Source organism: Rana temporaria, chromosome 1 (assembly GCF_905171775.1).
Source record: "Rana temporaria chromosome 1, aRanTem1.1, whole genome shotgun sequence".
In the NCBI taxonomy this organism is placed as follows: Eukaryota; Metazoa; Chordata; class Amphibia; order Anura; family Ranidae; genus Rana; species Rana temporaria.
This window is the reverse complement of record NC_053489.1, coordinates 641,201,001-641,273,089: the sequence shown is the minus strand read 5'-3', so window position 1 is coordinate 641,273,089 and position 72,089 is coordinate 641,201,001. Positions and strand designations below refer to the sequence as shown.

Genomic DNA, 72,089 nt, shown 5'->3' with positions numbered 1-72,089 from the left:
ATTCACCTGTCAGCTTCTACCAGACAGAACACTGATAAGGAGGGGGAGGGGACAATTGTTTCTTCCAATTGGAAGGTTTTCCTGTATTTTTGGGGTGGGAAGTTGCTCATCCGCTTGTCCCATTAGAGTATTCTTATGTTATTTAACCACTTCAGCTCTAGTCCATTTGGCTGCCAAATGACCGGGCCACTTTTTGCGATTCGGCACTGCGTCGCTTTAACTGACAATTGCGCGGTCGTGCGACGTGGCTCCCAAACAAATTTAACGTAATTTTTTTCCCACAAATAGAGCTTTCTTTTGGTGGTATTTGATCACCTCTGCGGTTTTTATTTTTTGCGCAATAAACAAAAATAGAGCGACAATTTTGAGAAAAAGCAATATTTTGTACTTTTGCTATTATAAATATCCCCATTTTTTTTTTTTTAAAAAAGCAAATTTTTCCTCAGTTTAGGCCGATACGTATTCTTCTACATATTTTTGGTAAAAAAAATCACAAAAAGCGTATATTGATTGGTTTGCGCAAAAGTTATAACGTCTACAAAATAGGGGGTAGATTTATGGCATTTTTATTATTATTATAATTTTTTTTACTAGTAATGGCGGCGATCTGCAATTTTTATCGTGACTGCGACTTTATGGGGGACACATCGGACACTTTTGACACATTTTTGGGACTATTGTCATTTATACAGCGATCAGTGCTATATTAATGCACTGATTACTGTAAAAATGACACTGGCAGTGAAGGGGTTAACCACTAGGGGGCACTGAAGGGGTTAAGTGTGTCCTAGGGAGTGATTCTAACGGTGAGGGGGAGGAGCTACCAGTGACACATCAGCGATCACTGTTCCCGATCACAGGGAACAGTAGATCCATGACATGTCACTAGGCGTAACAGGGAAATGCCTTGTTTACAAAGGCATCCCCCTGTTCTGCCTTTGCCGACGCAATTGCGGGCCGCCCAGGAACTTCGCACTCACGAGGAATGCGGCGGTGCGAGCGTGCCCGCTGGGCAGCAAATTCAAAGGGACGTACAGGTACGCCCATTTGCCTGCCCGTGCCATTCTGCCGACGTATATCGGCGTAAGGCCGTCGGCAAGTGGTTAAATGTAAACTATTATGTACTATTAAAAACTGTGTATAAAATAATGATAATAAATGTAATAATTGGATGTGGAATTACTGATGGGTCTTTTTTTTTTTTTTTTCAATTTAAGGCGCTCATATATAGTTATCAACAGGATTTATATGCTTCTTTTTCCTACCTTTTTGATTCACAGCTTCTATAGTGTGACATCTTATGGCACTTAGGGGTCTATTTATTGAGCATTTATTGGATGAACCTTACAAGCTTGTGTTCATCCGTGACAAAATCTGGATGTATACAGTGATTTCCTATGATCGTCAGCTCCATCTAGTGGCCATAATGTGGTATTTTTCTTACAGCGCTATTTCAGAAAATAATACTGCATTACGGCCATTAGACAGACTTGAGATCATATCAAATCACTGTATTAAGAAAAATACATCCAGACTTATTCAAGGGTGGGCAATGCTTCTCACATCCATCCATGATTTTTTCTATAATTAGTCCCCTTCGTTGAGATGAACAGTGGTGAGTATAATGTGTTAGTGTGATCAGATGTAGATGAGATCCACTGGAGTGTTTCTATCACAGATCACTGATCTGAGAATTCTAATTTCCATCTCCCCGGTATTTGCATACACAGTGTGTGGGGGGAACACCTCCCCTGTCACTCTCTCTATATATCTCATTGTACAGGAGACGTCTTCTAGTTTGGATCTGACCCTCCAGAAACATCAAGATGATTTCTCCCAGTTATCTGCTGGCTGTCATCTTCATTTCTATTCAGGGTGAGAGATGAGGCTCCTTCCATCATCCTCTGCACATACATCTATACATTGTACAATAAATACACACATCAGGATTGATAGGAAATCAATAATCAATATGTCTCTTCCCATCCTCAGGATCCTGTGGAGAGACTGTGATGACTCAGACTCCGGATTCTAGCTCGGTGTCCCCGGGACAGACAGTCACCATCACATGTACATCCAGTACTAACACTGGCAATGCTATAGCCTGGTACCAACAGAAACCAGGAAAGTCTCCAACACTTCTCATCTATGGTGCAACCGCCCGACACACAGGAGTCCCAGGCCGGTTCACAGGAACGGGTGGATCTCCTTACACTCGTTACACTCTGACAATTACCGGTGTGACTGAAGCTGATGATGGAAAATATTACTGTCAGCAGTACATAGAGTACCCTCTCACACAGTGATACAGAGCCGTACAAAAACCTCCTTCCTCTTTTATAAAGAAACACAATCACAGATGTCATCACTGGAACATTCATGTGAATAAATCTAATAAATGGATTGTTACTGTTAGTAAGAGAACTGATAATCCTGATGGGACCTTTAATAAATAGGGACAGAGAATTCCTCGGGGACATTGGTGGATTAGAACTCTGAGCTCCTCATCAAATAGAAGTAAAGTTCTGGTCCTTCCAATATATCCTGGTAATATCATCAATCAGGAAAGTCTCCAGAACTTCTCATTTATAGGCCTTTTTTCTCTAAATTCCAGCTTCCCAATGTACCAATATATCATTAATGTACCTCTGTTGCAGAAAAGAGACAGATTTTCATTTTCCCAGTGCCAGCAATGGTGTGGGTGAAACTTCCAGAATGATGGATTCCCAGCATCCCCTTCTGAGGAGCCCCATATATAAACACCATTATTTGTGCTGATAGTACGCTCCATAGTGAGCTCCCAGCATGGAGACTGAACTGTCACTGACAGCTCCGGGTCTTCTACTAATGATCAGGAGCTGGGAGGACGGACTCCCTATCAAATGGGTGCTGTGATTGGTAAATCACACCTGTATTCTCGTTCTCCTCTGAATGGAGACAGATATACATTATATCCTTTTTCTTTCTAGGCAAACATGTGTAAAGAAAAATAAATAAAATAAAGATAAAATAGGTAGATATTGTTCTGATCAATGAGAGTGTCAGGATCAAGGTCAGTATGGTTTAGATGGGATAAAAGCAAAATACACATTATTGTTTCTTAACCCTAAAATGGGTACAAACAACAAATATCACATATGTGGTATCACTGCAAATGTCAGGGGTAGAAGAATTTATTGGGGTTTCCTTTTTTTGGAGTGTCATGGGAAGAAATATGCAATATTTAAAATAATAACTTACTAACTAATAATAACTAACTATTAAATTATAGGTATTAGAATTTCCTTTTAAATTTGGATGTTAGAGAACGTTACGAATACAAATGTATCCAAAGTTACGAATAATCCGAAATAATGAATGACACAAATGGAATGGAACAAATTAATAATACAAAATAATAATAAAAGGCCGAAAAGGCCCGAGGACACTTCGGCTGACCTCGGCAAACCTCGGAAAGACTTCGTTTTCGAGATTTGCCGAGGTCAGCCAAGCTGTCCTCAGGCCTTTCCGTGCAATTCCGAACGGCGCCGATCGACTGCGATCGGCGATGTTCGACTCTACTCGGCTCTGGCGCCCCCCACCTTTAGGCCAAAAATACAGTGCTCGTATTGCGAAACGCTTGTTAACCACGTTACTCGCAATCTGAGGTTCCACTGTATTTAATAGTTATTATTTCAAATTTTAGAATTTAAGAAAAATTAGTTAAACGGGTTTTCGTTAATTCAAATGTTTCCGAATTGATGAATTTGCCGAAATTTGTTAAAAAACTAATTCGGAAACTTAACGAATTGCACGTGTCTAATAAATTGATGGGTTTAATTCTAGTCTTATTACTAGAGCCTAGTATTTAGATGCATGTACGCGCATTTAGATACGATTAGGCACATTCCGTGCTTTTTCTGCCCAAACACTCCTCTCCTGAATGCGCTGGTGGTGCATTTTTTTTTTAACCTCTAAACACTCTAATGAGCCTTTAACCACTAGGCCTCTCGTTCTGGGAAGACGTCATATCGCCTTCCCGAGCCACTAGGGGGCAGGCGCGTGCCTGCCCAGTCACTGGGAACCCGATGTGCGTGCCCGGCAGCCGCGATGTCCGCAAGGCACCCGCGATTGCCCAGTAACTAAGCAGGACTGTGGATCTCTGGATTTAAACACACAGATCAAGGTCCTGTCAGGGAGAGGAGACCGATGGTGCGTCCCTTGTATATAGGGACACGGATCGGTCACCTGCCCCAGTCAGTCCCCTCCCCCTACAGTTAGAATCACCCCCTAGGGCACACATTTAACCCCTTGTAGAAAAATAGGAAAATGGCAAAAGGGTAACAAACCCCAGGACTTTAAATGTGTCAAATTGAATAAATCGATAATATTATAATATAAATAATAAGTGATTTATTCAATTTGACACCTTTAAAGTCCCGGGGTTTGTTACCCTTTTGCCATTTTCCTATTTTTCTACTATATATGGGATGTGGTGTCTTGTTTTGATTAGTTGTGTCCCACAAATCTGTTTTTTTTTTTTACATTTAACCCCTTGATCGGCCCCTCATGTTAACCCCTTCCCTGTCAGTCACATTTATACAGTAATCAGTGCATATTTATAGCACTGTTCGCTGTATAAAGGTGAATGGTCCCAAAATAGTGTCAAAAGTGTCCGATCTGTCCGCTGCAATATTGCAGTCCTGACAAAAAGCGCAGATAACGGCCATTACTAGTAAAAAAAAGTCATAAATCTATCCCCTATTTTGTAGGCGCTATACCTTTTGCGCAAACCAATCAATATACACTTATTGCGTTATTTTTTTTCAAAAATATGTAGAAGAATACATATCGGCCTAAACTGAGAAAAAATATAAAAAAAATGGGATATTTATTATAGCAATATTTTTTTTTTCAAAATTGTCAGATTTTTTGGTTTATAGCACAAAAAATAAAAACCGCAGAGATGATCAAATAGCACCAAAAGAAAGCTCTGTTTGTGGGGAAAAATGGTTAAAATGTAATTTGGGTACAGTGTTGCATGACCGCGCAATTGTCATTCAAATTGTGACAGCGCTGAAAGCTGAAAAATGGCCTGGGCAGGAAGGGGGTGAAAGTGCCCGGTATTGAAGTGGTTAAACACCTATGTGTGTACAGCCACATAGGATAACATAGAGCGTCATTTAGAGGCTGGATCCAGCTCAAGATTCACCTGATCCTCAGGCATAGCCTTACACTGGATCATATACCTGCAAAGTCACTTTCAGTGTAATGTGCTTACTGATCTTCCTAACCTTATTCTTATAATACATAAAAAAATGGACTGATACTGCCATCTACTGGTGGTCTTTGATTTTTTATTATTTGTTCCTAATTGCGGCTACAAGAATATGCTCAGTATGTATTTTTCCCAGTTTGGTTTTAGGGATTATGTACACTGTGTTTTTTTTATTTATTTTTTACACCTGTAGAAGGACCTCTATGATGGTCTATGTGGCCATGCACCCATAGGTATTTACAGGCATATTAGAAGAGGAGCGTTTACAGGCAGAGAATAAAATGCACCAAAGTTGCATTCTGAGAGGAGTTTATGGGTATAATTTATACATGTACATGTATTCCATGTGTGGGGACGTGTATTCATAGATTATTATTCTGACCAGTAGAATGCATTTACTCTCAATGTCTTATGTGTATAAATTCTCGTACTTAGAGACATTTCTTCTGGTAGAATAAATCCAGCAAATTTTGAACATAAATCCATATGCCCATGTGTATGAGGTCTTATAATTACTTGTCATAATTACTTGTTACATACAAACCAGACTCACAGTGGGAGATTAGCACTGGCTCCAGAAATGAAGGAAATATTGAAAAACGGAAATAAATACTTCATTCACCACAAAGTTTCTGGGGTTCATAAAAGCTCATAGAAAAAGCTCTGACAGTATCATATTTCAGGAACTGGGGATGGGGAGAAAAATGTTCAGATATACAGAGTTCAGTCTTACATGCTCTAAATGGGCGTCCAAGGGGGGATTAAAAAAAGTGGCTGAACCGTTGTTTTACCACCCCCACCTGCCCACATAAATCCTACCACTACAGCCAGTTGGAGTTGGACACAAGGCGTCACCCTGATGCATTGCTTTGTGGCTGTGGCAATTATAACTTGACTAACAGAGTTTGATAGGCAGAGCCTCCTGTCAGACATGCCCAGCAAAGACAAAGGAAGCGTGCCACAACTGCAAGACAAGAATTTGTGGTGAAGTACAAAATCCCCCCTTGGAATAAAGAAAAAACTGAAATTCAGAAGGTGGCGGGATTGCCTCCCGAATGCCTGGCAGATGCTGCTATACCACCCTTTAAAAAGCAATCTATCACTTTTCAGAGGACGGTACAGATTGCCACCTCTGTGAAAGATCCCTTATTGGATTACCTATCAGTCCCTTACATGGACATAGAGAGTTCTGACTCCTCCATAAAGATCTGTTTCCTCTCTTACAATATGGGACCTTTCTTGTATTTCCCCCCCCCCGGTCATTTACATTCACCTGTCAGCTTCTACCACACAGAACACTGATAAGGAGGGGGAGGGGACAATTGTTTCTTCCTATTGAAAGGTTTTCCTGTATTTCTGGGGTGGGAAGCTGCTCATCCGCTTGTCCCATTAGAGTATTCTTATGTTATTTAACCACTTCAGCTCTACTCCATTTGGCTGCCAAATGACCGGGCCACTTTTTGCGATACGGCACTGCGTCGCTTTAACTGACAATTGCGCGGTCGTGCGAAGTGGCTCCCAAACAAATTTGACGTCATTTTTTTTTCCACAAATAGAGCTTTCTTTTGGTGGTATTTGATCACCTCTGTGGTTTTTATTTTTTTGCGCAATAAACAAAAATAGAGCGACAATTTTAAGAAAAAGCAATATTTTGTACTTTTGCTATAATAAATATCTCCATTTTTTTTTTTAAAACAAATTTTTCCTCAATTTAGGCCGATACATATTATTATACACATTTTTGGTAAAAAAAAAATCACAATAAGTGTATATTGATTGGTTTGTGCAAAAGTTATAGCGTCTACAAAATAGGGGGTAGATTTATGGCATTTTTACTATTATTTTTTTTTTTTACTAGTAATGGTGGCGATCTGCAATTTTTATCATGACTGCGACTTTATGGCGGATATATCTGACACGTTTGACACATTTTTGGGACTATTGTCATCGATACAGCGATCAGTGCTATAAAAATGCACCGATAGGGAGGGAGGAAAAAAATGCACTGATTACTGTAAAAATTAGACTGGCAGTGAAGGGGTTAACCACTAGGGGGCACTGTAGGGAACAGTAGATCCATGACATGTCATCCCCCTGTTCTGCCTTTGCCAACCGCGATTGCGGGCCACCCGGGAACTTCGCACTCACGAGGCATGCGGCGTTGCGAGCGCGCCCGCTGGGCAACAAATTCAAAGGATGTACAGATACGTCCATTTGCCTGCCCATGCCATTCTGCCAACGTATATTGCCGTGAGGCCGTTCGGCAAGTGGTTAAAGGGGAGGTTCACCCTAAAAAACACTTTCTCTAATTACACTGGCCCCCCACATTACAATACGATTATGCCTGTTATGTTTTTTTTGATGCTGTACATACCTTCGTACAGCTATTCACCCGTGGCTTCGGGGGTTGCGAGTCCCGCGGGAGTGGGCGTAGCCACGGGTGAATAGCTGTACGAAGGTATGTACAGCATCAAAAAAAACATAACAGGCATAATCGTATTGTAATGTGGGGGGCCAGGGTAATTAGAGAAAGTGGTTTTTAGGGTGAACCTCCCCTTTAAATGTAAACTATTATGTACTATTAAAAACTGTGTATAAAATAATGATAATAAATGTAATAATTGGATGTAGAATTACTGATGTTTTTTTTGTTTTTTTTTTCAATTTAACGAGCTCATATATAGTTATCAGCAGGATTCATATGCTTCTTTTTCCTACCTTTTTGATTCACAGCTTCTATAGTGTGACATCTTATGACACTTAGGGGTCTATTTATACAGAATTTATTGGATGAACCTTACAAGCTTGTGTTCATCCATGACAAAATCTGCATGTATACAGTGATTTCCTATGATCGTCAGCTCCATCTAGTGGCCATAATGTGGTATTTTTCTTACAGCGATATTTCAGAAAAGAATACAGCATTACGGCCATTAGACTTGAGATCATATCAAATCACTGTATTAAGAAAAATACGTCCAGACTTATTCAAGGGTGGGCAATGCTTCTCACATCCATCCATTAATTGTTTTATAATTGTTCCCCTTCGTTGAGATGAACAGTGGTGAGTATAATGTGTTAGTGTGATCAGATGTAGATGAGATCCACTGGAGTGTTTCTATCACAGATCACTGATCTGAGAATTCTAGTTTCCTTCTCCCCGGTATTTGCATACACAGTGTGTGGGGGGAACACCTCCCCTCTCACTCTCTCTATATATCTCATTGTACAGGAGACGTCTTCTAGTTTGGATCTGACCCTCCAGAAACATCAAGATGATTTCTCCCAGTTATCTGCTGGCTGTCATCTTCATTTCTATTCAGGGTGAGAGATGAGGCTCCTTCCATCATCCTCTGCACATACATCTATACATTGTACAATAAATACACACATCAGGATTGATAGGAAATCAATAATCAATATGTCTCTCCCCATCCTCAGGATCCTGTGGAGAGATTGTGATGACTCAGACTCCGGATTCTAGCTCTGTGTCCCCGGGACAGACAGTCACCATCACATGTACATCCAGTTCTTACACTGGCAATGCTATAGCCTGGTACCAACAGAAACCAGGAAAGTCTCCAACACTTCTCATCTATGGTGCAGCCACCCGACACACAGGAGTCCCAGACCGGTTCTCTGGTAGTAGTGGTGGATCTCCTTACACTCGTTACACTCTGACAATTACTGGTGTGACTGAAGAAGATGAAGCCAAATATTACTGTCAGCAGAGTATAGAGTACCCTCTCACACAGTGATACAGAGCCGTACAAAAACCTCCTTCCTCTTTTATAGAGAAACACAATCACAGATGTCATCACTGGAACATTCATGTGAATAAATCTGATAAATGGATTGTTATTATTAGTAAGAGAACTGATAATCCTGATGGGACCTTTAATAAATAGGGACAGAGAATTCCTCGGGGACATTGGTGGATTAGAACTCTGAGCTCCTCATCAAATAGAAGTAAAGTTCTGGTCCTTCCAATATATCCTGGTAATATCATCAATCAGGAAAGTCTCCAGAACTTCTCATTTATAGGCTAAGTGCACCTTTTTTTCTAAATTCCAGCTTCCCGATGTACCAATATATCATTAATGTACCTCTGTCGCAGAAAAGAGACAGATTTTCATTTCCCCAGTGCCAGCAATGGTGTGGGTGAAATTTGGCTGTGAAGCGGCTTTGAAAAGGCTCCTAAAGCTGCATTTGTCAAACACATTTAGGTGCGTTTAAATGTTCATTCATTCCATTGGGCAGAATATTAAAGTGGAACTAAACCCTCCTATCCTTTTCAGCCAAGGAAGCTGCCATCTTGGCCTCTGTTTGATCTGCAACTGCCATGATGCTGCCCATGTGATCAGTTATTACACCAGACATTTGATGGTTTGACAGTTTGATTGGGAGCACGAGCAACTGTAACTGTTAAGCCTCATACACACGACCGAGGAACTCGACGGGCGAAACACAACGTTTTGCTCGTCGAGTTCCTTGTGAAGCCATCAAGAAACTCGACAAGCCAAGGGAATAGAGAACATGCTCTCTTTTTGGCTCGTCGAGTTTCTCAACGAAAATGTACACACGACCGGTTTCCTCGGCAAAAGAATATCTCCCAGCAAGTTCCTTGCTGGTTTTTGCCGAGAAACTCGGTTGTGTGTACGAGGCCTCAGGCCTCGTTCACACGGGCGGCTGTTCTGCCGCTGTTAAAAGCATGTTTTGTTATTTTGAAATTCAAAGACTCCAGACACAGCGATCACTTATAGTTGTACATTGCGATTAGCAGTGTTTACATGCGGCTGCGTTTAGCTGCGGTGGAACATTCTCGCCATTTCTGATGTGCTTCCTGTTGTTTTTCTTTCCTCGTTGCCGCTGCTATCCGCAGGAGAAATAGTACACTGCGATTACCTGCGGTTATGTGCAGATAGCTGCGCTAAATCGTTCCTGGACGCAGTCAAATTTATTTTTTCTAACCGCACAAAACCCCCATGTAACAAAACCGTCGCTAAATGCAGTGTGTAAATGGGACCATAGGAAAGCATTGTGAGAGTTTAGGTAGATAATTTACTATTCCTAAAAGACAGATCTGGCCATTATTTTGCCACCAAATCCCAGACAGGCTGTGTTCAGATCCAGCTCAAGATTCACCTGAACCTCAGCCATATCCTTACACTGGATCACATACCTGCAAAATCTATATCTGTGTAACATGCTTACTGATCTTCCCTACCTTATCCTTATTATACATAAAAAATGGACTGATACTGCCATCTACTGGTGGTCTATGATTTTTTTTTCTTTTTCTAATTGCAGCGACAAGAATATGCTCAGTATGTCCCAGATTCACAGAGTGTGGGCGCACATTACGCCGCCGTAGCGCAAATGCCGTACGCCATGCCGGCGTAGCGCGGTGAGGCAAACATTGAATTCAGCAAGCCAGTGCTCCCAACGCTGCGCCAGCGTGGCGTAGGACTCGAAGGCGTAGGTGGAAGTGGGCGTGACCTATGCAAATGAGGCGTGATCCCATGCAAATGATGGGCTGAGCGCCAGACAGATACGTATTACAAACTGCGCATGCGCCGTGACGTGGATGCATTCCCCTGCGCCTGCTCACAACCACGTCGGAACAACTGCCTAAACTACGCCGGATCACTTCGTATGGCGTGAACGTAACCTACGCCCAGCCAGACAAACGTCCAATGTAAAATACGCCGGCTTGTGTGCCGTGGTGCAGACCTTTGCATGTCTGCTGCTGGGTTGCGCCTCCTTACGCCTAACATACAACTTACGCGCACCTCGCGTAGCCTGCGTCGGGCGCACACAGGTTCGTGAATCACCGTATTTCCCTCATTTGCATGTTTGAATGGCTAATCAATGGGAGCGCCACTATGCTCCCAGCCTAAATGTGCGCCCACTCTACGCCACTCCTAATCGGTGGGGTGTAGCCTGGTTTTAGGCGCATATCTGTTTGTGGGTCTGGCGCACAGATACTACGGCGCACATTTGCACTTACGTCGGCGTAACTTGTTATACGTCGGCGTAAGTGCTTTGTGAATCTGGGCCTATGTATTTTTCCCTGTTTTGTGTTAGGGATTATGTACATTGGGCTTAAAAAACACGACTTATACAGACATTCAGGGCCAGATTCTCAAAAGAGATACGCCGGCATATCGCCTGATACGCCATCATATCTCTGAGTCCGCCTGTCATATCGCCTGATACGCCGTCGTATCTCTGAGTCCGCCCGTCGTATCTATGCGCCTGATTCATAGAATCAGTTACGCATAGATAACCATTAGATCCGACAGGCGTAAGGCTCTTACGCTGTCGGGTCTTAAATGCAATTTTTTTTCCGCCGCTAGGTGTCGCCAACGTTGTTTTCCCGATCGAGTGTGCAAATTAGCAAAATACGCGAATTCCCGAACGTACGCCCAACCGACGCAGTGAAGTTACGACGTTTACGTAAGATTTGCGATGCGTAAAGTTGCCCCTGCTATATGAGGCGCAACCAATGTTAAGTATGGCCGTCGTTCCCGCGTCGAAATTTCAAAATTTACGTCGTTTGCGTAAGTCGTCCGTGAATAGGGCTGGACGCCATTTACGTTAACGTCTAAACCAATGACGTCCTTGCGACGTCATTTAGCGCAATGCACGTCAGGAAATTTTAGGGACGGTGCATGCGCAGTACGTTCGGTGCGGGAACGCGCCTAATTTAAATGATCCACGCCCCCTACCCGGATCATTTGAATTAGGCGGGCTTGCGCCGGAGGATTTACGCTACGCCGCCGCAACTTTACAGGCAAGTGCTTTGTGAATCAAGCACTTGCCCGTAAAACTTGCGGCGGCGTAACGTAAATGAGATACGTTACGCCGCCGCATTTTTAAGCCAGTCTACGAGAATCTGGCCCTCAGAGTTTTTATTTTTTCCACCTGTAGAAGGACCTCTATGATGGTCTATGTGGCCATGCACCCATAGGTATTTACAGGCATATTAGAAGAGGAGCGTTTACAGGCAGAAAATAAAATGCACCAAAGCTGCATTCTGAGAGGAGTTTATGGGTATAATTTATACATGTACATGTATTCCATGTGTGGGGACGTGTATTCATAGATTATTATTCTGACCAGTAGAATGCATTTACTCTCAATGTCTTATGTGTATAAATTCTCGTACTTAGAGACATTTCTTCTGGTAGAATAAATCCAGCAAATTTTGAACATAAATCCATATGCCCATGTGTATGAGGTCTTATAATTACTTGTCATAATTACTTGTTACATACAAACCAGACTCACAGTGGGAGATTTTGCACTGGCTCCAGAAATGAAGGAAATATTGAAAAACAGAAATAAATACTTCATTCACCACAAAGTTTCTGGGGTTCATAAAAGCTCATAGAAAAAGCTCTGACAGTATCATATTTCAGGAACTGGGGATGGGGAGAAAAATGTTCAGATATACAGAGTTCAGTCTTACATGCCCTAAATGGGCGTCCAAGGGGGTGATAAAAACAAGTGGCTGAACCGTTGTTTTACCACCCCCACCTGCCCACATAAATCCTACCATTACAGCCAGTTGGAGTTGGACACAAGGCGTCACCCTGATGCATTGCTTTGTGGCTGTGGCAATTATAACTTGGCTAACAGAGTTTGATAGGCAGAGCCTCCTGTCAGACATGCCCAGCAAAGACAAAGGAAGCGTGCCACAACTGCAAGACAAGAATTTGTGGTGAAGTACAAAATCCCCCTTGGAATAAAGAAAAAACTGATATTCAGAAGGTGGCGGGATTGCCTCCCGAATGCCTGGCAAATGCTGCTATACCACCCTTTAAAAAGCAATCCATCACTTTTCAGAGGACGGTACAGATTGCCACCCCTGTGAAAGATCCCTTATTGGATTACCTATCAGTCCCTTACATGGACATAGAGAGTTCTGACTCCTCCATAAAGATCTGTTTCCTCTCTTACAATATGGGACCTTTCTTGTATTTCCCCCCCCTGGTCATTTACATTCACCTGTCAGCTTCTACCAGACAGAACACTGATAAGGAGGGGGAGGGGACAATTGTTTCTTCCAATTGGAAGGTTTTCCTGTATTTCTGGGGTGGGAAGCTGCTCATCCGCTTGTCCCATTAAAGTATTCTTATGTTATTTAACCACTTCAGCTCTAGTCCATTTGGCTGCCAAATGATCGGGCCACTTTTTGCGATTCGGCACTGCGTCGCTTTAACTGACAATTGCGCGGTCGTGCGACGTGGCTCCCAAACAAATTTTACGTCATTTTTTTCCCACAAATAGAGCTTTCTATTTTTTGCGCAATAAACAAAAATAGAGCAACAATTTTGAGAAAAAGCAATATTTTGTACTTTTGCTATAATAAATATCCCCATTTTTTTTTAAAAAAAAAGCAAATTTTTCCTCAGTTTAGGCCGATACGTATTCTTCTACATATTTTTGGTAAAAAAAATCACAATAAGCGTATATTGATTGGTTTGCGCAAAAGTTATAACGTCTACAAAATAGGGGGTAGATTTATGGCATTTTTATTATTATTATTATTTTTTTTACTAGTAATGGCGGCGATCTGCAATTTTTATCATGACTGCGACTTTATGGCGGACACATCGGACACTTTTGACACATTTTTGGGACTATTGTCATTTATACAGCGATCAGTGCTATATTAATGCACTGATTACTGTAAAAATGACACTGGCAGTGAAGGGGTTAACCACTAGGGGGCACTGAAGGGGTTAAGTGTGTCCTAAGGAGTGATTCTAACGGTGAGGGGGAGGAGCTACCAGTGACACATCAGTGATCACTGTTCCCGATCACAGGGAACAGTAGATCCATGACATGTCACTAGGCGTAACAGGGAAATGCCTTGTTTACAAAAGCATCCCCCTGTTCTGCCTTTGCCGACGCAATTGCGGGCCGCCCAGGAACTTCGCACTCACGAGGAATGCGGCGGTGCGAGCGTGCCCGCTGGGCAGCAAATTCAAAGGGACGTACAGGTACGCCCATTTGCCTGCCTGTGCCATTCTGCCGACGTATATCGGCGTGAGGCCGTCGGCAAGTGGTTAAATGTAAACTATTATGTACTATTAAAAACTGTGTATAAAATAATGATAATAAATGTAATAATTGGATGTGGAATTACTGATGGGTCTTTTTTTTTTTTTTCAATTTAAGGCGCTCATATATAGTTATCAACAGGATTTATATGCTTCTTTTTCCTACCTTTTTGATTCACAGCTTCTATAGTGTAACATCTTATGACACTTAGGGGTCTATTTATACAGAATTTATTGGATGAACCTTACAAGCTTGTTTTCATCCGTGACAAAATCTGGATGTATTCAGTGATTTCCTATGATCGTCAGCTCCATCTAGTGGCCATAATGTGGTATTTTTCTTACAGCGCTATTTCAGAAAATAATACTGCATTACGGCCATTAGACTTGAGATCATATCAAATCACTGTATTAAGAAAAATACGTCCAGACTTATTCAAGGGTGGCAATGCTTCTCACATCCATCCATTATTTTTCTATAATTAGTCCCCTTAGTTGAGATGAACAGTGGTGAGTATAATGTGTTAGTGTGATCAGATGTAGATGAGATCCACTGGAGTGTTTCTATCACAGATCACTGATCTGAGAATTCTAATTTCCATCTCCCCGGTATTTGCATACACAGTGTGTGGGGGGAACACCTCCCCTGTCACTCTCTCTATATATCTCATTGTACAGGAGACGTCTTCTAGTTTGGATCTGACCCTCCAGAAACATCAAGATGATTTCTCCCAGTTATCTGCTGGCTGTCATCTTCATTTCTATTCAGGGTGAGAGATGAGGCTCCTTCCATCATCCTCTGCACATACATCTATACATTGTACAATAAATACACACATCAGGATTGATAGGAAATCAATAATCAATATGTCTCTTCCCATCCTCAGGATCCTGTGGAGAGACTGTGATGACTCAGACTCCGGATTCTAGCTCTGTGTCCCCGGGACAGACAGTCACCATCACATGTACATCCAGTGCTGGTATTTATAGCTTCCTAGCCTGGTACCAACAGAAGCCCCAACAACCTCCAAAGCTTCTTATATCAGGTGCCAGCACTCGGCAATCCGGAATCCCGGACAGGTTCAGTGGATCAGGATCTGGATCTAAATTCACATTAACAATTAATGGAGCGACTGAAGATGATGATGGAAAATATTACTGTCAGCAGTATGCTCAGGACCCTCTCACACAGTGATACAGAGCCGTACAAAAACCTCCTTCCTCTTTTATAAAGAAACACAATCACAGATGTCATCACTGGAACATTCATGTGAATAAATCTGATAAATGGATTGTTATTGTTAGTAAGAGAACTGATAATCCTGATGGGACCTTTAATAAATAGGGACAGAGAATTCCTCGGGGACATTGGCGGATTAGAACTCTGAGCTCCTCATCAAATAGAAGTAAAGTTCTGGTCCTTCCAATATATCCTGGTAATATCATCAATCAGGAAAGTCTCCAGAACTTCTCATTTATAGGCCTTTCTTTTCTAAATTCCAGCTTCCCGATGTACCAATATATCATTAATGTACCTCTGTTGCAGAATAGAGACAGATTTTCATTTTCCCAGTGCCAGCAATGGTGTGGGTGAAACTTCCAGAATGATGGATCCCCAGCATCCCCTTCTGTGGAGCCCCATATATAAACACCATTATTTGTGCTGATAGTACGCTCCATAGTGAGCTCCCAGCATGGAGACTGAACTGTCACTGACAGCTCCGGGTCTTCTACTAATGATCAGGAGCTGGGAGGACGGACTCCCCATCACATGGGTGCTGTGATTGGTAAATCACACCTGTATTCTCGTTCTCCTCTGAATGGAGACAGAGATACATTACAGGCATACCCCGCTTTAAGTACACTCACTTTACATACACTCGCGAGTAAGGACATACCCGTGAGTGTATATAAAGTGCCTTACAAGTACTGTACAGACATTTTGCAGCCGCAGTAGAAGGAGCTGAAGCTCAGAGAGCATACCCCGCCCTGTTCCAGTGTGCCCCTGACACCCCCACTACAGCCCCTGAGACCTCAACTACAGCTCCTAACACCCCCACTACACCCCCTGACCCCCCACTACACCCTATAAGTGAAAAAAGGTATTGTTTCACTTTAAGTACATTTTCGTTTTACATACATGCTCTGGTCCCATTGTGTACTTAAAAGTGGGGTATGCCTGTATATCCTTTTTCTCTCTAGGCAAACATGTGTAAAGAAAAATAAAGATAAAATAGGTAGATATTGTCATGATCATTGAGAGTGTCAGGATCAAGGTCAGTATGGTTTAGATGGGATAAAAGCAAAATACACATTATTGTTTCTTAACCCTAATATGGGTACAAACAACAAATATCACATATGTGGTATCACTGCAAATGTCAGGGGTAGAAGAATTTATTGGGGTTTTGCTTTTTTGTGCAGTGTCATGGCAAGAAATATGCAATATTTAAAATAATAACTTACTAACTAATAATAACTAACTATTAAATTGTAGGTATTAGAATTTCCTTTTAAATTTGGATGTTAGAGAACGTTACGAATACAAATGTATCCAAAGTTACAAATAATCCGAAATAATCAATGATACAAATGGAATGGAACAAATTAATAATAAAAAATAATAATAAAAGGCCGAAAAGGCCCAAGGACACTTCGGCTGACCTCGGCAAACCTCGGAAAGACTTAGTTTTCGAGATTTGCCGAGGTCAGCCAAGCTGTCCTCAGGCCTTTCCGTGCAATTCCGAACGGCGCCGATTGACTGCGATCGGCGATGTTCGGCTCTACTCAGCTCTGGCGCCCCCCACTTTTAGGCCAAAAATACAGTGCTCATATTGCGAAACGCTTGTTAACCACGTTACTCGCAATCCAAAGGTTCCACTATAATTTAATAGTTATTATTTCAGATTTTAGAATTTTAGAATTTAAGAAAAATTCGTTAAACGGGTTTTCGTTAATTCAAAAGTTTCCGAATTGATGAATTTGCCGAAATTTGTTAAAAAACAAATTCGGAAACTTAACGAATTGCACGTGTCTACTAATAAATTGATGGGTTTAATTCTAGTCTTATTACTAGAGCCTAGTATTTAGATGCATGTACGCGCAGTTAGATACGATTAGGTACATTCAGTGCTTTTTCTGCCCATACACTCCTCTCCTGAATGCGCTGGTGGTGCATTTTTTTTAACCTCTAAACACTCTAATGAGCCTTTAACCACTAGGCCTCTCGTTCTGGGAAGACGTCATATCGCCTTCCCGAGCCACTAGGGGGCAGGCGCGCCCAGTCACTGGGAACCCGATGTGCATGCCCGGCGGCCGCGATGTCCGCAAGGCACCGCGATTGCCCAGTAACTAAGCAGGACTGTGGATCTCTGGATTTAAACACACAGATCAAGGTCCTGTCAGGGAGAGGAGACCGATGGTGCGTCCCTTGTATATAGGGACACGGATCGGTCACCTGCCCCAGTCAGTCCCCTCCCCCTACAGTTAGAATCACCCCCTAGGGCACACATTTAACCCCTTGTAGATAAATAGGAAAATGGCAAAAGGGTAACAAACCCCGGGACTTTAAAGGTGTCAAATTGAATAAATCGATAATATTATAATATCGATAATAAGTGATTTATTCAATTTGACACCTTTAAAGTCCCGGGGTTTGTTACCCTTTTGCCATTTTCCTATTTTTCTACTATATATGGGATGTGGTGTCTTGTTTTGATTAGTTGTGTCCCACAAATCTGTTTTTTTTTATACATTTAACCCCTTGATCGGCCCCTCATGTTAACCCCTTCCCTGCCAGTCACATTTATACAGTAATCAGTGCATATTTATAGCACTGTTCGCTGTATAAAGGTGAATGGTCCCAAAATAGTGTCAAAAGTGTCCGATCTGTCCGCTGCAATATTGCAGTCCTGACAAAAAGCGCAGATAACGGCCATTACTAGTAAAAAAAGTCATAAATCTATCCCCTATTTTGTAGGCGCTATACCTTTTGCGCAAACCAATCAATATACGCTTATTGTGTTTTTTTTACCAAAAATATGAAGAAGAATACATATCGGCCTAAACTTTTGAAAAAAACTATTTTTTGCTATAATACATATCCCAATTTTTTTATAAAAATTGGGATATGTATTATAGCAAAAATTATTTTTTTTCAAAATTGTCAGACTTTTTTTGTTTATAGCGCAAAAAATAAAAACCGCAGGGATGATCAAATACCACCAAAAGAAAGCTCTATTTGTGGGGAAAAATTTTTAAAATGTAATCTGGGTGCAGTGTTGCATGACCGCGCATTTGTCATTCAAATTGTGACAGCGCTGAAAGCTGAAAAATGGCTTGGGCAGGAAGGGGGTGAAAGTGCCCGGTATTGAAGTGGTTAAAAACCTATGTGTGTACGGCCACATAGGATAACATAGAGCGTCATTTAGAGGCTGGATCCAGCTCAAGATTCACCTGATCCTCAGGCATAGCCTTACACTGGATCATTTACCTGCAAAGTCAATTTCGGTGTAATTTGCTTACTGATCTTTCTAACCTTATTCTTATAATACATAAAAAAATGGACTGATACTGCCATCTACTGGTGGTCTTTGATTTTTTTTTTCTTTTTCTAATTGCGGCTACAAGAATATGCTCAGTATGTATTTTTCCCAGTTTGGTTTTAGGGATTATGTACACTGTTTTTTTTATTTTTATTTTCCACCTGTAGAAGGACCTGTATGATGGTCTATGTGGCCATGCACCCATAGGTATTTACAGGCATATTAGAAGAGGAGCGTTTACAGGCAGAAAATAAAATGCACCAAAGCTGCATTCTGAGAGGAGTTTATGGGTATAATTTATACATGTACATGTATTCCATGTGTGGGGACGTGTATTCATAGATTATTATTCTGACCAGTAGAATACATTTACTCTCAATGTCTTATGTGTATAAATTCTCGTACTTAGAGACATTTCTTCTGGTAGAATAAATCCAGCAAATTTTGAACATAAATCCATATGCCCATGTGTATGAGGTCTTATAATTACTTGTCATAATTACTTGTTACATACAAACCAGACTCACAGTGGGAGATTTTGCACTGGCTCCAGAAATGAAGGAAATATTGAAAACAGAAATAAATACTTCATTCACCACAAAGTTTCTGGGGTTCATAAAAGATCATAGAAAAAGCTCTGACAGTATCATATTTCAGGAACTGAGTATGGAGAGAAAAATGTTCAGATATACAGAGTTCAGTCTTACATGCCCTAAATGGGCGTCCAAGGGGGTGATAAAAACAAGTGGCTGAACCGTTGTTTTACCACCCCCACCTGCCCACATGAATCCTACCATTACAGACAGTTGGAGTTGGACACAAGACGTCCCCCTGATGCATTGCTTTGTGGCTGTGGCAATTATAACTTGGCTAACATAGTTTGATAGGCAGAGCCTCCTGTCAGAAATGCCCAGCAAAGACAAAGGAAGCGTGCCACAACTGCAAGACAAGAATTTGTGGTGAAGTACAAAATCCCCCCTGGATTAAAGAAAAAACTGAAATTCAGAAGGTGGCGGGATTGCCTCCCGAATGCCTGGCAGCTGCTGCTATACCACCCTTTAAAAAGCAACCTATCACTTTTCAGAGGACGGGACACATTTCCACCTCTGTGAAAGATCCCCAAGTGAGGCTGATTTTTGTTTTGGGGAAGTCACACAATCCATTTAATTGGGAGACAAAAAATGTGGTGATGAGAAAAAAATCACTTTTTTAATTATTTTCTCTTTAGGAATAAAATGTAGGTAATGAACAATACATCAGAGGAAACATTCACTTCTTTCTACTGAGGAGTACTGAATGTCCACCAAGATGTGTGATCATAGGGGAGGAGCAATAATAATGACTGAGGAGGAGAGGAATCTGGACCTGCTCAGGGGCGGGGCTGTGACCACACAGAGAAATGAATACAGGAACATTAAATGTGGTCATATACAGAATATTATTCAGACTAAAGCTGACACACATCAATAAAATCTTTTACCTCCCTTAGAAAAAGCAACACACAAAGTACACAAAAACACTGGCTAGGCACACAGGTAACCCTTTGATTGCCCTAGATTTAACCCCTTCCCAGCCAGTGTCATTGGTACAGTAACAGTGCATATTTTTAGCACTGATCGCTGTATTAGTGTCACTGGTTTCAATATCGTGGTCACGCTGAGCACCGCTATTATTGGATTTAAAAAAATAATTCCATTCCAGTATATATACCATAGTTTGTAGGCACTATGGCCCGGATTCACGTAGAAGCGCGTATCTTTGTGCGGGCGTAACGTATCCTATTTACGTTAAGCCTCCGCAACTTTGACAGGCAAGTGCCGTATTCTCAAACCAAAGTTGCAGGGGCGTAGCGTAAATAGGCCGGCGTAAGCCCGCGTAATTCAAATGTGGTAGATGTGGGCGTGTGTTATGTAAATTTAATGTGACCCCACGTAAATGACGCTTTTTACGAATGGCGCATGCTTCGTCCATGAAAGTATCCCAGTGCGCATGCTCCAAATTAACCCGCAAGAAGCCAATGCTTTCGACGTGAACGTAAATGGCGCCCAGCCCTATTCGCGAACGACTTACGCAAACGACGTAAAACTTGAAAAATTTGACGCTGGCCCGATGTCCATACTTAACATTGGTACGCCTCATGTACGCCTCATATAGCAGGGGTATCTTTACCCCGGGAAAAGCCTAACGTAAACGGCGTATCTGTACTGCGTCGGCCGGGCGTACGTTCGTGAATTGGCGTATCTAGCTGATCTACATATTTCTAAGCGTAAATCAGCGTACACGCCCCTAGCGGCCAGCGTAAATATGCAGTTAAGATACGACGGCGTAAGAGACTTACGCCGGTCGGATCTAATACAAATCTATGCGTAACTGATTCTAAGAATCAGGCGCATAGATACGACGGCTCGGACTCAGAGTTTTATTAGATTTAGCAGCTTTGGTTATTATTGTATCTCTACACACTTATCCACATACTCATAGTAGCGCGAGAGATTCACTTTGTTCACTTTCACGTTAGTCACCACTAACTCTTGCAGCTACGATGGATGTATTTACATTCATGGAGAATAGGAATGTGAACTTAGAGGAAGTTTTCAATATACAGACACATACACGGGACACAGATGTAAAAAGCCTCACCAGAAAATTAGGGCACCTTATGGAAAAAAAGGTTAACCTATGGTGGGATGTGAACACTTTTGACCTATATTTAAAAGAGAACATAGTACCCAGGAGAAAAAAAAAAAGTAGCGCTAATCATTTATTTATCTCAATATATGCTTATTGTTTTTCTTTTTTTTTTTTACCAAAAATATGTAGTAGAATACATTTTAGCCTAAATTTATGAAAAAACATGATTTTAAATATTTTTTATTATATTTGTTTTAAAGCAGAAGTAAAAAATATAGCTTTTTATTTTCAAAATTGACAGTATTTTCTTGTTTATAGTGCAAAAAAAATAAAAAGTGCAGAGGTGATCAAATACCACCAAAGGAAAGCTCTATTTGTGGGAAACAAAGAACATAAATGTAATTTTGTGTTGTTACGGAACCATGAACCAGACGTACAACAAGAGATAAGTGAAAATAAGAAGGCTTTATTGAAAATCAAGCTGTAAAGCAAAAGTCCAAACGGATGGTGAAACCGAAGCAGAGTCTTGCAAAGCCAGAGGTCAGGAACCAGAAGGGTAGTAGGACGAAGCCAGGATCAGGAACCAGCAGGGAAGTCAGACGAAGCCAGGATCAGACACCAGCAGGGAAGTCAGACGAAGCCAGGATCAGGAACCAGCAGGGAAGTCAGACGAAGCCAGGATCAGGAACCAGAAGCAGCAGCAGTCTTAGAAGCATGTGAACACAGGAGGACCAAGCAAGGAACTGAAGCCACAGACCTCCTATATATATGAGCCAGGCATCCAGCTCCTCCCAGTGGGAAGGAGGAGCCGCAGGGTGGGAGGATACAAGAGACCCAGAAACCAAGATGGCCGCCAGCACATGTCAAACGAAGGAGACAGGAGAGAGGTAAGACCATGACAGTACCTCCCCCTCAAGGGCCCCTCCTCCGCGGTGCAAAAAACGGTTTCTGAGGGAAGCGTGCGTGGAAGGCTCGGAGCAAGGCAGGAGCATGGACATCTGCGGAGGGAACCCAGGAACGCTCCTCTGGACCATAACAACGCCAGTGGACCAAAAACTGCACCCGCCCGCGGACCAAGCGTGAGTCCAGGATATTGCTCACCTCATACTCCTCATGATTGCCCACTTGGACCGGACGAGGCCGAGGAACCGAGGTAGTGAAGCGATTGCACACCAGTGGCTTCAACAGGGAGGCATGAAACACGTTGGAGATCCGCATGCCAGGAGGAAGCGCAAGGGCATAGGCTACCGGGTTTACCCTGCGAAGCACTCGGAAGGGACCAACAAAGCGAGGAGCCAGCTTGGGAGTGGGCACTCGAAGGTTGAGGTTGCGAGTTGAACAACCATACACGGTCTCCGACCTGGTAGGAAGGAGCAGGCGCTGGTCTGCGATCAGCCTGGAGTTTCTGGCGCTGCGCAGAGACCTCAAGGGACCTCTGGATCTGTACCCAAGAGGCGCGTAGGACGGAAAGGTGATCCTCCACAGCCGGAATATCCTGGGGAGAGAATGCCTCCGGTAACACGGCAGGTTGGAACCCATAATTGGCCATGAAGGGAGACGTCCCAGAGGAAGAGTTCACCGCCGTGTTCCTGGCAAACTCAGCCCAAGGCAGGAGGTCAACCCAATTGTCCTGGTGATCGGAGACATAGCAACGAAGGAATTGCTCCAAGGCCTGATTGGATCGTTCTGCGGCCCCATTGGACTGAGGGTGGTAGGCCGAGGAGAAGGAGAGATGAATCCCCAACTGGGAGCAAAAGGCGCGCCAGAACCTGGACACAAACTGACTCCCCCGATCCAACACTATCTCCTTGGGCAAACCGTGCAACCGGAAGACCTCCCAGGCAAAAATCATGGCCAACTCTTGTGCAGAGGGTAACTTCTTGAGAGGAACACAGTGGCACATTTTGGAAAACCGATCCACAATCATGAGAATGACCGTATGGCCTCGGGATGCAGGGAGGTCCACAATGAAATCCATCCCCAGATGTGACCATGGGTTGCAGCAGGCCCAACGGAAGGTGCCAAGGGGACTTACTTTGGGCACAAACGGAGCATGCCGCTACATATGCGGCGATGTCGGAACGTAGGGAAGGCCACCAGAACAGACGTGAAACAGCCCAGGACAGCTGATTCTTACCAGGATGCCCCGCGGTCTTGGAGTTATGGTAGGTTCGCAACAACCGAGTGCGCAACTCCTCAGGCACAAAGCATCTGCCGTTGGGTCTCCCAGAGGGAGCACCAGATTGAGCCACCAAAATCTGCTCACCAAGGGGAGAGGTCAGGCTGGTGCGAATGGCGGCCAGGATCTGATTCGGAGGTATGACCGAAGTCGGTATAGATTCCTCCCTGGACAGCTCGGAGTACTGCCGTGATAAGGCATCCGCCCTGATGTTCTTGGAACCGGGTAGGTAGGAGACCACGTAATTAAAACGTGACAAGAACAGAGCCCATCTGGCCTGACGTGGTGTCAATCTCTTGGCCTCAGAAAGGTAGGTCAGATTCTTGTGGTCCGTCAGGATGAGAACCGGAACCACCGAGCTCTCGAGCAAGTGCCTCCACTCCTTGAGAGCCTGCACTATGGCCAATAACTCCCTGTCACCAATCTGATAGTTGCACTCCGCGGGTGACAGTTTCCGGGAGTAAAACCCACAAGGAAGCAGCGGACCCTCTGGTGTTCTACGCTGAGACAGAAGGGCGCCTACTCCCGTCTCAGACGCGTCCACCTCGAGGACAAAGGGCAACCCAGGGTTGGGATGAGACAGAATCGGAGCCGACACAAAGGCGGATTTTAGGGCCTCAAAAGCCCGGATGGCCTCGAGCGGCCAGACCTGGGAATTACTGCCCTTCCTGGTCAGATCCGTGAGAGGTTTGGCCAGCATGGAGAAGTCCCTGATGAACTTCCGATAATAATTGGCGAAGCCCAAAAAGCGCTGCAAGGAACGAAGACCACTGGGCTGAGGCCACTGTAAGACAGCCGAAACCTTCTCAGGGTCCATGGAGAATCCCTCAGCGGAAATGATGTAACCTAAGAAGGTTACCTGGGATCGGTGAAATTCGCATTTCTCAAGCTTACCGAACAGCTTGTTCTCTCGTAACCGTTGCAACACTCGTTTGACATCCTGAATGTGGGCCTCCATGGATTCAGAGTATACCAAGATGTCATCCAAATAGACCACCACACACTGCTGCAACAGGTCACGGAAAACATCGTTGATGAATTCCTGAAAGACTGCGGGCGCATTGCACAACCCAAAGGGCATAACCAAGGATTCATAATGGCCGGTCCTGGTGTTAAACGCGGTCTTCCACTCATCGCCCGCCTTGATCCTTACCAGGTTATATGCCGCACTCAGGTCGAGTTTGGTAAAGACCGTGGCCCCCTTAAGGCGATCGAACAGCTCGGAAATCAAGGGTATCGGGTAAGCGTTCTTGATCGTGATGCGATTAAGGCCCCTGTAATCGATGCAAGGCCTCAACTCACCGCCCTTCTTTTTCACAAAGAAAAATCCAGCCCCTGCCGGGGACGAGGATTTGCGAATGTGGCCACGGGACAGCGCCTCCATCACGTACTCCTCCATGGCCTCATTCTCCGCAACCGACAGTGGATAGACCCTGCCGCGAGGAGGAACGGCACCAGGTTGTAACTCTATGGCACAATCGTATGGGCGGTACGGAGGTAGGGCAACTGCGCGCACCTTATCGAATACATCCCGGTACTCCTCGTATTCAGGAGGCAACAGAGAGTCCGAGGAAGTACACAGCAACTTGACAGGCCCATGGATGCAACTAGCCCCACACTGTGGTGACCAAGAGAGGATCTCGGCCGATCTCCAGTCGAAAGTCGGATTATGCCTCTGGAGCCAGGGGTACCCCAAGACCACCGAGTAGTGTGGAGACGAAATAACCTGGAAGCAGACCGACTCTCTGTGAACGGCACCAATGGCTATCCCCACTGGAAGGGTCTCATGAGTCACGTGTGACGGCTGGAGGGGTCTGCCGTCTATCGCCTCTAGAGCCAGCGGGGAACCTCGAGCCTGCAGAGGAATGGAATTGGCGGCAGCGAACTCACTATCAATGAAAAAACCACCAGCACCAGAGTCCACCAACGCCTGGGTCGTCACCGAGCCCCCGACCCAGGAGAGGACAACAGTGATCAGTGGTTTATCAACACGGGAAACCGGGGACGAGGAGACTCCACCCAAGATCTGCCCCCGACAGGATCTCAGGTGCGAGCGTTTCCCGGACGGTTCGGACATGCCAACCGAAAATGCCCACCGAGACCACAGTACATGCATCGGCCCTCGCGTCTCCGGAGTACCCTCTCCCCCTCGGACAGGCGAGCAAACCCCAGCTGCATGGGTTCACCCCCAGACAAGTCAACCCCAGGAGGCTGGGGAGGAGAGGGAGGCACGGGTGGGACAGCAAACGTAGGCGCCAAACTGTTAGGAGGCCTCCGCAGGCTCTCCTTAAAGGAAGGTCTCTCCCTGAGTCTGGTGTCAATCAAAATCAGGAAAGAAATAAGAGCCTCGAGCTCCACTGGTAGGTCCTTAGCTGCAACCTCATCCTTCAAGGCATCCGAGAGACCATGAGAGAAAGCAGCGACCAGAGCCTCATTATTCCAGCCCACCTCTGCTGCCAGGGTACGAAACTCAATGGCGTATTCGGCTACGGATCGTGAACCCTGTCTGATGGACATAAGGAGCTTCGCAGCAGAGGCGGCGCGAGCCGGCACATCGAATACCTTCTGAAGAGAAGCAACAAAACCAGAAAACTCGGCAACCACCGGATTGTTGTTCTCCCATAAAGGGCTGGCCCAGGCCAAGGCCTTGTCCGAGAGCAGCGAGATCAAGAAGCCCACCTTTGATCTCTCAGTGGGAAAGGCATGTGGCAGCAACTCTAAATAAATGCCCACTTGGTTAAGGAAACCTCGACACTGAGTTGGCTCTCCCCCAAATCGCTGTGGAAGGGGGGCAGAACCGGTCATACCCCGAAACACCGCAGGCGCAACAACAGGTGTCGGGGTAGACTCTGGCGCAACAACCGGAGCGGCAGTAGGAGCGGGCCCAGGAGCGACAACCGACCCATCGGCAACGGAAGCGAAATGAGCCGTGCATTCAAGCAGGGTTTGCAACGCCACGGCGAACTGACCCAACAGGTAATCCTGCTGATCAAGTCTGGCAACCAGCGTGGGTAGCGAGGATGGCCCTGTACCGTCAAAATTCATGGCTTGGTCCTAATGTTACGGAACCATGAACCAGACGTACAACAAGAGATAAGTGAAAATAAGAAGGCTTTATTGAAAATCAAGCTGTAAAGCAAAAGTCCAAACGGATGGTGAAACCGAAGCAGAGTCTTGCGAAGCCAGAGGTCAGGAACCAGAAGGGTAGTAGGACGAAGCCAGGATCAGGAACCAGCAGGGAAGTCAGACGAAGCCAGGATCAGACACCAGCAGGGAAGTCAGACGAAGCCAGGATCAGGAACCAGCAGGGAAGTCAGACAAAGCCAGGATCAGGAACCAGAAGCAGCAGCAGTCTTAGAAGCATGTGAACACAGGAGGACCAAGCAAGGAACTGAAGCCACAGACCTCCTATATATATGAGCCAGGCATCCAGCTCCTCCCAGTGGGAAGGAGGAGCCGCAGGGTGGGAGGCTACAAGAGACCCAGAAACCGAGATGGCCGCCAGCACATGTCAAACGAAGGAGACAGGAGAGAGGTAAGACCATGACATGTGTACAGCATTGCATGACCGCACAATTGTCTGTTAAAGTGACGCAGTGCCATATCGCAAAAAAGTGGCCTGGTCATGAAGGGGAGTAAATCTTCTGGAGGTCATGTGATTAATAATGCACATCAGACTCACAGTGGGAGTTTTTGCACTGACTCCAGAAATGAAGGAAAAATGTAAAAACAGAAGTAAATGCTTCATTTATCACACATTTTCTGGGTTCATAAAAGCTCAAAGAAAAAAGCTCTGACAGTACCATGTTTCAAGTACTGGGATAGAGAGAGAAAAGTGTTTTACCTCCCTGATTGCCCAGCTGAATTCTACCATTACAGCCAGTTGGGGTTACACACATGGTGTAGCCCTGCTGCCTTACATTGCTGGGACCATTTAAATTTATCTAGCAGAGTTTGACAGGTGACAACGCCTGTCAAACGTGCCCATTCAATTCAATGGGAGTGTGACACAACCACAAGCTGAGCATTTGCAGTGCAATATTTTAATACATAATCCCTGTTGGATTAACAACAAAACACATTCAGGAGGTGACAGGATTATCACCTGAACAACTGGCAGTTGCTGCTCTACTGCCCTCTGAAAAGCAATCCATTGTGGACCATTGTGCAGGCTTCCTCCTCCCTACTGTTTTCATGCAGAACATCTTCCCTCTCACTCAGCCGTCTATTTATAAAAGATTAGTTGGATGACAAACACTCACCCATTGTTAACTAATTCAGGCCATCATTTTTATAATACAGTGATTTTCTTTGATCGTCAGCTCTATCTAGTGGCCATAGTGCTGTGTTTTCTCTGATTTGAGGTTTTCAGAAAAAGCTCCATATAATGGCCACTAGATGGAGCTGACGATCATAGGAAAGTACGGTATTAAGAGAACATGGCAGATTATATTGAGTAATGTTTGTCGCATTCATCTATTTACTTTTTTATTATTGTGTGAACAGTGGTGAGTATAATGTGTATATCGTGTGATCAGATGTAGATGAGATCCACTGGAGTGTTTCTATCACAGATCACTGATCTGAGAATTCTATTTCCATCTCCCCGGTATTTGCATACACAGTGTGTGGGGGGAACACCTCCCCTGTCACTCTCTCTATATATCTCATTGTACAGGAGACGTCTTCTAGTTTGGATCTGACCCTCCAGAAACATCAAGATGATTTCTCCCAGTTATCTGCTGGCTGTCATCTTCATTTCTATTCAGGGTGAGAGATGAGGCTCCTTCCATCATCCTCTGCACATACATCTATACATTGTACAATAAATACACACATCAGGATTGATAGGAAATCAATAATCAATATGTCTCTTCCCATCCTCAGGATCCTGTGGAGAGATTGTGATGACTCAGACTCCGGATTCTAGCTCTGTGTCCCCGGGACAGACAGTCACCATCACTTGTACATCCAGTGCTGCTATTTATGACGCTATAGCCTGGTACCAACAGAAACCAGGAAAGTCTCCAACACTTCTCATCCGTGGTGCAACCGTCCGACACACAGGAGTCCCAGGCCGGTTCTCTGGTAGTAGTGATGGATATCCTTACACTCGTTACACTCTGACAATTACCGGTGTGACTGAAGCTGATGATGGAAAATATCTCTGTCAGCATTATAGGGAGTTCCCTCTCACACAGTGATACAGAGCCGTACAAAAACCTCCTTCCTCTTTTATAAAGAAACACAATCACAGATGTCATCACTGGAACATTCATCACACACTGATAATAAACTTCTATGATAACTTTGATTGTTAGTGAGATGATTATTATCCATGTTGGAGATGTGCAGAGAATTCTGATCCTGATAGTGAACAGGGATTCTGGGGTTCGGGGAAGTGAACTGTCCCAGTCTGACCATTATGTTCACCCATCACCCATCCCCCGGACACACTTTGCTGAGATGTAACTCTAATTCAACCTGAACCCGAAGTATATCCCCACCCTGGAGCCTATACCTGCAAAACCCACATCTGTGTGTGCATGTCTCTATTTACATGTATTCCCTACCTTATCCCTATAGTATATACAAAATCAACTGATACTGCCATCTACTGGTGTTCTTTGAATTTTTTCCCCTGCTTAACCACTTCAGCCCCAGAAGGTTTTACCCCCTTCATGACCAGGCCATTTTTTGCAATACAGCGCTTCGTTGCTTTCACTGACAACTGCGCGGTTGTGCGACACTGTACACAAAATAAAATTTATGTATTTTTTTCCCACAAATAGAACTTTCTTTTGGTGGTATTTGATCTCTGTGGTTTTTATCTTTTGCGCTATAAACAAAAAAAGCATCAATTATGAATAAAAAAACAATATTCCTTACTTTCTGCTATAAAACATTCCCGATAAAATAAAATAAAAAAATAGGGCTGTGCAAATTAACTTTTAATTAATCGATTAATCTTTAATTTTTTTGATAGATCAAAATCTTTTTGATCGATTAAAATTCTCGATTAAAACGTCACGGACACCGGCGGGGCTTGCCGTGTCCATCTGAAGGGCTCCTTTGCTGTGCCTTCATATCTGCATGCCGGCGGGACCTTACTATCTGCCACATGCAAGGGCTGTTACACTTCCCTCTATCCCTTCCCTCTATCAACCTGGGATTCTACAGCCATCCACTGGGAGTTGTGATAGTTCCCTTCACTGGACATCTACATGCCGACGGACTGATGTTAACCTCTCCTCATCTGGATTCAGCAGTGGTATCTTTGTACACATTTTATATCAGTATCATACTTAGCTACATGTTTTTATGACTGCTTTTGGTACCGTTTGGTATTACTCGCACCATTTTTACAGTTTATGTAGCTACATCGATTTTATCTCCAGTGCAATATTTATTTGGTTACCTACTTGAAGATTATAAAAGATTTAATGCTATTCCCATTGAGTGCTGCCTTTGTGTGTTTTTTGTATCCTGCTATCCATTTTTACAGTGGTTGGTAGCTGCACTGGGAATCGGCCTGCAAGGAGATCAGCTAAAAGTAGTTGGATCTGTATGTGCGTTATAATTAATCGAAATTAGTCGATTAATCGATTAAAAAAAATAACGATTAATCGAACACAAAAATTTTAATCAGTAACAGCCCTAAAAAAAAAAAAAAATGTCTTCATCAGTTTAGGCCAATACGTATTACACTACATATTTTTGGTTTGCGCAAAAGTTATCACGTCTTCAAACTATGGGTTAGATTTATGGCATTTTTTTTACTAGTAAAGGCAGCGATCAGTGATCATTGTGCCAGACAAATCTGACCCTAAGTGACACTTTTTGGGGACCAGTGACACCAATACAGGCATCAGAGCTAAAAATATGCACTGATCCCTGTATAAATGTCACTGTCAGGGAAGGAGTTAACACTAGGGGGCGATAAAGGGGTTAATTGTGTTCTAGGGAGGTGCTTTCTAACCAGAGGCGTCCCTAGGGGGGGCCAGAGGGGGCCCTGACCCCCCCAACATCATGCTGTGCCCCACCATGTGCCCCCCCAATTTTTTTGCAATTTTTGTATTTTGCTCCCCGAGAGGGAGAGCGATCCGAGTCAGCTCTGCGGGGGATTGCTCCCCCTCCCTCTGCTCGCCGACACTGCATAATGCAAGCGCTCACACAACCAGATATTCTAGCCTAGGCCGTGTTTAAGTGTGTGCACTGCAGACTGCAGTACACTGTAATCACTGAACTACATTATCTCCATCCCTTCTCTCCCCCCCCATCTGTCTCCCTCCCCCTCTCCTGTTCTTTCAAAACATTCACAATTTACTTTTACTTTCAGTTAGGCAGGTAATATATGGTGCAAATTTCTTTCCTACATCCACAGATTGCAGGAAAGAAACTTGCATGATTCCCCCATCAACAGACAGTAGTGACAGGGGAATATCCCTCCTGCCCAGCAATTATATTCTCCCGACAAACAGTGATTATCACCAGTGGCTATACAGTAACCACTAGTGATAATTATAAGAGAATCTGCTCATTAATGGTTCAAATCTCAGCCAGTTTCTGCTGAACCAGCTGAGATTTAAACTGTCTATGGCTGGTCTTAGCTCTTAGGCAGCCCATACATTGATTAGCACTGTGGAGTGTCGGCTTCCTGGCGTGATCGGGCATGTGGGATTTCAAACACACCCGAGCCCATCTCTATTGGTTGTAGACAGTTGAGCTCCCTGCAGGTTGCTTAGCAGCAGTGGACCTTTCTCTGACATGCTGATCGGAATGCAATCCAGGTGATGCTCTTAGTCAAATCCTAGTCATAAATATCAGAGATTTTATTGATCAAAGCCCACACTTTACAGGCATAGAGCCCACATGGCTGCTGATCATACGGTTGATTATATTTATGTGGTTGTACTCTTGATGCTAATAAATACTGTGTTTATTAGATCTGACTGGGAGCATCACCTGGATCACATGCCGATCAGCATGTCAACAGAGAAGGTTATACAGCATTACTGCTGCTAGGTGACCAGCTGGGGGCTCGGCTCTCTATAACCAATAGTGCCAGCCTTCCCCTGCATGCACCCATAATGTCACCAGCACTAGGTCCTAATAGACTGCTGCCGCTGCCAAGGAGACAGATGCCAGACCAGCGCTGTAAATAGCAGGGACAGGACAGCTGGGGATCCCCCACTGTGGCAGAACACCAGGGCCCGGTGGCAAGACAACCTTTGCAACGCTGATAGTTCTCCCACTGCTTTGTACCCTTATATTTTCTTGGTGTGCTGGTGACATATATCTCTTGTTTTCTGCCACCCTGGGGGGCCCCAGTATAGTAAGAAGGGAGCTCACTGCAGAACATGTGAAAGGGCCCATAGTGGGATCATAGTAAAGGGCCCCAGGAGATTATATATATATATATATATATATATATATATATATATATATATATATATATATAATTGCATTTTATAGTTGGCCCCCCTACTTTTGTCCCTGTCCCCCCATGTGCCCCCCCTAAATATGAAAGCTGGAGACGCCACTGTTTCTAACTGTGGGAGGGGGGAGTGTTAAGCCTCATATACATGATCTAATAATCCAACGGGAATTGTGTGATGACAGGCTGTTGTTGGGAAATCCAACCATTTGTACGCTCCATCCCAATTGTTGTCGAATTTTCCACGGACAAATGTTGGATATCATGCTTTAAAATTGTCCGCCAACAAATGTGTGTTGTTGGATTATCCGATGGTGTGTACACAAGTCCTTCAGACAAAACTCCAAAGTACAAACATACATTTTCGGAAACAATGCTCACCATAACATAACATTAGCAGAAGTTAGCCAAAGGGTGGCACTAATGAGCTGAAAAAACCTGTCGTTTCGGGTTTGTAGGCCGACAATTATTTGCCGTTTGTATGCAACACAAGTTCACGGCCAACGCCCTTCGGACAAAAGTCTGAATGCAATGCATGATGTATGTTAATTTAGTGGCGCTGCGGAGCCAGAGGGGGCGGCGCTCCAGCGCCCTCTATAGATGGACCGCCACTGGTCAGGACGCTCTCTACGTTGCAGATAGAGAAAGGAGCTGTGTGTAAGTGGGCGTCCTGACTCTCCTGTAGTCCAAGGAAGGGTGCGAGCACGACACTCCACACCAGAGAGAAAGCCTTGCATTACTGTGTGGAGTTACAGACAGAAGAACAGGAAGCGAGGATTTCTCAGAAGAAATAAGGACATTTAAAAGCAAAATGGAAGGATGAGGTAAGTGAAGGAGGACTGCACTAAGGTAAAGGAAGATATTTAGGGAAACAAATCATTTCCCTTACAACCCTTTTCAATTCAATTGGAGCGTGCCACAACCTCAAGCCAAGCATTTGCTATGCATATTTTAATACAAACTCCGGTAGTTTTATGGCATTTTTATTAATGATTTTTTTTTCACTAATAATGAAGACGATCAGCGATGTTTATTGTGACTGCGACTTTATGGCGGACACATCAGACACGTTTGACACCATTTTGGGACCATTGTCATTTTTACAGCGACCAGTGCTTTAAAAATGCACTGATACTGTAAAAAATTACACTGGCAGTGAAGGGATTAACCACTAGGCGGCGCTGCAGGGGTTAAGTCAGTACTCGGGGGTGATTCTTACTGTTAGGGAGCGTGGCTATATGTGACACATCACTGATGACCGTTCCCGATCACGGGGAACAGCCATCAGTGACAGTGGGGTAGATTCAGGTACCTGTGCTTTATGTTACGGCGGCGCAGCGTATTGTATTTACGATACGCCGCCGGTAACTTACAGGAGCAAGTGCTGCATTCACAAAGCACTTGCTAAGTAAGCGTAAATGGGACCGGCGTAAGCGCGCGTAATTCAAATGTGGAATGGGGGGCGTGTTTTATGTAAATGTCTGATGACCTGACGTCCGTGTACATATCCCAGTGTGCATTGCTTCCAAGTACGACACAATGACGTATTGTTTTCGACGTGAACGTAAATTACGTCCAGCCCTATTCGCGAACGACTTACGCAAACAACGTAAAAAATTCAAATTTCGAAGCGGGAACGACGTCCATACTTAACATTGGCTGCGCCTTCTAATAGCAGGAACAACCTTACGCCGAAAAGCCTTAACGCAAAACGACGTAAAAAACGAACGCCGGGCGCACGTACGTTTGTGAATCGGCGTATCTAGGAAATTAGCATATTCTACGCCGACAACAACGGAAGCGCCCCTAGCGGCCAAAGTTATATTGCACACAATTCTATGCAAACAAGTTACGTCGGTGGAGGAAGCCTATTTTTTCAGCGTAACTGCCTTTGAGAATAGGTGTAACGATACGCGAGCGTGGATTTCAAATTACGGCGGCGTATCTGGAGATACGCCGCCGCAAAAGGTACGTGAATCTACCCCAGTGTCACTAGGCAGAATAGGGGAATGCCTTGTTTACAAAGAAATCCCCCTGTTCTGCCTTTAGTGCCCGGGAACATCGAGTTCCCGGGACCCACATGCAGGGCCGTCTTTACCGCAGGGCAAATGGGGCAGGTGCCCTGGGCCCTGTCACTGTTGGGGGCCCAAAGCAACCCCCTTTGAAAAAAAAAAAAAAAAAAGGTTTTTTTTTTTTTTTTTTTAGGGGTCTGGAGGCCCCCAGGGCCCCAGATGGCAACCCCCCTTTTTTTTATTTATTTTTAAATTAAAAAAAATATATATATATATATTTTTATTAAAGGGAAAACATTTTTTAGGGGTCCCCAGGGGCCCGGAGGCCTCCAGGGCCCCAGATGGCAACCCCCCTTTATTTATTTATTTTTAAATTTTTTAAAAAAATGTAATATATTTGTATTTTATTTTTTATTAAAGGGCCAATTTTTTTTTAGAGGTCTGGGGGTCCCCAGGGGCCCGTAGTTCCCCAGGGCCCCAGATGACAACCCCCCTTTTTTTATAAAAAAACTTTTTTTATATATTTCTTTATTTATTTTATATATATATATATATATATATATATATATATATATACATATATATTATATAATATAAATGTTATTATTATTATTATTAAAGGACCCAGAGGTCCCCAGCGCCCTGGATGGCAACCCCCCTTTTTTTTATAAAAAACATTTTTTTTATATATTATTTTATTTCTTTTTTTTCTTTTTATTTCTTTTTTTTATATATATATATATATATATATATATATATATATATATATATATATATATATATATATAAGGGCTCAGAGGTCCCCAGGGCCCCATGTGGCAAACACCCTTTATTTTTTTTATAAATGTTTATTTTTTTATTTTTGTTTTATATATTTTTTTTATTTTTTTTTTATTAAAGGGCCCAGAGGTCCCCAGGGCCCTGGATGGCAACCCCCCCTTTTTTTTATAAATGTTTCTTTTTTATATATATTTTTTTTATTTTTTATTAAAGGGCCCAGAGGTCCCGGATGGCAACCCCCTTTTTTTTGTAATTTATTTTTATTAAAAAAAATATTAAAGGGCCCAGAGGTCCCCAGGGCCCCAGATGGCAACCCCCTTTTTAAAATATATTTTTTATATATATTTTTTATTTCTTTTTTTCTTTTTATTAAAGGGCCCAGAGGTCCCCAGGGCCCCGGATGGCTACACCCCTTTTTTTTATATATATTTTTCTTTATTTCTTTCTTTATTTCTTTTTTTGTAAAGGGCCCCCGCTTCTAAATTGGTGGCAGCCCCCCCCCTGCTTCTCAATTTCTGGCGGCAGCACCCCCCATCCCGGTTCTCTGCTCCAGGGGGCCCATGCCTGAAGCTGTGTAAATGGCCCCATAATTCCTGATGGTGGCCCTGCCGCCCGTTAAGCCCCTGTGCTGCCCACAAATCAGGCTGAAAATCATCAGCGGCACGCAGCAAGTGACAGTACTGCTTCCCTTCCCAGTGTTTTAAAATGTACAGCACCCCTGGCTTCCCTTTAGATGTGCACTTCTCCCTTCCTGCCACTGGGTGCTGCTTGTATATAAAAGTGAATTAGAATGTGATTTTATAACATCCCCAGTTTGCTCTTCCCGAGGCTGACTTCTTCATGTCCTGCTCCTCAAGGTATGTCACTGTTTGCTAATCTATATTGTAAATTGAAGTTTTCTGTAGAGTGTGCCCAAAGTCTTTATAATATTTGATGATTCACTGCAGGTCTGGTCAGTGTTTTAAAAAGTTCCTCTATTTTACACATGGCATGGCATGGGGGTCACAGCACCGTCTGTCCATTCTACTTTAGCACCATGGGACCCCATGCCATGCCATGTGTAAAATAGAGGAACTCTTTAAATCACAGACCAGACCTGCAGTCCAGGCTGAGTAAAGCCTCAGAGCACATGGCATTACTGTCTGTATTTAACTGCTTGATGGGCTAATTTTGGGCCTGGCTGGTTCACATGTATGTGTTTTGGCGGCCCACATTTGCGCAGGCACAGCAGCCCATTCATTTGAATGGGCCGCCATGCCTGCGTTTCCTGCAAAGAAAAGTGCATGCCTCATGTAATAGGCTGCACACACGGCACACCTATGCCCATCAAGCACTGAAATACAGCACTGTCTGTCCATTCTGCTTTCTGCTGTGACTTATCTGCAGTTCCCGCACTGTCAAACTTGCTGCATTTTTAGATGTTTAGGTCACGCTTTTAAAAACACAGTGCGTTTGTGTGTGCAAGAACTGCAGGTAAGTAGCATGGTGCAAAAGCAGAATGGATTTCAAGGCAACTGTATTTTTAAAATGCTGAATGCACCTTTTTTCTGCAGGAAACAAAGGCATGGCAGCCCATTCAAATCAATGCACAAATGAGGACCGCCAAAACATACATGTGAACCAGCCAGGCCCAAAACAAGCTGGAAGGGGGCCCAAAAAAAATGTTTGCCCAGGGCCCAAACCATATTAAAGACGGCCCTGCCCACATGCACGCTGATGAGACAAGCGACGCTGGGCAGCAAATTTAAAGGGACGTATAGGTACGTCAATGTGCCTGCCCGTGCCATTGTGTTGACGTACATCTGCGTGCGGTGGTCGGCAAGTGGTTAAACTCACTTGGTGCCTTATCTGCATTAAATTAGCGTCAGAACCTGTGTAATTATTTTGGGGCAGATCCTCAAAGAAATTACGCAACGTATCTCTTGATACGCCGCGTAATTTCGAATTTTGCGCGTCGTATCTTTGTTTTGGTATCCACAAAACAAGATACGACGGCATCTGTGTTAGATCGGACAGGCGTACGTCTTTGTACGCCGTCGGATCTTAGGTGCAATTTTTAGGCGTCCGCTAGGTGGCGTTCTCGTCGTAATCCGCGTCGAGTATGCAAATTAGCTATTTCCGACGATCCACGAACGTACGACCGGCCGTCAAATTTTTTTACGTCGTTTCCGTTCGGCTTTTTCCAGCGTATAATTAAAGCTGCTATCTGGTGGCGTACTCAATGTTTAGTATGGCCGTCGTTCCCGCGTCTAATTTTATAAATTGTACGTCGTTTGTGTAAGTCCTCCGTGAATGGGGCTGGACGCCATTTACGTTCACGTTGAAAACAATGACGTCCTTGCGACGTCATTTGGAGCAATGCACCCTGGGAGTTTTTACTGACGGCGCATGCGCAGTTCGTTCGGCGCGGGGACGCGCTTCATTTAAATGAAACACGGCCCCTACCCGCCCAATTTAAATTCCGCCGCGAGAGATACACTACGCCGCCGTAACTTACGGCGCAAATTCGTTGAGGATTCGAACCAAAGCCAGGTAAGTTACAGCGGCGTAGTGCATCTTACATCTGCGCCGGGTGCAGTATATGTATGTGGATCTGCCCCTCAGTGTTCAGATTTAAAGGGATGAGGTGACAACCCCACTGCTACCCCTGTAAAAGAGCCCTAAACAAGGATGAATTGTGTTTTTTGTGAAGGCCACAAAGACCATTGATAAGGGAGACGAACATTTCTTGAGATGGAAATATCTTGTTTCATTATTTTCTATTTAGAAAAAAAATATAAGGAGATATTTCTGAGGAAACCTTCACTTATTTATACTGAGGAGTCAGAGGTGTGCTCAGCCTATTGCATTGTGTGTGCACCCCAAAGTTCAACCACCAATGCATGTGAGTGTATGTGTATATATACTGACAGCGTCAGTAGAGCATGTGATGGTGTCGGTAGGACAGTGAACGGTGTCTGTAGTTTTTTTTTATTACTTTTTACAATTACATTTTTTTTAAATTTTTAGGAGAAAAAATGTATTTGGTGAAATATCAGGTGTCTAAACAGGGTGAAAATGTGCCACTTATAATCACCCGATTAGGATGTGCCCGGGCACACCTGGCTCACCCTGTGCACACGCCTATGTGAGGAGTACTGAATGGCTACCAAGATGTGTGATCAGGGGGGGAGGACCAATAATAATGACGTGGGCCACTTTCACACTGAAAGCGCCCATCTATTCAGCCGCAAGCAGGGCGTTTTTAACCCCCGCTAGCGGCTGAAGAAAGGGTTAAAAGCGCCCGTTTTGCAGTGCTTTCAAAACGCTTTTTAGGCGCTTTGGAATCGCTGCACATTCATTTCAATGGGGAGGATGTTTTGGGAGCGCTGTATACAGTGGCGGCTGGTGCTCAAAATTTTTGGGGGGGCGCAAAGGAAAAAAAAATTGCAGTCTCACTGTGCCCAAACGCAGCCACTGTTACATGCCATTAAACGCAGTCACTGTGCCATGTCATCAAATGCAGTCACTGTGCCATCAATTCGCACCACTGTGCCATCAATTCGCACCACTGTGCCATGCCATTAAACGCAGTCACTGTGCCATGCCATCAAATGCAGTCACTGTGCCATCAATTCGCACCACTGTGCCATCAATTCGCACCACTGTGCCATGCCATTAAACGCAGTCACTGTGCCATCCATTGTCACCACTGTGCCATGCCATTAAACGCAGCCACTGTGCCATACATTGTCACCACTGTGCCATGCCATTAAACGCAGCCACTGTGCCATCCATTGTCACCACTGTGCCATCCATTGTCAACACTGTGCCATACATTGTCACCACTGTGCCATGCCATTAAACGCAGCCACTGTGCCATACATTGTCACCACTGTGCCATGCCATTAAACGCAGTCACTGTGCCATCCATTGTCACCACTGTGCCATGCCATTAAACGCAGCCACTGTGCCATCCATTGTCACCACTGTGCCATGCCATTAAACGCAGCCACTGTGCCCTTTAATGGTCGCCGCTGTGCCAATTGTCGCCACTGTGCCCTGTAAATTGCGTTCTCCCCCCCCCCCCCCCCGCCCGGCACTTACCTTTACTGGAGTCAGGCATCCACGTCCCACGATGTCTTCTCCCGCCCTCGATGACTGACAGGCGTCTCAGCCAATCAGGTTACAGGTAGCCAGAACCGGCCAACGTGATTGGCTGAGACGCCTGTCATCTTATTCAAGGGGCGTACAGTCTGTGCGCTCCGAGAATAAGCTTCCGGGACCCGAGGGCTGTATTGGGAAAGCCTATCAGAGCCGTTGGCTTTGATAGACATTTCCCTACAGCCAACCAGCTGGCGTTATTCAGATGGCCGGACATTGAGCGCCGACCATCTGAATAACAGCGGCAGCGGCGAAAATAACATAGATTCGTGCAATGCATGAATCTATGTTATTTCACTCAGTGGCGGTGAGAGCCAGAGGGGGCGGCGCTCCAGCGCCATCTATGGACGAACCGCCACTGGCTGTATACACCATTCCCAAACCGCCCCAAAGATAATGCTCCCAGGACTTTTCAGAACGTCCCGCAAGCTCACCGCCCCAGTATGAAAAGTCACACAAATTAATGGGGAGGCTGTTTTCAGGCATTAGTTAGAGGCTATTTCTAGCGCTAAAACGCCTACAATTCACCTCAGTTTGAAAGTGGCCTTAGAAGTATAGAAATCTGGACCTGCTCAGGGGGCGGGGCTGTGACCAGACAGAGAAATAATACAGGAACAATAAATGTGGTCAGATACAGAATATTATTCAGACTAAAGCTGACAATTATCACATGTAAATCCACCACTAGAACACCATACCACTAGATTGCAAAAAAATATTCTGATAGTCATTATGAAGTTTTTTTAATAGATGTTCCTCTTTACGGTGACATCATTAATCAAAATGACCCAACAAACATTTCCATTGCAGAATATAGAAACTATAACAGTAAATGTAATAATTGGATATAAAATCATTGACCAGTCATTTAAAGATTTATATATATTAAGGTTCTCATATATAATCATCAACAGGATTTGCATTCATCCTCGTGCTTAATGTATATACACATCTTCTGGGGAAAAACATCCCCCCTGTCACTTAGGGGTCTGTTTATAAAGCATTTGTTGGATGAAGGTGACAAACATTCCCCCATCCTTGATGAATGTATGGATGTATTTTTACATTTACATTTTACAGGTAAGTCCTGTACATGAACCCAGCCGTGGTTCACGGGCGCGCAGCCGCGGCGCGCGCCCACGACCCGGTCCGAAGCTCCGGGACCACGGGACCCGATCGCCGCTGGTGTCCCGCGATCGGTCCCTGGAGCTGAAGAACGGGGAGAACCACATGTAAACACGGCTTCCCCGTTCTTCACTGTGGCGGCTGCATCGATCGTGTCATCCCTTTTATAGGGGGACACAATCGATGACGTCACTCCTACAGCCACACCCCCCTACTGTTGTAAACACACATTAGGTGAACCCGAACTCCTTCAGCGCCCCCTGTGGTTAACTCCCAAACTGCAACTGTCATTTCCACAGTAAACAATGCATTTTAAATGCATTTTTTGCTGTGAAAATGACAATGGTCCCAAAAATGTGTCAAAATTGTCCAAAGTATCCGCCATAATGTCGCAGTCACGAAAAAAATCACTGATCGCCGACATTAGTAGTAAAAAAAGAATAATTAATAAAAATGCAATAAAACTATCCCCTATTTTGTAAACGCTCTAAATTTTGCGCAAACCAACTGATAAACGGTTATTGCGATTTTTTTTACCAAAAATATGTAGAATAATACGTATCGGCCTAAACTGAGGAAAAAAATGTTTTATATATATTTTTGGGGGATATTTATTATAGCAAAAAGTAAAAAATATTGCATTTTTTTCAAAATTGTCGCTCTATTTTTGTTTAGAGCGCAAAAAATAAAAACCACAGAGGTGATCAAATACCACCAAAAGAAAGCTCTATTTGTGGGGAAAAAAGGACGCCAATTTTGTTTGGGAGCCACGTCGCACGACCGCGCAATTGTCAGTTAAAGCGACGCAGTGCCGAATCGCAAAAAGGGGCAAGGTCCTTTAGCTGCATTTTGGTCCGGGTCTTAAGTGGTTAAAAAGGGATTTCCTGGTAATGCCATAATGTGTTTTTTTTTTTCTGATTAAGGTGTTTCAGAAATATGTAATACTAGAATGTGGCCTCTAGATGGAGCTAAAAATCATTGTGTTATAATACATACAGTATGTCCAGAATTTGTCATGGATGGGCAAATGGTTGTTCTATTCTTCTGTTGTTTTTTTTTTTATAATTAGTCCCCTTAGTTGAGATGAACAGTGGTGAGTATAATGTGTTAGTGAGATCAGATGTAGATGAGATCCACTGGAGTGTTTCTATCACAGATCACTGATCTGAGAATTCTAGTTTCCATCTCCCCGGTATTTGCATACACAGTGTGTGGGGGGAACACCTCCCCTGTCACTCTCTCTATATATCTCATTGTACAGGAGACGTCTTCTAGTTTGGATCTGACCCTCCAGAAACATCAAGATGATTTCTCCCAGTTATCTGCTGGCTGTCATCTTCATTTCTATTCAGGGTGAGAGATGAGGCTCCTTCCATCATCCTCTGCACATACATCTATACATTGTATAATAAATACACACATCAGGATTGATAGGAAATCAATAATCAATATGTCTCTTCCCATCCTCAGGATCCTGTGGAGAGATTGTGATGACTCAGACTCCGGATTCTAGCTCTGTGTCCCCGGGACAGACAGTCACCATCACATGTACATCCAGTACTAATGTAAGAAACTGGGTAGCCTGGTACCAACAGAAGCCCCAACAGCCTCCAAAGCTTCTTATAGCAGCTGCCAGCACTCGGCAATCCGGAATCCCGGACAGGTTCAGTGGATCAGGATATGGATCTAAATTCACATTAACAATTAATGGAGCGACTGGAGATGATGATGGAAAATATTACTGTCAGCAGTATTGGGATTCCCCTCTCACACAGTGATACAGAGCCGTACAAAAACCTCCTTCCTCTTTTATAAAGAAACACAATCACAGATGTCATCACTGGAACATTCATGGGAATAAATCTAATAAATGGATTGTTATTGTTAGTAAGAGAACTGATAATCCTGATGGGACCTTTAATAAATAGGGACAGAGAATTCCTCGGGGACATTGGTGGATTAGAACTCTGAGCTCATCATCAAATAGAAGTAAAGTTCTGGTCCTTCCAATATATCCTGGTAATATCATCAATCAGGAAAGTCTCCAGAACTTCTCATTTATAGGCCTTTCTTTTCTAAATTCCAGCTTCCCGATGTACCAATATATCATTAATGTACCTCTGTTGCAGAAAAGAGACAGCTTCTCATTTTCCCAGTGCCAGCAATGGTGTGGGTGAAACTTCCAGAATGATGGATCCCCAGCATCCCCTTCTGAGGAGCCCCATATATAAACACCATTATTTGTGCTGATAGTACGCTCCATAGTGAGCTCCCAGCATGGAGACTGAACTGTCACTGACAGCTCCGGGTCTTCTACTAATGATCAGGAGCTGGGAGGACGGACTCCCTATCACATGGGTGCTGTGATTGGTAAATCACACCTGTATTCTCGTTCTCCTCTGAATGGAGACAGAGATACATTATTTCCTTTTTCTTTCTAGGCAAACATGTGTAAAGAAAAATAAATAAAATAAAGATAAAATAGGTAGATATTGTCATGATCATTGAGAGTGTCAGGATCAAGGTCAGTATGGTTTAGATGGGATAAAAGCAAAATACACATTATTGTTTCTTAACCCTAATATGGGTACAAACAACAAATATCACATATGTGGTATCACTGCAAATGTCAGGGGTAGAAGAATTTATTGGGGTTTTGCTTTTTTGTGGAGTGTCATGGCAAGAAATATGAAATATTTAAAATAATAACTTACTAACTAATAATAACTAACTATTAAATTATAGGTATTAGAATTTCCTTTTAAATTTGGATGTTAGTGAACGTTACGAATACAAATGTATCCAAAGTTACGAATAATCCGAAATAATGAATGCTGACCTCTGCAAACCTCAGAAAGACTTAGTTTTCGAGATTTGCCGAGGTCAGCCAAGCAGTCCTCTGTCCTTTCCGTGCAATTCCGAACGGCGCCGTTCGACTGCGATCGGCGATGTTCGGCTCTACTCGGCTCTGGCGCCCCCCACTTTTAGGCCAAAAATACAGTGCTTGTATTGCGAAACGCTTGTTAACCACGTTACTCGCAATCCGAGGTTCCACTGTATTTAATAGTTATTATTTCAGATTTTAGAATTTTAGAATTTAAGAAAAATTAGTTAAACGGGTTTTCGTTAATTCAAATGTTTCCGAATTGATGAATTTGCCGAAATTTGTTAAAAAACAAATTCGGAAACTTAACGAATTGCACGTGTCTACTATTAAATTGATGGGTTTAATTCTAGTCTTATTACTAGAGCCTAGTATTTAGATGCATGTACGCACATTTAGATACGATTAGGCACATTCAGTGTTTTTTCTGCCCAAACACTCCTCTCCTGAATGCGCTGGTGGTGCATTTTTTTTTAACCTCTAAACACTCTAATGAGCCTTTAACCACTAGGCCTCTCGTTCTGGGAAGACGTCATATCGCCTTCCCGAGCCACTAGGGGGCAGGCGCGCCCAGTCACTGGGAACCGAATGTGCATGCCCGGCAGCCGCGATGTCCGCAAGGCACCCGCGATTGCCCAGTAACTAAGCAGGACTGTGGATCTCTGGATTTAAACACACAGATCAAGTTCCTGTCAGGGAGAGGAGACCGATGGTGCGTCCCTTGTATATAGGGACACGGATCGGTCACCTGCCCCAGTCAGTCCCCTCCCCCTACAGTTAGAATCACCCCCTAGGGCACACATTTAACCCCTTGTAGAAAAATAGGAAAATGGCAAAAGGGTAACAAACCCCGGGACTTTAAAGGTGTCAAATTGAATAAATCGATAATATTATAATATCGATAATAAGTGATTTATTCAATTTGACACCTTTAAAGTCCCGGGGTTTGTTACCCTTTTGCCATTTTCCTATTTTTCTACTATATATGGGATGTGGTGTCTTGTTTTGATTAGTTGTGTCCCACAAATCTGTTTTTTTTTTTACATTTAACCCCTTGATCGGCCCCTCATGTTAACCCCTTCCCTGCCAGTCACATTTATACAGTAATCAGTGCATATTTATAGCACTGTTCGCTGTATAAAGGTGAATGGTATTAGACCCAGTACACACATGGGGTTTTTTTATTGTGTGACAACAATAAGTCTAAGGAATTATATAGTATATGGAAATATCCTTTTATTTATTTAATTATAAATTATTGGTTATACCTAGCTTTTCTTTTTAACTATTACAATCTGTTATACTCTCACCGTATGGTGATAGCATATGATATGGCTGTATATGATAGTCAGTTTCTATGACAAGACCATCTTCTATGTAAAGCAATGCATTGGATTTATTATTTACTGTGTATTACTAAATTGTATACTGCTGTTTTAGTACAAATGTATGTACTTTTATTGAAAATAAACATAAATTTGAATGAAAAAAAAAAAAGGTGAATGGTCCCAAAACAGTGTCAAAAGTGTCCGATCTGTCCGCTGCAATATTGCAGTCCTGACAAAAAGCGCAGATAACGGCCATTACTAGTAAAAAAAGTCATAAATCTATCCCCTATTTTGTAGGCGCTATACCTTTTGCGCAAACCAATCAATATACGCTTATTGTGTTTTTTTTACCAAAAATAAGAAGAAGAATACATATCGGCCTAAACTGAGAAAAAAAAAAAAAAATGTAAAAAAAAATTGGGATATGTATTATAGCAAAAATTAGTTTTTTTCAAAATTGTCAGACTTTTTTTGTTTATAGCGCAAAAAATAAAAACCGCAGGGATGATCAAATACCACCAAAAGAAAGCTCTATTTGTGGGGAAAAATTGTTAAAATGTAATCTGGGTGCAGTGTTGCATGACCGCGCATTTGTCATTCAAATTGTGACAGCGCTGAAAGCTGAAAAATGGCTTGGGCAGGAAGGGGGTGAAAGTGCCCGGTATTGAAGTGGTTAAAAACCTATGTGTGTACGGCCACATAGGATAACATAGAGCGTCATTTAGAGGCTGGATCCAGCTCAAGATTCACCTGATCCTCAGGCATAGCCTTACACTGGATCATTTACCTGCAAAGTCAATTTCGGTGTAACATGCTTACTGATCTTCCTAACCTTATTCTTATAATACATAAAAAAATGGACTGATACTGCCATCTACTGGTGATTTTTTTTTTTTTTTTTTCTAATTGCGGCTACAAGAAAATGCTCAGTATGTATTTTTCCCAGTTTGGTGTTAGGAATTATGTACATTGGGCTTAAAAAACATGATTTATACAGACATTCAGTGTTTTTTTTTTACACCTGTAGAAGGACCTCTATGATGGTCTATGTGGCCATGCACCCATAGGTATTTACAGGAATATTAGAAGAGGAGCGTTTACAGGCAGAAAATAAAATGCACCAAAGCTGCATTCTGAGAGGAGTTTATGGGTATAATTTATACATGTACATGCATTCCATGTGTGGGGACGTGTATTCATAGATTATTATTCTGACCAGTAGAATGCATTTACACTCAATGGGCCAGATTCTCAATGAGATACGCCGTTGTATCTCTGAGTTAGGCCGGTTGTATCTATGCGTCTGATTCATAGAATCAGTTACGCATAGATATGCCTAAGATCCGACAGGTGTAACTGTGTTACACCGTCGGATCTTAACTGCAAATTTAAAATGGCCGCTGGGGGCGTTCTCGCTGATTTACTGCGACGATATGTAAATCAGCGAGATACGCCAATTCACAAACGTACGCGGGCCTGACGCAGTCACTTTACGTCGTTTACGTAAGCGTTTTCCCGGCGTATAATTACCCCTGCTTCTATGAGGCGCAGCCAATGTTAAGTATGACCGTCGTTCCCGCGTCAATTTTTTTTTTTTTTACACCGTTTGCGTACGTCGATTCACAAAACCGCTTGTCGCAAGTTACGCTCACGCCTAAACCAATGACGTCCTAGTGACGTCTTTGGGAGCAATGCACGCCGGGAAAATTCGCGGACGGCGCAAGCGCAGTTAAATCGGCACGGGGACGCGCCTGATTTAAATGCTACACTCCCCCTAGCCGCGGGATTTGAATTCCGCCGGGGGATTTAAGATACGCCGCCACAAGTTTGGAGGTAAGTGTTTAGTGAATTACCCACTTGCCACTAAAACTTGCGGCAGCGGATCTTAAATCAGATAGATTACGCGGATCTAAAGATCCACTGATCTATCTGAATCTGGCCCAATGTCTTATGTGCATAAATTCTCGTACTTAGAGACATTTCTTCTGGTAGAATAAATCCATATGCCCATGTGTATGAGGTCTTATAATTACTTGTCATAATTACTTGTTACATACAAACCAGACTCACAGTGGGAGATTAGCACTGGCTCCAGAAATGAAGGAAATATTGGAAAAGAGAAGTAAAAACTTCATTCACCACAAAGTTCATAAAAGCTCATAGAAAAAGCTCTGACAGTATCATATTTCAGGAACTGGGGATGGGGACAAAAATGTTCAGATATACAGAGTTCAGTCTTACATGCCCTAAATGGGCGTCCAGGGGGGGGGGGGTGATTAAAAAAAAGTGGCTGAACCGTTGTTTTACCACCCCCACCTGCCCACATGAATCCTACCATTACAGCCAGTTGGAGTTGGACACAAGACGTCACCCTGATGCATTGCTTTGTGGCTGTGGCAATTATAACTTGGCTAACAGAGTTTGATAGGCAGAGCCTCCTGTCAGACATGCCCAGCAAAGACAAAGGAAGCGTGCCACAACTGCAAGACAAGAATTTGTGGTGAAGTACAAAATCCTCCCTTGGATTAAAGAAAAAACTGAAATTCAGAAGGTGGCGGGATTGCCTCCCGAATGCCTGGCAGATGCTGCTATACCACCCTTTAAAAAGCAATCTATCACCTTTCAGAGGACGGTACAGATTGCCACTGCTGTGAAAGATCCCTTATTGGATTACCTATCAGTCCCTTACATGGACATAGAGAGTTCTGACTCCTCCATAAAGATCTGTTTCCTCTCTTACAATATGGGACCTTTCTTGTATTCCCCCCCTGGTCATTTACATTCACCTGTCAGCTTCTACCAGACAGAACACTGATAAGGAGGGGGAGGGGACAATTGTTTCTTCCAATTGGAAGGCTTTCCTGTATTTCTGGGGTGGGAAGCTGCTCATCCGCTTGTCCCATTAGAGTATTCTTATGTTATTTAACCACTTCAGCTCTAGTCCATTTGGCTGCCAAATGACCGGGCCACTTTTTGCGATACGGCACTGCGTCGCTTTAACTGACAATTGCGCGGTCGTGCGAAGTGGCTCCCAAACAAATTTGACGTCATTTTTTTTCCACAAATAGAGCTTTCTTTTGGTGGTATTTGATCACCTCTGCGGTTTTTATTTTTTTGCGCAATAAACAAAAATAGAGCGACAATTTTGAGAAAAAGCAATATTTTGTACTTTTGCTATAATAAATATCTCCATTTTTTATTTTTTTAAAACAAATTTTTCCTCAATTTAGGCCGATACATATTATTATACACATTTTTGGTAAAAAAAATCACAATAAGTGTATATTGATTGGTTTGTGCAAAAGTTATAGCGTCTACAAAATAGGGGGTAGATTTATGGCATTTTTACTATTATTTTTTTTTTACTAGTAATGGCGGCAATCTGCAATTTTTATCATGACTGCGACTTTATGGCGGATATATCGGACACGTTTGACACATTTTTGGGACTATTGTCATCGATACAGCGATCAGTGCTATAAAAATGCACAGATAGGGAGGGAGGAAAAAAATGCACTGATTACTGTAAAAATGAGACTGGCAGTGAAGGGGTTAACCACTAGGGGGCACTGAAGGGAACAGTAGATCCATGACATGTCATCCCCCTGTTCTGCCTTTGCCAACCGCGATTGCGGGCCACCCGGGAACTTCGCATTCACGAGGCATGCGGCGTTGCGAGCGCGCCCGCTGGGCAACAAATTCAAAGGATGTACAGGTACGTCCATTTGCCTGCCCATGCCATTCTGCCAACGTATATTGCCGTGAGGCCGTTCGGCAAGTGGTTAAAGGGGAGGTTCACCCTAAAAAACACTTTCTCTAATTACACTGGCCCCCCACATTACAATACGATTATGCCTGTTATGTTTTTTTTTATGCTGTACATACCTTCGTACAGCTATTCACCCGTGGCTTCGGGGGTTGCGAGTCCCACGCGAGTGGGCGTAGCCACGGGTGAATAGCTGTACGAAGGTATGTACAGCATCAAAAAAAACATAACAGGCATAATCGTATTGTAATGTGGGGGGCCAGTGTAATTAGAGAAAGTGGTTTTTAGGGTGAACCTCCCCTTTAAATGTAAACTATTATGTACTATTAAAAACTGTGTATAAAATAATGATAATAAATGTAATAATTGGATGTAGAATTACTGATGTTTTTTTTGTTTTTTTTTTCAATTTAACGAGCTCATATATAGTTATCAGCAGGATTCATATGCTTCTTTTTCCTACCTTTTTGATTCACAGCTTCTATAGTGTGACATCTTATGACACTTAGGGGTCTATTTATACAGAATTTATTGGATGAACCTTACAAGCTTGTGTTCATCCGTGACAAAATCTGGATGTATACAGTGATTTCCTATGATCGTCAGCTCCATCTAGTGGCCATAATGTGGTATTTTTCTTACAGCGATATTTCAGAAAAGAATACAGCATTACGGCCATTAGACAGACTTGAGATCATATCAAATCACTGTATTAAGAAAAATACATCCAGACTTATTCAAGGGTGGGCAATGCTTCTCACATCCATCCATTAATTGTTTTATAATTTTTCCCCTTCGTTGAGGAGAACAGTGGTGAGTATAATGTGTATATAGTGTGATCAGATGTAGATGAGATCCACTGGAGTGTTTCTATCACAGATCACTGATCTGAGAATTCTAATTTCCATCTCCCCGGTATTTGCATACACAGTGTGTGGGGGGAACACCTCCCCTGTCACTCTCTCTATATATCTCATTGTACAGGAGACGTCTTCTAGTTTGGATCTGACCCTCCAGAAACATCAAGATGATTTCTCCCAGTTATCTGCTGGCTGTCATCTTCATTTCTATTCAGGGTGAGAGATGAGGCTCCTTCCATCATCCTCTGCACATACATCTATACATTGTACAATAAATACACACATCAGGATTGATAGGAAATCAATAATCAATATGTCTCTCCCCATCCTCAGGATCCTGTGGAGAGATTGTGATGACTCAGACTCCGGATTCTAGCTCTGTGTCCCCGGGACAGACAGTCACCATCACATGTACATCCAGTGCTGATACTGGGAACTACATAGCCTGGTACCAACAGAAATCAGGAAAGTCTCCAACACTTCTCATCCGTGGTGCAACCGTCCGACACACAGGAGTCCCAGGCCGGTTCTCTGGGAGGAAAGATGGATCTCGTTACACTCTGACAATTACCGGTGTGACTGAAGATGATGATGGAAAATATTACTGTCAGCAGGGTTATGATTCCTCTCACACAGTGATACAGAGCCGTACAAAAACCCCCTTCCTCTTTTATAAAGAAACACAATCACAGATGTCATCACTGGAACATTCATGGGAATAAATCTGATAAATGGATTGTTATTGTTAGTAAGAGAACTGATAATCCTGATGGGACCCAGGGCTGGTGCAAGGATTTTTGACACCCTAGGCGAAACCTCATTTTGCCGCCCCCCCCCCCCGCTCCACCAATAGGCGCACGCAGGGGGTGTGCCAGGGCACACCCTAATCACCCCATGCGGTGCAGAGTCCCCTTGCTAATATTCCACCAAAGCCCCCCAATGAAGCTCCTAAAAGTCTTTTAAAAAAATAACACAAACAAAAACATACTGACACCATCCACTGCCCTGCGGACACCAACCTCTGCCCTACTGACAAGTCCACTGCTCTACTGACACCATCCACTGCCCTATTAACCCCGTTCATGTTTTAATACATTTGGGGTGCACACCCTAATGCAAAAAGCGGCGCACACCTTTAGCTCCACCCCTGACTCCACCCCCATTGCCCTACCCATGTACACCACACCTTTTTAATAAAGGGACCAGAGGTTTTTGTGTGTCTACAGGAATGCATTGTGTGTTTCAGTGTCTGTGTGTGACTGTAAGTGATGCCGCTTCACCAGTGCCAATCAATGCAGCCTCACCTGTGCCCATCAAATTCAGGAAGTTTTACCAGTGCCCATCAAATACAGTCTCACCTGTGCCCATCAAATGCAGCCTCACCTGTGATAATGAAGGATGAGCTCTGGCGTGTTCGCATAGAACACGTGCAGAGCCCGCCAGGAAGTGTGAATGGCGCTGCGCTAATAACAGCCAGGGAGACATTTCACGATCCCTGCAGCCGAGCATCGGGACAATGTCTCCCTGGCTGTGATTAGCACAGCGCCGTGCACACTTCCTGGCGGGCTCTGCACGTGTACTATACAAACACGCCAGAGCTCATCCTTAGTGCCAATGAAATGCAGCCTCACCTGGGCCCATCAAATACAGTCTCACCTGGGCCCATCAAATACAGTCTCACCTGTGCTCATCAAATGCAGCCCCACTAGCGCCCATCAAACACAGCCTCACCCGCGCCCATCAAACGCAGCCTCACCAGCGCCCATCAAACGCAGTCTCACCAGCGCCCATCAAACGCAGCCTCACCAGCGTCCATCAAACGCAGCCTCACCAGCGTCCATCAAACGCAGTTTCACCAGCGTCCATCAAACGCAGCCTCACCAGAGCCCATCAAACGCAGTCTCACCAGCGTCCATCAAACGCAGTTTCACCAGCGTCCATCAAACGCAGTTTCACCAGCGTCCATCAAACGCAGTTTCACCAGCGTCCATCAAACGCAGCCTCACCAGTGCCCATCAAACGCAGTCTCACCAGCGCCCATCAAACACAGCTTTACCAGCGCCCATCAAACGCAGTCTCACCAGCGCCCATCAAACGCAGCCTCACCAGCGCCCATCAAACGCAGTTTCACCAGCGCCCATCAAACGCAGTTTCACCAGCGTCCATCAAACGCAGCCTCACCAGCGCCCATCAAACGCAGTCTCACCAGCGCCCATCAAACGCAGCCTCACCAGCGCCCATCAAACGCAGCCTCACCAGCGCCCATCAAACGCAGTCTCACCAGCGACCATCAAACGTAGCCTCACCAGCGCCCATCAAACGCAGTCTCACCAGCGCCCATCAAACGCAGTCTCACCAGCGCCCATCAAACGCAGTCTCACCAGCGCCCATCAAACGCAGTCTTACCAGCGCCCATCAAACGCAGTCTCACCAGCGCCCATCAAACGCAGTCTTACCAGCGCCCATCAAACGCAGCCTCACCAGCGCCCATCAAACGCAGCCTCACCAGCGCCCATCAAACGCAGCCTCACCAGCGCCCATCAAACGCAGCCTCACCTGTGCTCATCAAATGCAGGCAGCCCCACTAGCGCCCATCAAAAGTAGTCTCACCAGCGCCCATTAATGCTGCGTCACCGGTGCCCATCAAATACAGCCAGCGCCTATCAAATACAGCCCAGCCCCACCTGTGCCCATTAATGCTGCTTCACCTGTGCCCATCAATTACAGTAATACAGTTTCAGCTGTGACCATCAATGCTGCTTCACCACTGTCAATCAATGCAGCCTCGGGGGGGGGGGGGGGGGGCTAGGTACATACTTGGCGCCCGTATGCCCACTTCGTACCTGCCTCTGTCTGTGTCCAGGCTCCGCCTCCATCTATCCCCAAGCCCGGAGAGCCGCCGCGCGACTGTCCCATGATTTACTTTCGGCTCCACTCCAATGTGACACGGCCAGTGCAGGAGAGCATCCTCCGGGGGGGGGGGGGGGTTGTGGTGGACGCTGGACACACACGTCAGAGCGCAGAGCGTGGGGGCTGGTGCTGCTGCTCAGAACTATCTCTGCTCCGAGTCAGAGTGGAGAGCGGGCTGGGGGGTGTTCTGGACAGTGTGGACGCACACCACATGATGTCACTGATGTGTCAGAGCGGAGAGCGGAGACCGGAGGGGGGGGGAGCGCGCTGCTTCACACATGTCAGAGTCTCAGAGCGGCTGCCTGTGTATAGTGCAAGCTCTGTGGACAGTGCGGGAGTAGTAGAATAACCGGCGGCCGGGCGCTCTAGGCGGCAGTGCGCTCTAGGCGGCTGCCTAATCCGCCTAGTGGTAGCGCCGGCCCTGATGGGACCTTTAATAAATAGGGACAGAGAATTCCTCGGGGACATTGGTGGATTAGAACTCTGAGCTCCTCATCAAATAGAAGTAAAGTTCTGGTCCTTCCAATATATCCTGGTAATATCATCAATCAGGAAAGTCTCCAGAACTTCTCATTTATAGGCCTTTTTTTTCTAAATTCCAGCTTCCCAATGTACCAATATATCATTAATGTACCTCTGTTGCAGAAAAGAGACAGCTTCTCATTTTCCCAGTGCCAGCAATGGTGTGGGTGAAATTTGGCTGTGAAGCGGCTTTAAAAAGGCTCCTAAAGCTGCATTTGTCAAACACATTTCGGTGCGTTTAAATGTTCATTCATTCCATTGGGCAGAATATTAAAGTGGAACTAAACCCTCCTATCCTTTTCAGCCAAGGAAGCTGCCATCTTGGCCTCTGTTTGATCTGCAACTGCCGTGATGCCGCCCATGTGATCAGTTATTACACCAGACATTTGATGGTTTGACAGTTTGATTGGGAGCACAAGCAACTGTAACTGTTAAGCCTCGTACACACGACCGAGAAACATCGTTTTGCTCGTCGAGTTCCTTGTGAAGCCGTCGAGAAACTCGACAAGCCAAGTTTCTCCATTCCCATCAAGGGAATAGAGAACATGCTCTCTTTTTGGCTCGTCGAGTTTCTCGACGAAAATGTACACACGACCGGTTTCCTCGGCAAAAGAATATCTCCCAGGAAGTTCCTTGCTGGTTTTTGCCGAGAAACTCGGTCGTGTGTACGAGGCCTTAGGCCTCGTTCACACGGGCGGCTGTTCTGCCGCTGTTAAAAGCATGTTTTGTTATTTTGAAATTCAAAGACTCCAGGCACAGCGATCACTTGTAGTTGTACATTGCGATTAGCAGTGTTTACATGCGGCTGCGTTTAGCTGCGGTGGAACATTCTCGCCATTTCTGATGTGCTTCCTGTTGTTTCTCTTTGCTCGTTGCCGCTGCTATCCGCAGGAGAAATAGTACACTGCGATTACCTGCGGTTATGTGCAGATAGCTGCGCTAAATCGTTCCTGGACGCAGTCAAATTTATTTTTCTAATCGCACAAAACCCCCATGTAACAAAACCGTCGCTAAATACAGTGTGTAAATGGGACCATAGGAAAGCATTGTGAGAGTTTAGGTAGATAATTTACTATTCCTAAAAGGCAGATCTGGCCATTATTTTGCCACCAAATCCCAGACAGGCTGTGTTCAGATCCAGCTCAAGATTCACCTGAACCTCAGTCATATCCTTACACTGGATCATATACCTGCAAAATCTATATCTGTGTAACATGCTTACTGATCTTCCCTACCTTATCCTTATTATACATAAAAAATGGACTGATACTGCCATCTACTGGTGGTCTATGATTTTTTTTTTCTTTTTCTAATTGCAGCGACAAGAATATGCTCAGTATGGCCCAGATTCACAGAGTGTGGGCGCACATTACGCCGCCGTAGCGCAAATGCCGTACGCCACGCCGGCGTACCGCAGAGAGGCAAACATTGAATTCAGCAAGCTAGTGCTCCCAACGCTGCGCCAGCGTGGCTTAGGACTCGAAGGCGTAGGCTGGCGTAGGTGGAAGTGGGCGTGGCCCATGCAAATGAGGCGTGACCCCATGCAAATGATGGGCCGAGCGCCAGACAGATACGTATTACAAACTGCGCATGCGCCGTGACGTGGACGCATCCCCCTGCGCCTGCTCACAACCACGTCGGAACAACTGCCTAAACTACGCCGGATCACTTCGTATGGCGTGAACGTAACCTACGCCCAGCCAGACAAACGTCTATTGTAAAATACGCCGGCTTGTGTGCCGTGGTGCAGACCTTTGCATGTCTGCTGCTGGGTTGCGCCTCCTTACGCCTAACATACAACTTACGCGCACCTCGCGTAGCCTGCGTCGGGCGCACACAGGTTCGTGAATCACCGTATTTCCCTCATTTGCATGTTTGAATGGCTAATCAATGGGAGCGGCACTATGCTCCCAGCCTAAATGTGCGCCCACTCTACGCCGGCGTAAGCAAGATACATCGGCGGGGTGTAGCCTTGTTTTAGGCGCATATCTGTTTGTGGGTCTGGCACACAGATACTACGGCGCACATTTGCACTTACGTCGGCGTAACTTGTTATACGTCGGCGTAAGTGCTTTGTGAATCTGGGCCTATGTATTTTTCCCAGTTTGGTGTTAGGGATTATGTACATTGGGCTTAAAAAACACGACTTATACAGACATTCAGGGCCAGATTCTCAAAAGAGATACGCCGGCATATCGCCTGATACGCCGTCGTATCGCCTGATACGCCGTCGTATCTCTGAGTCCGCCCGTCGTATCTATGCGTCTGATTCATAGAATCAGTTACGCATAGATAACCATTAGATCCGACAGGCGTAAGGCTCTTACGCTGTCGGGTCTTAAATGCAATTTTTTTTTCGCCGCTAGGTGTCGCCGACGTCGTTTTCCCGATCGAGTATGCAAATTAGCAAAATACGCGAATTCCCGGACGTACGCCCGACCGACGCAGTGAAGTTACGACGTTTACGTAAGATTTGCGACGCGTAAAGTTGCCCCTGGTATATGAGGCGCAACCAATGTTAAGTATGGCCGTCGTTCCCGCGTCGAAATTTAAAAATTTACGTTGTTTGAGTAAGTCGTCCGTGAATAGGGCTGGACGCCATTTACGTTAACGTTGAAACCAATGACGTCCTTGCGACGTCATTTAGCGCAATGCACGTCGGGAAATTTTAGGGATGGTGCATGCGCAGTACGTTCGGTGCGGGAACGCGCCTAATTTAAATGATCCACGCCCCCTACCCGGATCACCAAAGTTGCATTCTGAGAGGAGTTTATGGGTATAATTTATACATGTACATGTATTCCATGTGTGGGGACGTGTATTCATAGATTATTATTCTGACCAGTAGAATACATTTACTCTCAATGTCTTATGTGTATAAATTCTCGTACTTAGAGACATTTCTTCTGGTAGAATAAATCCAGGAAATTTTGAACATAAATCCATATGCCCATGTGTATGAGGTCTTATAATTACTTGTCATAATTACTTGTTACATACAAACCAGACTCACAGTGGGAGATTTTGCACTGGCTCCAGAAATGAAGGAAATATTGAAAAACGGAAATAAATACTTCATTCACCACAAAGTTTCTGGGGTTCATAAAAGCTCATAGAAAAAGCTCTGACAGTATCATATTTCAGGAACTGGGGATGGGGAGAAAAATGTTCAGATATAGAGTTCAGTCTTACATGCCCTAAATGGGCGTCCAGGGGGGTGATAAAAACAAGTGGCTGAACCGTTGTTTTACCACCCCCACCTGCCCACATAAATCCTACCATTACAGCCAGTTGGAGTTGGACACAAGACGTCCCCCTGATGCATTGCTTTGTGGCTGTGGCAATTATAACTTGGCTAACAGAGTTTGATAGGCAGAGCCTCCTGTCAGACATGCCAGCAAAGACAAAGGAAGCGTGCCACAACTGCAAGACAAGAATTTGTCGTGAAGTACAAAACCTGCCTTGGATTTAAAAAAAAACTGATATTCAGAAGGTGGCGGGATTGCCTCCCGAATGCCTGGCAAATGCTGCTATACCACCCTTTAAAAAGCAAACTATCCCTTTTCAGAGGACGGTACAGATTGCCACCTCTGTGAAGGAGCCCTTATTGGATTACCTATCAGTCCCTTACATGGACAGAGAGAGTTCTGACTCCTCCATAAAGATCTGTTTCCTCTCTTACAATATGGGACTTTTCTTGTATTCCCCCCCCTGGTCATTTACATTCACCTGTCAGCTTCTACCAGACAGAACACTGATAAGGAGGGGGAGGGGACAATTGTTTCTTCCTATTGAAAGGTTTTCCTGTATTTCTGGGGTGGGAAGTTGCTCATCCGCTTGTCCCATTAGAGTATTCTTATGTTATTTAACCACTTCAGCTCTAGTCCATTTGGCTGCCAAATGATCGGGCCACTTTTTGCGATTCGGCACTGCGTCGATTTAACAGACAATTGCGCGGTCGTGCGACGTGGCTCCCAAACAAATTTGACGTCATTTTTTTCCCACAAATAGAGCTTTCTTTTGGTGGTATTTGATCACCTCTGCGGTTTTTATTTTTTGCGCAAAAAAAAAAAAATAGAGCGACAATTTTGAGAAAAAGCAATATTTTGTACTTTTGCTATAATAAATATCTCCATTTTTTTTTTTAAAACAAATTTTTCCTCAATTTAGGCCGATACATATTATTATACACATTTTTGGGGAAAAAAAAATCACAATAAGTGTATATTGATTGGTTTGTGCAAAAGTTATAGCGTCTACAAAATAGGGGGTAGATTTATGGCATTTTTACTATTATTTTTTATTTTACTAGTAATGGTGGCGATCTGCAATTTTTATCATGACTGCGACTTTATGGCGGATATATCGGACACGTTTGACACATTTTTGGGACTATTGTCATCGATACAGCGTTCAGTGCTATAAAAATGCACCGATAGGGAGGGAGGAAAAAAATGCACTGATTACTGTAAAAATGAGACTGGCTGTGAAGGGGTTAACCACTAGGGGGCACTGAAGGGAACAGTAGATCCATGACATGTCATCCCCCTGTTCTGCCTTTGCCAACCGCGATTGCGGGCCACCCGGGAACTTCGCACTCACGAGGCATGCGAGCGCGCCCGCTGGGCAACAAATTCAAAGGATGTACAGATACGTCCATTTGCCTGCCCATGCCATTCTGCCAACGTATATTGCCGTGAGGCCGTTCGGCAAGTGGTTAAAGGGGAGGTTCACCCTAAAAAACAACTTTCTCTAATTACACTGGCCCCCCACATTACAATACGATTATGCCTGTTATGTTTTTTTTGATGCTGTACATACCTTCGTACAGCTATTCACCCGTGCTTCGGGGGTTGCGAGGTCCCGCGGGAGTGGGCGTAGCCACGGGTGAATAGCTGTACGAAGGTATGTACAGCATCAAAAAAAACATAACAGGCATAATCGTATTGTAATGTGGGGGCCAGGGTAATTAGAGAAAGTGGTTTTTAGGGTGAACCTCCCCTTTAAATGTAAACTATTATGTACTATTAAAAACTGTGTATAAAATAATGATAATAAATGTAATAATTGGATGTGGAATTACTGATGTTTTTTTTTTTTTTTTTTTTTTCAATTTAACGAGCTCATATATAGTTATCAGCAGGATTCATATGCTTCTTTTTCCTACCTTTTTGATTCACAGCTTCTATAGTGTGACATCTTATGGCACTTAGGGGTCTATTTATACAGAATTTATTGGATGAACCTTACAAGCTTGTGTTCATCCGTGACAAAATCTGCATGTATACAGTGATTTCCTATGATCGTCAGCTCCATCTAGTGGCCATAATGTGGTATTTTTCTTACAGCGATATTTCAGAAAAGAATACAGCATTACGGCCATTAGACTTGAGATCATATCAAATCACTGTATTAAGAAAAATACGTCCAGACTTATTCAAGGGTGGGCAATGCTTCTCACATCCATCCATTAATTGTTTATAATTATTCCCCTTAGTTGAGGAGAACAGTGGTGAGTATAATGTGTTAGTGTGATCAGATTAGATGAGATCCACTGGAGTGTTTTCTATCACAGATCACTGATCTGAGAATTCTAGTTTCCATCTCCCCGGTATTTGCATACACAGTGTGTGGGGGGAACACCTCCCCTCTCACTCTCTCTATATATCTCATTGTACAGGAGAACGTCTTCTAGTTTGGATCTGACCCTCCAGAAACATCAAGATGATTTCTCCCAGTTTATCTGCTGGCTGTCATCTTCATTTCTATTCAGGGTGAGAGATGAGGCTCCTTCCATCATCCTCTGCACATACATCTATACATTGTACAATAAATACACACTCAGGATTGATAGGAAATCAATAATCAATATGTCTCTTCCATCCTCAGGATCCTGTGGAGAGATTGTGATGACTCAGACTCCGGATTCTAGCTCTGTGTCCCCGGGACAGACAGTCACCATCACATGTACATCCAGTTCTGCTATTTATAGCTACATAGCCTGGTACCAACAGAAGCCCCAACAACCTCCAAAGCTTCTTATATCAGGTGCCAGCACTCGGCAATCCGGGATCCCGGACAGGTTCAGTGGATCAGGATCTGGATCTAAATTCACATTAACAATTAATGGAGCGACTGAAGAAGATGAAGCAAAATATCACTGTCAGCAGTATAGCTCCTACCCTCTCACACAGTGATACAGAGCCGTACAAAAACCTCCTTCCTCTTTTATAAAGAAACACAATCACAGATGTCATCACTGGAACATTCATGTGAATAAATCTGATAAATGGATTGTTATTGTTAGTAAGAGACTGATAATCCTGATGGGACCTTTAATAAATAGGGACAGAGAATTCCTCGGGGACATTGGTGGATTAGAACTCTGAGCTCCTCATCAAATAGAAGTAAAGTTCTGGTCCTTCCAATATATCCTGGTAATATCATCAATCAGGAAAGTCTCCAGAACTCTCATTTATAGCCTTTCTTTTCTAAATTCCAGCTTCCCGAGTGTACCAATATATCATTAATGTACCTCTGTTGCAGGAAAAGAGACAGATTTTCATTCCCCAGTGCCAGCAAATGGTGGGGTGAAATTTGCTGTAAGCGGCTTTGAAAAGGCTCCTAAAGCTGCATTTGTCAAACACATTTAGGGTGCGTTTAAATGTTCATTCATTCGCATTGGGCAGAATATTAAAGTGGAACTAAACCTCCTATCCTTTTCTCAGCCAAGGAAGCTGCCATCTTGCCTCTGTTTGATCTGCAACTGCCGTGATGCTGCCCATGTGATCAGTTATTACACCAGACATTTGATGGTTGTCAGTTTGATATGGAGCACAAGCAACTGTAACTGTTAAGCCTCGTACACACGACCGAGGAACTCGACGGTGAAACACATCGTTTTGCTCGTCGAGTTCCTTGTGAAGCCATCGAGAAACTCGACAAGCCAAGGGAATAGAGAACATGCTCTCTTTTTGGCTCGTCGAGTTTCTCAACGAAAATGTACACACGACCGGTTTCCTCGGCAAAAAAAATCTCCCAGCAAGTTCCTTGCTGGTTTTTGCCCAGAAACTCGGTTGTGTGTACGAGGCCTCAGGCCTCGTTCACTACGTGCGGCTGTTCTGCCGCTGTTTAAAAGCATGTTTTGTTATTTTGAAATTCAAAGACTCCAGGCACAGCGATCACTTGTAGTTGTACATTGCGATTAGCAGTGTTTACATGCGGCTGCGTTTAGCTGCGAGTGGAACATTCTCGCCATTTTCTGATGTGCTTCCTGTTGTTTCTCTTTGCTCGTTGCCGCTGCAATCTGCAGGAGAAATACCGTAGTACACTGCGATTACCTGCGGTTATGTGCAGATAGCTGCACTAAATCGTTCCTGGACGCAGTCAAATTTATTTTTCTAATCGCACAAAACCCCCATGTAACAAAACCGTCGCTAAATGCAGTGTGTAAATGGGACCATAGTAAAGCATTGTGAGAGTTTAGGTAGATAATTTACTATTCCTAAAAGACAGATCTGGCCATTATTTTGCCACCAAATCCCAGACAGGCTGTGTTCAGATCCAGCTCAAAATTCACCTGAACCTCAGCCATATCCTTACACTGGATCACATACCTGCAAAATCTATATCTGTGTAACATGCTTACTGATCTTCCCTACCTTATCCTTATTATACATAAAAAATGGACTGATACTGCCATCTACTGGTGGTCTTTGATTTTTTTTTCTTTTTCTAATTGCAGTGACAAGAATATGCTCAGTATGTCCCCAGATTCACAGAGTGTGGGCGCACATTACCCGCGGTATCGCAAATGCCGTACGCCACGCCGGCGTACCGCAGAGAGGCAAACATTGAGTTCAGCAAGCCAGTGCTCCCAACGCCAGCGCCAGCGTGGCGTAGGACTCGAAGGCGTAGGCCGGCGTAGGTGGAAGTGGGCGTGACCCATGCAAAATGAGGCGTGACCCCATGCAAATGATGGGCCGAGCGCCAGACAGATACGTATTACAAACTGCGCATGCGCCGTGACGTGGACGCATCCCCCTGCGCCTGCTCACAACCACGTCGAACAACTGCCTAAACTACGCCGGATCACTTCGTATGGCGTGAACGTAACCTAAAGCCCAGCCAGACAAACGTCAACGTAAAATACGCCGGCTTGTGTTCCGTGGTGCAGACCATTGCATGTCTGCTGCTGGGTTGCGCCTCCTTTATGGGGACAAACTTAACGCCGGACATAAACATACGCGCCACCTTGCGTAGCCTGCGTCGGGGCGCACACAGGTTCGTGAATCACCGTATTTCCCTCATTTGGATGTTTGAATGGCTAATCAATGGAGCGGCACCATGCTCCCAGCCTAAATGTGCGCCCACTCTACGCCGGCGTAAGCAAGATTACGTCGGCGGTGTGTAGCCTGTGTTTTAGGCGCATATCTGTTTGTGGGTCTGGCGCACAGATGCTACGGCGCACATTTGCACTTACGTCGGCGTAACTTGTTATACGTCGGCGTAAGTGCTTTGTGAATCTGGGCCTATGTATTTTTCCCAGTTTGGTGTTAGGGATTATGTACATTGGGCTTAAAAAACACGACTTATACAGACATTCAGGGCCAGATTCTCAAAAGAGATACGCCGGCGTATCGCGTGATACGCCGTCGTATCTCTGAGTCGGCCCGTCGTATCGCCTGATACGCCTTCGTATCTCTGAGTCCGCCCGTCGTATCTATGCGTCTGATTCATAGAATCAGTTACGCATAGATAACCATTAGATCCGACAGGCGTAAGGCTCTTACGCTATCGGATCTTAAATGCAATTTTTTTTTTCGCCGCTAGGTGTCGCCGACGTCGTTTTCCCGATCGAGTATGCAAATTAGCAAAATACGCGAATTCCCGAACGTACGCCCGACCGACGCAGTGAAATTACAACGTGCAAGTAAGATTTGCGACGCGTAAAGTTGCCCCTGCTATATGAGGCGCAACCAATGTTAAGTATGGCCGTCGTTCCCGCGTCGAAATTTCAAAATTTACGTTGTTTGCGTAAGTCGCCCGTGAATAGGGCTGGACGCCATTTACGTTAACGTCTAAACCAATGACGTCCTTGCGACGTCATTTAGCGCAATGCACGTCATGAAATTTTAGGGACGCGCATGCGCAGTACGTTCGGTGCGGGAACGCGCCTAATTTAAATGATCCCCACGCCCCCTACCCGAATCATTTGAATTAGGCGGGCTTGCCGCCGGAGGATTTACGCTACGCCGCCGCAACTTTACAGGCAAGTGCTTTGTGAAACAAGCACTTGCCATAAAACTTGCGGCGGCATAACGTAAATGAGATACGTTACGCCGCCGCATTTTTAAGCCAGTCTACGAGAATCTGGCCCTCAGTGTTTTTATTTTTAACACCTTTAGAAGGACCTCTATGATGGTCTATGTGGCCATGCACCATAGGTATTTACAGGCATATTAGAAGAGGAGCGTTACAGCAGAAAATAAAAGGCACCAAAGCTGCATTCTGAGAGAGTTTATGGTATAATTTATACATGAACATGTATTCCATGTGTGGGGAGTGTATTCATAGATTATTATTCTGACCAGTAGAATACATTTACTCTCAATGTCTTATGTGTATAAATTCTCGTACTTAGAGACATTTCTTCTGGTAGAATAAATCCAGCAAATTTTGAACATAAATCCATATGCCCATGTGTATGAGGTCTTATAATTACTTGTCATAATTACTTGTTACATACAAACCAGACTCACAGTGGGAGATTAGCACTGGCTTCCAGAAATGAAGGACATATTGAAAAACGGAAATTAAATACTTCATTCACCACAAAGTTTCTGGGGTTCATAAAAGCTCATAGAAAAAGCTCTGACAGTATCATATTTCAGGAACTGGGGATGGGGAGAAAAATGTTCAGATATACAGAGTTCAGTCTTACATGCCCTAAATGGGCGTCCAAGGGGGGGGATTAAAAAAAAGTGGCTGAACCGTTGTTTTACCACCCCACCTGCCCACATAAATCCTACCATTACAGCCAGTTGGAGTTGGACACAAGACGTCCCCCTGATGCATTGCTTTGTGGCTGTGGCAATTATAACTTGGCTAACAGAGTTTGATAGGCAGAGCCTCCTGTCAGACATGCACAGCAAAGACAAAGGAAGCGTGCCACAACTGCAAGACAAGAAATTTGTGGTGAAGTACAAAATCCTCCCTTGGATTAAAGAAAAAACTGAAATTCAGAAGGTGGCGGGATTGCCTCCCGAATGCCTGGCAGATGCTGCTATACACCCTTTAAAAAGCAATCTATCACTTTCAGAGGATGGTACAGATTGCCAACCCTGTGAAAGATCCTTATTGGATTACCTATCAGTCCCTTACATGGACATAGAGAGTTCTGACTCCTCCATAAGATCTGTTTCCTCTCTTACAATATGGGACCTTTCTGTATTTCCCCCCCTGGTCATTTACATTCACCTGTCAGCTTCTACCAGACAGAACACTGATAAGGAGGGGGAGGGGACAATTGTTTTCTTCCAATTTGAAGGTTTTACTGTATTTCTGGGGTGGGAAGCTGCTCATACCGCTTGTCCCATTTAGAGTATTCTTATGTTATTTAACCACTTCAGCTCTAGTCCATTGGCTGCCAAATGATCGGGCCACTTTTTGCGATTCGCACTGCGGTCGGTTTAACTGACAATTGCGCGGTCGTGCGACGTGGCTCCCAAACAAATTTTACGTCATTTTTTTCCACAAATAGAGCTTTCTATATTTTGCGCAATAAACAAAAATAGAGCGACAATTTTGAGAAAAAGCAATATTTTGTACTTTTGCTATAATAAATATCCCCATTTTTTTTTTAAAAAAAAGCAAATTTTCCTCAATTTAGGCCGATACGTATTCTTCTACATATTTTGGTAAAAAAAATCACATTAAGCGTATATTGATTGGTTTGCGCAAAGTTATAACGTCTACAAAATAGGGGGTAGATTTATTGCATTTTTATTATTATTATTATTATTTTTTTTACTAGTAATGGCGGCGATCTGAAATTTTTATCGTTGACTGCGCTTTATGGGTGACACATCGGACACTTTTTGACACATTTTTGGACTATTGTATTTATACAGCGATCAGTGCTATATTAATGCACTGATTAATGTAAAAATGACACTGGCAGTGAAGGGGTTAACCACTAGGGTGCACTGAAGGGGTTAAGTGTGTCCTAGGGAGTGATTCTAACGGTGAGGGGGAGGAGCTACCAGTGACACATCAGCGATCACTGTTTCCCGATCACAGGGAACAGTAGATCCATGACATGTCACTAGGCGTAACAGGGGAAATGCCTTGTTACAAAGGCATCCCCTGTTCTGCCTTTGCCGACGCAATTGCGGGCCGCCCAAGAACTTCGCACACACGAGGCATGCGGCGCTGCGGAGCTTGCCCGCTGGGCAGCAAATTCAAAGGGGACGTACAGGTACGCCCATTTGCCTCCCCGTGCAATTCTGCTGACGTATATCGGCAAGTGGTTTAAATGTAAACTATTATGTACTAATAAAAACTGTGTATAAAATAATGATAATAAATATAATAATTGGAGTGGAATTACTGATGGGTCATTTTTTTTTTTTTTTTGACATTTAAGACGCTCATATTAGTATATCAACAGGATTTATATGCTTCTTTTTCCTACCTTTTTGATTCACACAGCTTCTATAGTGTGACATCTTATGGCACTTAGGGTCTATTTATACAGAATTTATTGGATGAACCTTACAAGCTTGTGTTCACTCCGTGACAAAAATCTGCATGTATACAGTGATTCCTATGATTGTCAGCTCCATCTAGTGCCATAATGTGGTATTTTTCTTACAGCGCTATTTCAGAAAAGAATACAGCATTACGGCCATTAAGACAGACTTGAGATCATATCAAATCACAGTATTAGAAAAATACGTCCAGACTTATTCAAGGGTGGGCAATGCTTCTCACATCCATCCATGATTTTTTCTATAATTAGTCCCCTTAGTTGAGATGAACAGTGATGAGTATAATGTGTTAGTGTGATCAGATGTAGAGGAGATCCACTGGAGTGTTTCTATCACAGATCACTGATCTGAGAATTCTAATTTCCATCTCCCCGGTATTTGCATACACAGTGTGTGGGGGGAACACCTCCCCTGTCACTCTCTCTATATATCTCATTGTACAGGAGACGTCTTCTAGTTTGGATCTGACCCTCCAGAAACATCAAGATGATTTCTCCCAGTTATCTGCTGGCTGTCATCTTCATTTCTATTCAGGGTGAGAGATGAGGCTCCTTCCATCATCCTCTGCACATACATCTATACATTGTACAATAAATACACACATCAGGATTGATAGGAAATCAATAATCAATATGTCTCTTCTCATCCTCAGGATCCTGTGGAGAGATTGTGATGACTCAGACTCCGGATTCTAGCTCTGTGTCCCCGGGACAGACAGTCACCATCACATGTACATCCAGTTCTGATGTAAGAGGCTGGGTAGCCTGGTACCAACAGAAACCCCAACAGCCTCCAAAGCTTCTTATAGCAGGTGCCAGCACTCGGCAATCCGGAATCCCGGACAGGTTCAGTGGTTCCAGATCTGGAAATGTATACACACTGACCATCACTGGAGGACTGAAGATGATGAAGCAAAATATTACTGTCAGGCAGGGCTTGGAGCACACCTTACACACAGTGATACAGAGCCGTACAAAAAACCTCCTTCCTCTTTTATAAAGAAACACAATCACAGATGTCATCACTGGAACATTCATGTGAATAAATCTAATAAAAGGATTGTTATTGTTAGTAAGAGAACTGATATCCTGGATGGGACCTTTAATAAATAGGGACAGAGAATTCCTCGGGGACATTGGTGGATTAGAACTCTGAGCTCCTCATCAAATAGACAGTAAAGTTCTGGGTCCTTCCAATATATCCTGGTAATATCATCAATCAGGAAAGTCTCCAGAACTTCTCATTTATAGGCCTTTCTTCTCTAAATTCCAGCTTCCCGATTACAATATATCATTAATGACCTCTTGTTGCGAAAAGAGACAGATTTTCATTTCCCCAGTGCCAGCAATGGTGTGGGTGAAATTTGGCTGTGAAACGGCTTTGAAAAGGCTCCTAAGCTGCATTTTTCAAACACATTTAGGTGCGTTTAAATATTCATTCATTCCATTGGGCAGAATATTAAAGTGGAACTAAACCCCCTATCCTTTTCAGCAAGGAAGCTGCCATCTTGGCCTCTGTTTGATCTGCAACTGCCATGATGCTGCCCATGTGATCAGTTATTACACCAGACATTTGATGGTTTGACAGTTTGATTGGAGCGCAAGCAACTGTAAGGCCCCGTACACACGACCAGTTTCCTCGGCAGAATTCAGCTTCCGACCGAGGTGCTGGCTGAATTCTGCCGAGAAACCCGGCCGTGTGTACACTTTCGGCCGAGGAAGCCGACGAGGACCTCGGCGAGGAAATAGAGAACATGTTCTCTATTTCCTCGTTGTTCTATGGGAGAACTCGGCCCGCCGAGGTCCTCGGCGGCTCCAGGACTGAACTGGCCGAGGAACTCGATGTGTTTGGCACGTCGAGTTCCTCGGCCGTGTGTACGGGGCCTCACTCTTAAGCCTCGTACACACGACCGAGAAACATCGTTTTGCTCGTCGAGTTCCTTGTGAAGCCGTCGAGAAACTCGACAAGCCAAGTTTCTCCATTCCCATCAAGGGAATAGAGAACATGCTCTCTTTTTGGCTCGTCGAGTTTCTCGACGAAAATGTACACACGACCGGTTTCCTCGGCAAAAGAATATCTCCCAGCAAGTTCCTTGCTGGTTTTTGCCAAGAAACTCGGTCGTGTGTACGAGGCCTCAGGCTGTTCTGCCGCTGTTAAAAGCATGTTTTGTTATTTTGAAATTCCAAGACTCCAGCACAGCGATCACTTGTAGTTGTACATTGCGATTAGCAGTGTTTACATGCGGCTGCGTTTTAGCTGCGGTGGAACATTCTCGCCATTATCTGATGTGCTTCCTGTTGTTTCTCTTTGCTCGCTGCAATCCGCAGGAGAAATACCGTAGTACACTGCGATTACCCCTGCGGTTATGTGCAGATAGTTGCACTAAAATCGTTCCTGGACGCAGTCAAATTTATTTTTCTAACCGCACAAAACCCCATGTAACAAAACCGTCGCTAAATGCAGTGTGTAAATGGGACCATAGAAAGCATTGTGAGAGTTTAGGTAGATAATTTACTATTCCTAAAAGACAGATCTGGCCATTATTTTGCCACCAAATCCCAGACAGCCTGTGTTCAGATCCAGCTCAATATTCACCTGAACCTCAGCCATATCCTTACACTGGATCATATACCTGCAAAATCTATATCTGTGTAACATGCTTACTGATCTTCCCTACCTTATCCTTAATATACATAAAAAATGGACTGATACTGCCATCTACTGGTGGTCTTTTGATTTTTTTTCTTTTTCTAATTGCAGTGACAAGAATATGCTCAGTATGTCCCAGATTCACAGAGTGTGGGCGCACATTACGCCGCCGGTAGCGCAATGCGCGTAACGCCCACGCCGGCGTAGCGCGGAGAGGCAAACATTGAATTCAGCAAGCCAGTGCTCCAACGCTGGCGCCAGCGTGGCGTAGGATTCGAAGGCGTAGGCTGTGCGTAGGTGGGAAGTGGGCATGACCCATGCAAATGAGGCATGACCTCCATGCAAATGATGGGCCGAGCACCAGACAGATACGTATTACAAACTGCGCATATGCGCCGTGACGTGGACACATCCCCCGGCGCCTGCTCACAACCACGGTCGGAAGCAACTGCCTAAAACTACGATCGGATCACTTCGTATGGCTGTGAACGTAACCTACCCCAGCCAGACAACTGTACAATGTAAAATACGCCGGCTTGTGTTCCGTGGTGCAGACCTTTGCATGTCTGCTGCTGGGTTGCGCCTCCTTTATGGGGAATAACTTTACGCCGGACATACAACTTACGCGCACCTTGCGTAGCCTGCATCGGGCGCACACAGGTTCGTGAATCACCGTATTTCCCTCATTTGGATGTTTGAATGGCTAATCAATGGGAGCGGCACCATGCTCCCAGCCTAAATGTGCGCCCACTCTACGCCGGCGTAAGCAAGATACGTTGGCGGTGTGTAGCCTGGTTTTAGGCGCATATCTGTTTGTGGGTTTGGCGCACAGATACTACGGCGCACATTTGCACTTACGTCGGCGTAACTTGTTATACGTCGGCGTAAGTGCTTTGTGAATCTGGGCCTATGTATTTTTCCCTGTTTGGTGTTAGGGATTTTGTACATTGGCCTCAAAAAACACGACTTATACAGACATTCAGGGCCAGATTCTCAAAAGAGATACGCCGGCGTATCGCCTGATACGCCGTCGTATCTATGCACCTGATTCATAGAATCAGTTACGTATAGATAACCATTAGATCCGACAGGCGTAAGGCTCTTACGCTATCGGATCTTAAATGCAATTTTTTTTTTTCGCCGCTAGGTGTCGCCGACGTCGTTTTCCCGATCGAGTATGCAAATTAGCAAAATACGCGAATTCCCGAACGTACGCCTGACCGACGCAGTGAAGTTACGACGTTTACGTTTACATAAGATTTGCGACGCGTAAAGTTGCCCCTGCTATATGAGGCGCAACCAATGTTAAGTATGGCCGTCGTTCCCGCGTCGAAATTTCAAAATTTACGTCGTTTGCGTAAGTCGTCCGTGAATAGGGCTGGACGCCATTTACGTTAACGTCGAAACCAATGACCACTGCGATGCTTTAACTGACAATTGCGCGGCCGTGCGACGTGGCTCCCAAACAAAATTGACGTCCTTTTTTCCCCACAAATAGAGCTTTTGGTGGTATTTGATCACTTCTGCGGTTTTTATTTTTTGCACTATAAACAAAAATAGAGCGACAATTTTGAAAAAAAAGCAATATTTTGTACTTTTTGCTATAATAAATATCCCCAATTTTTTTTTTAAAAAAAGCAAATTTTTTCTCAGTTTAGGCCGATACGTATTCTTCTACATATTTTTGGTAAAAAAAATCACAATAAGCGTATATTGATTGGTTTGCGCAAAAGTTATAACGTCTACAAAATAGGGGGTAGATTTATGGCATTTTTATTATTATTATTTTTTTTTTACTAATAATGGCGGCAATCTGCAATTTTTATCGTGACTGCGACTTTATGGCGGACACATCGGACACTTTTGACACATTTTTGGGACTATTGTCATTTATACAGCGATCAATGCTATATTAATGCACTGATTACTGTAAAAATTACACTGGCAGTGAAGGGGTTAACCACTAGGGGGCACTGAAGGGGTTAAGTGTGTCCTAGGGAGTGATTCTAACTGTGAGGGGGAGGAGCTACCACTGTTCCCAATCACATGGAACAGTAGATCCATGACATGTCACTAGGCGGAACAGGGAAATGCTTTGTTTACAAAGGCATCCCCCTGTTCTGCATTTGCCGACTGCAATTGCCGTCCGCCCGGGAACTTCGCACTCACGAGGCATGCGGCGCTGCGAGCGTGCCCGCTGGGCAGCAATTTCAAAGGGACGTACAGGTACGCCCATTTGCCTGCCCGTGCCATTCTGCCGACGTATATCGGCGTGAGGCCGTCGGCAAGTGGTTAAATGTAAACTATTATGTACTATTAAAAACTGTGTATAAAATAATGATAATAAATGTAATAATTGGATGTGGAATTACTGATGGGTCTTTTTTTTTTTTTTTTCAATTTAAGGCGCTCATATATAGTTATCAACAGGATTTATATGCTTCTTTTTCCTACCTTTTTGATTCACAGCTTCTATAGTGTGACATCTTATGACACTTAGGGGTCTATTTATACAGAATTTATTGGATGAACCTTACAAGCTTGTTTCATCCGTGACAAAATCTGGATTGTATAAGTGATTTCCTATGATCGTCAGCTCCTTCTAGTGGCCATAAATGTGGTATTTTTCTTTACAGCGCTATTCAGAAAATAATACTGCATTACGGCCATTAGACTTGAGATCAAATCAAATCACTGTATTATAGAAAAATACGTCCAGACTTATTCAAGGGTGGCAATGCCTTCTCAAATCCATCCATGATTTTTTTTATAATTAGTCCCCTTCGTTGAGATGAACAGTGGTGAGTATAATGTGTATATAGTGTGATCAGATGTAGATGAGATCCACTGGAGTGTTTCTATCACCGATCACTGATCTGAGAATTCCTAGTTTCCATCTCCCGGTATTTGCATACTCAGTGTGTGGGGGGAACACCTCCCCTGTCTCTCTCTCTATATATCTCATTGTACAGGAGACGTCTTCTAGTTTGGATCTGACCCTCCAGAAACATCAAGATGATTTCTCCCAGTTATCTGCTGGCTGTCATCTTCATTTCTATTCAGGGTGAGAGATGAGGCTCCTTCCATCATCCTCTGCACATACATCTATACATTGTACAATAAATACACACATCAGGATTGATAGGAAATCAATAATCAATATGTCTCTTCCCATCCTCAGGATCCTGTGGAGAGATTGTGATGACTCAGACTCCGGATTCTAGCTCTGTGTCCCCGGGACAGACAGTCACCATCACATGTACATCCAGTGCTGATGTAAGAGGCTGGGTAGCCTGGTACCAACAGAAGCCCCAACAACCTCCAAATCTTATTATATATCAGACCAGCACTCGGCAATCTGGGATCCCAGACAGGTTCAGTGGTTCCAGATCTGGAAATGTATACACACTGACCATCACTGGAGGGACTGAAGAAGATGAAGCAAAATATTACTGTCAGCAGGCTTGGAGCTACCCTCTCACACAGTGATACAGAGCCGTACAAAAACCTCCTTCCTCTTTTATAAAGAAACACAATCACAGATGTCATCACTGGAACATTCATGTGATCACATCTAATAAATGGATTGTTATTGTTAGTAAGAGAACTGATAATCCTGATGGGACCTTTAATAAATAGGGACAGAGAATTCCTCGGGGACATTGGTGGATTAGAACTCTGAGCTCCTCATCAAATAGAAGTAAAGTTCTGGTCCTTCCAATATATCCTGGTAATATCATCAATCAGGAAAGTCTCCAGAACTTCTCATTTATAGGCCTTTCTTTTCTAAATTCCAGCTTCCCGATGTACCAATATATCATTAATGTACCTCTGTTGCAGAAAAGAGACAGATTCTCATTTCCCCAGTGCCAGCAATGGTGTGGGTGAAACTTCCAGAATGAGGCCTCGTACACACGGCCGAGGAACTCGACGTGCCAAACACATCGAGTTCCTCGGCCAGTTCAGTCCTGGAGCCGCCGAGGAGCTCGGCGGGCCGAGTTCTCCCATAGAACAATGAGGAAATAGAGAACATGTTCTCTATTTCCTCGCCGAGGTCCTCGTCGGCTTCCTCGGCCGAAAGTGTACACACGGCCGGGTTTCTCGGCAGAATTCAGTCAGAAACTCGGTCGGAAGCTGAATTCTGCCGAGGAAACTGGTCGTGTATACGGGGCCTGATGGATCCCCAGCATCCCCTTCTGAGGAGCCCCATATATAAACACCATTATTTGTGCTGATAGTATGCTCCATAGTGAGCTCCCAGCATGGAGACTGAACTGTCACTGACAGCTCCGGGTCTTCTACTAATGATCAGGAGCTGGGAGGACGGACTCCCTATCACATGGGTGCTGTGATTGGTAAATCACACCTGTATTCTTGTTCTCCTCTGAATGGAGACAGAGATACATTATATCCTTTTTCTTTCTAGGCAAAAATGTGTAAAGAAAAATAAATAAAATAAAGATAAAATAGGTAGATATTGTTCTGATCAAAGAGAGTGTCAGGATCAAGGTCAGTATGGTTTAGATGGGATAAAAGCAAAATACACATTATTGTTTCTTAACCCTAAAATGGGTACAAACAACAAATATCACATATGTGGTATCACTGCAAATGTCAGGGGTAGAAGAATTTATTTGGGGTTTCCTTTTTTTTGGAGTGTCATGGCAAGAAATATGCAATATTTAAAATAATAACTTACTAACTAATAATAACTAACTATTAAATTATAGGTATTAGAATTTCCTTTTAAATTTGGATGTTAGTGAACGTTACGAATACAAATTTATCCAAAGTTACAAATAATCCGAAATAATCGATGCCACAAATGGAATGGAACAAATTAATAATAAAAAATAATAATAAAAGGCCGAAAAGGCCCGAGGACACTTCAGCTGACCTCAGCAAACCTCAGAAAGACTTTGTTTTCGAGATTTGCCGAGGTCAGCCAAGCTGTCCTCTGTCCTTTCCGTGCAATTCCGAACGGCGCAGTTCGACTGCGATCGGCGATGTTCGGCTCTACTCGGCTCTGGCGCCCCCCACTTTTAGGCCAAAAATACAGTGCTCGTATTGCGAAACGCTTGTTAACCACGTTACTCGCAATCCGAGGTTCCAGTATAATTTAATAGTTATTATTTCAGATTTTAGAATTTAAGAAAAATTAGTTAAACGGGTTTTCGTTAATTCAAAAGTTTCCGAATTGATGAATTTGCCGAAATTTGT

General features: G+C 44.0%; 1 pseudogene and 8 gene segments (V, D, J or C); all 9 read left to right on the top strand.

The window, feature by feature from the left end:
- Positions 1–1,628: 1,628 nt before the first annotated feature.
- LOC120924499 lies at positions 1,629–2,598 on the top strand. The segment is given in 2 exon segments: positions 1,629–1,875; positions 1,993–2,598. Coding segments are annotated over 2 exon segments (363 nt in total).
- A 5,873-nt stretch (positions 2,599–8,471) lies between these two features.
- LOC120924497 lies at positions 8,472–9,015 on the top strand. The segment is given in 2 exon segments: positions 8,472–8,581; positions 8,699–9,015. Coding segments are annotated over 2 exon segments (366 nt in total).
- A 5,823-nt stretch (positions 9,016–14,838) lies between these two features.
- On the top strand, positions 14,839–15,687 carry LOC120924508. The segment is given in 2 exon segments: positions 14,839–15,098; positions 15,216–15,687. Coding segments are annotated over 2 exon segments (357 nt in total).
- Positions 15,688–28,403: 12,716 nt separating this feature from the next.
- Positions 28,404–28,886, top strand: LOC120943307. The segment is given in 2 exon segments: positions 28,404–28,452; positions 28,570–28,886. Coding segments are annotated over 2 exon segments (366 nt in total).
- A 12,486-nt stretch (positions 28,887–41,372) lies between these two features.
- Positions 41,373–42,136, top strand: LOC120924505. The segment is given in 2 exon segments: positions 41,373–41,532; positions 41,650–42,136. Coding segments are annotated over 2 exon segments (357 nt in total).
- A 6,936-nt stretch (positions 42,137–49,072) lies between these two features.
- LOC120943300 lies at positions 49,073–49,739 on the top strand. The segment is given in 2 exon segments: positions 49,073–49,233; positions 49,351–49,739. Coding segments are annotated over 2 exon segments (438 nt in total).
- Positions 49,740–58,189: 8,450 nt separating this feature from the next.
- On the top strand, positions 58,190–58,731 carry LOC120924511. The segment is given in 2 exon segments: positions 58,190–58,223; positions 58,339–58,731. A coding segment is annotated over 1 exon segment (288 nt).
- Positions 58,732–64,593: 5,862 nt separating this feature from the next.
- LOC120943290 lies at positions 64,594–65,332 on the top strand (annotated as a pseudogene).
- Positions 65,333–69,821: 4,489 nt separating this feature from the next.
- Positions 69,822–70,358, top strand: LOC120924503. The segment is given in 2 exon segments: positions 69,822–69,933; positions 70,051–70,358. Coding segments are annotated over 2 exon segments (357 nt in total).
- The last annotated feature ends 1,731 nt before the right edge of the window (positions 70,359–72,089 follow it).